The sequence below is a fragment of the Platalea leucorodia genome (assembly GCF_965183815.1).
Source record: "Platalea leucorodia genome assembly, chromosome: 19".
Lineage (NCBI taxonomy): Eukaryota > Metazoa > Chordata > Aves > Pelecaniformes > Threskiornithidae > Platalea > Platalea leucorodia.
The window spans coordinates 7,941,447-8,011,493 of NC_138841.1; the positions used below are offsets into that span (position 1 = coordinate 7,941,447).

The 70,047-nt window shown below is 54.2% G+C and overlaps 2 protein-coding genes across 2 annotated transcripts; both read right to left on the reverse strand.

Moving 5' to 3' along the window:
• Positions 1–5,019: 5,019 nt before the first annotated feature.
• Positions 5,020–36,983, reverse strand: LOC309598917 (sperm-associated antigen 4 protein-like; the record flags this gene model as incomplete). Its single annotated transcript, XM_082329945.1, has 8 exons — positions 5,020–5,196; positions 5,988–6,077; positions 6,438–6,605; positions 7,205–7,317; positions 7,906–7,981; positions 8,562–8,633; positions 36,403–36,476; positions 36,917–36,983. The coding sequence occupies 8 exons, from the start codon at positions 36,981–36,983 to the stop codon at positions 5,020–5,022; spliced, it is 837 nt and encodes a 278-aa protein (XP_082186071.1).
• Positions 36,984–42,869: 5,886 nt separating this feature from the next.
• On the reverse strand, positions 42,870–46,468 carry LOC309598918 (sperm-associated antigen 4 protein-like; the record flags this gene model as incomplete). The annotated part of the gene is made up of 6 exons (XM_082329946.1): positions 42,870–43,046; positions 43,838–43,927; positions 44,288–44,455; positions 45,055–45,167; positions 45,756–45,831; positions 46,412–46,468. 6 exons carry the CDS (start codon positions 46,466–46,468, stop codon positions 42,870–42,872), a joined length of 681 nt encoding a protein of 226 aa, XP_082186072.1.
• Positions 46,469–70,047: the final 23,579 nt, after the last annotated feature.

Sequence of the window (70,047 nt, forward strand, 5' to 3'; positions counted from 1 at the left end):
GGTACAGCTGATACGCTCATGGCTCTACAGAAAGCAATTTCTTCCTTAAAACAAGTAACACTTCAAAACAGGCTAGGGCTGGATTTGCTTTTTGCTAAAGAAGGGGATTTGTGTAGGGTTGTTGGTGAACGTTGTTGTACCTATGTTAACCAAGACCAGAGGCTTGAGAAAGATTTACCACAAATTTGGGAAAAAGCCAAAATCTTGCATGAAGTGGCCCAAGATAACACATCTTGGGGATGTAGTGGCTTAATAGAAAAATTAATATCTCGGTTACCAAACTTGGCATGGTTAAAACAATTGTTTATTACGAAAATTAGAGCAGTAATTCTGTCTATGCCTCTGTGTGTAATAAATCGGTGTGCTTGGTGTTATTGCCAGAGCTCAGGGGATTCCTACAGCGAACGGAAGAAGACCGAAATTCGACGAGAATTAAATCTAACAAATATTTTGAGAAGATGCTAGATAAAGAAACATTATATTAAAATGAGATGTAGTAAAAGAATTTACTAACTGTATAGAAAAAGGGGGAACTGAAAAGCAGCTTTAGAGTGTAACTATCAAAGTTTAACTATTGTACAAAAGGACTGAAGTAAGGAGTCTTGTAATCTCTCAGCGAAGGACAGTTCCTGATGAGAACAGCAACTTGTCTTAAAAACCAGCTGAAACCAACCCTGCAGTTTGGACAAGAGTCAAGGAGCAACGGAGTCTGCGCAAGAAGAAGGGGTTACCAGCGGTGACGAAGAAGAGTCATCAGCCTTCATCCCCACGACCCCCCCGCGACCACCACCAGGAGGCACTGCGCAAGCGCATTTGGGAGGAGTTTATGGAAACGACCTCTTGGGGCTAATTTTAACACGAAGCGGGGACAGGTCATGCACATGTCTAGGCGTATTGGGAAACCTTATGTCTATGTATGGGATGACCCCAGCCCCGTGCTGCCCAGCGCTGAATAAACATACCTACTTTACACCCTTAGGGGTTGCGGAGTCTGTTTCCGCACGTCAGTTTTGGCGAGCCAGGCAGGAGAGTCTCGGCTCCTAGGCGCGCCCCGAGCACCTTCCTCGGAGGAGCGTCTGCTGCCAGCCGCTCACCGTGGGAGCAGACAGCAACCTCCTGAAGCCGCGGATTAAATGATATGTTTTACAAGAAGAGCCAGTCAGTCGTACGCTTGGCCGGGGCTGCTGGTAAACCGCACAGAGACGTCTGGCGTACAGCCTAGTCCCCGTAGGGGAGGAGGGTACCCTGGCCGATAGAGCGGCCAAAGAGATTCGCTGAGCCATAGAGCGGCCGCTAGCGATCTTGGGGGTAGATCGAGCAAATCTCCGGAGCCAACATAGCAGGGCACGCCGGTGCCGGTTCAGATCATATTATAAAAGCGATAGATTGTGAAAAAATAAAGTGTCGTTGTCATCGTCATCTTCTTCACTTGTCTTCGCTTCTCTTCTTCGCTTGTCTTCGCTTGTCTTCGCATAACCTCATACGCGGAGTCCGTGATGAATTGCCACAAGATGTGTTATCTTGGGCCACTTCATGCAAGATTTTGGCTTTTTCCCAAATTTGAGGTAAATCTTTCTCAAGCCTCTTGTCTTGGTTAACATAGGTACAACAACGTTCACCAACAACCCTACACAAATCCCCTTCTTTAGCAAAAAGCAAATCCAGCCCTAGCCTGTTTTGAAGTGTTACTTGTTTTAAGGAAGAAATTGCTTTCTGTAGAGCCGTGAGCGCATCAGCTGTAGCATTAGTAATAATTTCCATTGTAGCTGAAATGTTAACTAAGGCCTTTTCTAATTCACTAACTCCTAACCATGGAAGAAACCACCTCGCAAAACTATGAAACCTGGTTGGCCTCGTTATGAAAGGGTTTAGTTTTCTCTTGGTTGCATGGGTTACAAGGTTTCATAGAGGTTCGTGATAAGCCAAGCGTGCGTAAACTGGTTTTGTGCAACAGTAACGCTAGGAACTACAGTCCCTACAGCACATTGGCCCTTCCACCCGAAAGGCAATACCTTCTATCCCCACTTCGCACAGATCCAATACCATCCCTGACCTACAGGAGCTGGCCAGCCTTTGGGGGTATTGCTGGCGTTTTTCCGAGTCTGCTTGCTATTCCACATATTTGCACCTCCCTACTTGATGTAACTAGTGCAATTGGAGTAGGCCCCAACAAAACTCGAAATTCCATAATGTCTGTCTGTGCTATTCCCTCCTGTATTCTGGGTGGTGTTTTCTAGGTAGCACCGCTGGACACAAGGTACTCCTTCCGTCTCATTCCAGAGTAGGATTCCTTTGTGGTATCTCTGTGTACTCAGGGAGGGCTATATTGTTAAAGGCATTAGCTATCTCTGAAGAATTGGGAAAAACTGTAGCGACCACGGGGTGGCCATGTCTTGCGTTTGTGGGCAAGTGTGAGCAAATCCAGCGCTCAGACCAATTGACGGCACCAGCAATTTTGTCATGTAGCTGCAAAAAGCTATGACTCTCCCATGCCCCCAGTCTCCCTGTTAGGCTTACAATCAGCGTCGTGACAAGGTAAGCTTTCCGTGCTGTACTTGCGCGACTCTCCATGGAGATTTAGGAGCTTTCTTCACTCTGGTGTGATGTATCCAGCTGCTCTGCTCTTTGATTTTGATTGCGGTGAAGGAGTACCTGGAAAGGTCCTTCCCACCGTGGCTCCAAGGTTCTTTCTGCAAGAGACCTTCTATAGACATAATCTCCAGGTTGGATGTTATGTACAGGGCCATCTAAAGCTCTACTTCGAGCCCCGACCACACGTTTCTCAGTTTTGTTGAGATGTTTGCTTAATGCTACCATGTAAGAGGTTATAATGGGGGGAGTGGAGGGGTGCTGATTGCAGGGATCGGAATGTCTAGCAGAGGTGTTTAAGGCATAGGAGCAGGCGAAGGAGAAAACGGCACAGAGGGTAGCAGCGGCGCGGGGGGGTGTGTGGTGGTGGACGGTTGTGCAGCTTGAGCACCCGCGAGCAAGGGCATGTCGGAGGACGAACCCGATGGCGGTGTTTGTGGCGTGCCCTGCGGGGTTAGCTCCGGAGCGGTGGCAGAAGCTGCAGCCTTTCGGTGTGGCTCTAATTGTTCTAAAGAGTCTTTCAGTAAACGCCATGTCGTCAAAACATTTGTGGCATTACTGTCCCCCCTGGTGGCCGCTTCCCATAACGCTTTTCCTGCCTCCTCCCAAGTCTCCACCTGGAACGCGGTCACTGCGTTCGCTTGTTGCCCGTGTTTTCGCAACCAAGTTAACAACAACCGAACATTTCCTGCACCATAATTTATGCCCCTTTTTGCAAGGATTCGCAAAAATCTACACAAAATAGATTTTTTCTTCCGAGGACATTTGCGCCCCCATTCTCCCGTCCCCAGCGGTTCACTCCTTTTCCTGAGGCGATTAATTGTCCACAAGCAGCTCTCTGGTCCCCTGCAGTAGAGTTCAGCTCTCTGGTCCTCTGCAATAAACTTCAGCTGTGCTTGCCAATGCCCGCTCTCTCGTCGGTGGTTCTTAGGATCGACTCACGTCGATAATACTGTCAATACTGTCAACACGGTATATGGATTCTCGTGGATCCTGAACCACCAGGTATGATCCGTCAGGTTTGCCGACAGGCAATATAGGGGTGTTAAAATCAGATTCACATTCTTTCAATAATCCTAATTGTAAACATTTTTCTGTCACTGGCTGGATTCCTTCCCTACCCTCCTTCTTCAGGGGACGCTGTTAAATTCTTACCGGTTGTCGACCCTCTTTCAGTTTAACTTCAACAGGTGAAGCATTCTTCGCCCTTCCGCGTACATCGGTGGCCCATACTCCGGGATATACCTGGTCTTTTATTTCTCGTATAATTTCTTCTTCTCTAATTTGGGGTTCGGTAAGAAACAAACTTAAAATGTCAATGTGATTTTTTTTTTTTTGGTCTGGTATTTCCAATTCCATTTCCCCATTTCTCAATTCTCAATTCTCAATTCAATTCTATTTCGGGATTTAGCTGTTCTAATAGGTCCCTTCCCAGTAATAGTCTAGGAGCCTCAGGCAGGTAGAGAAATTTGTGAATCCCCACACTCTTCCCAATTCCAAATGTTAATGGTTTCAAGAAAAAGCTTTTTCCACCTGCCCAGTTGCTCCCACAACATTAACACTTTTGTTGACTTATAGGTAACAAGGTTTGATTCAATGCAGAGAATGTGGCTAATGCAGCCACTATCTCCTTTCCCGGTTTCCTTCTGTCCTCTCCCTCCCCATTCCGATATACTCGCCACACTTCCTCCAGCAACTTTTCTAAATTCCTTATATCTGCTTCCCTAACTTTCTTTCTGATAGCATTAGTGGATCGTCTAGTTTAGTGAGCGGCTGGCAGCGGAGGCTCCTCCGAGGAAGGTGCTCGGGGCGCGCCTAGGAGCATCCGCTCCGCAGTCGATCCCGCAGTCGAGCCGAGACTCTCCTGCCTGGCTCGCCAAAACTGACGTGCGGAAACAGACTCTGCAACCCCTAAGGGTGTAAAGTAGGTATGTTTATTCAGCGCTGGGCAGCACGGGGCTGGGGTCATCCCATACATAGACATAAGGTTTCCCAATACGCCTAGACATGTGCATGACCTGTCCCCGCTTCGTGTTAAAATTAGCCCCAAGAGGTCGTTTCCATAAACTCCTCCCAAATGCGCTTGCGCAGTGCCTCCTGGTGGTGGTCGCGGGGGGGTCGTGGGGATGAAGGCTGATGACTCTTCTTCGTCACCGCTGGTAACCCCTTCTTCTTGCGCAGACTCCGTTGCTCCTTGACTCTTGTCCAAACTGCAGGGTTGGTTTCAGCTGGTTTTTAAGACAAGTTGCTGTTCTCATCAGGAACTGTCCTTCGCTGAGAGATTACAAGACTCCTTACTTCAGTCCTTTTGTACAATAGTTAAACTTTGATAGTTACACTCTAAAGCCCCTTTTCACCCCCAAAGGGCCTTCTTGCGCACCCCACTTTGGAGACAGAGCTTCTGCACCAATCTGAATTGCCACATCTTTTTTATTGTTTTGTTCCTTCCCCTTCTGCTGCTCTTTTCTGTATGCCCTTCTCTTTTTCCTCTGGTTTTGCCATCTTCCCGTGAACCTGCACTCGATAAATGCAGGTGTACGCTGCGTTTCCCCAGTTGCTCTTCACCAGAAGTTTGACACGTGCAAAGGCTCTGGGAAGCGGCGCGTTCTGGGAAGAAAAGCGGGAAAAGGAAGCAGGGGTGTTAGGAGCGACAATGCAATGAAGGTGACTCCCCCGGCCAGCCCTGCTCCTGCTCAGGAACGAGCTCCTGAAAGTGGGTGGGAGCGGCTGTGGCAATCTGAGGCTCGCTGCTGGTATGGGGGCTGCTGGGGACACAGGAAGGGGGAAGGCAGCTGGCATCCTCTGCATGCCGGCCCTGCTGGGGCTCAGTCTCCCTCCCCTCTGCCCCTTCCCTCTGCTGCTTGCTCTGTGCTGGCAGAGAGGCCGGGGAGATGCTCCTGTGCGGGGGGCGGCTGCTGTGCAAGCCCACCAAGCTCCCGATGTCTGCTTGGCCTGCTCTCCTCCTGGCAGGCGTGAGAGCACGGGAGAGAAGGGGCACGCTGTGCTGGGAGGAGAGGACACTGCTCAGCCTGCCAGCAGGCCACAGGACGGAGCGACAGTGCTGGCCAATGCCTTTCACCACCGGGCTTCCCTGTTTCTTCACGACACAAAGAGGTTGCTTGGGTGGAGCGGCCGCATGTGCGGCTGGCTCTGCTGAAGGCAGTGGGTGCAGCCAGGGATATCTTGGGACTCGTGCTCCCACGGGCCTAACCCTGCCCTTGCTATCCTTCTGCTACCACCACTGCGTGCTACTCAGCCCTCCCAACCACGCCAGGTCTCTCCCGGCGGTGGTCCGGGCCCCTCGGCTCAGGGAGAAAGCATTCACGCTCTTCCTGCCATGGACTTGCAGGCAAAGCTGGTTTGCTCCCCGGCACCTTGCCCCTGCGCGTGGACCATACCTTCAGAGGGAAGGTCTGAATGGTCTCCTTTGCCACGTTGTACGTGAACGTCCCAAGGAGAGTTTCCTCTTCTCCGTCCGCATCCACTCCCTCAGGGGCAAAGCACAAGGAGAGCAGCTCAGACTCGTCCCCACAAAGAGGGCACGTACGTGCTGGATCAGCCCTGCTATCTCCCCACCCTCTCCTGGGGCTCCAGCAGTAGGCTAGCACTCGCTATGCGGGAGCTCAGTCTCGGCCTTGACTTCTGCTCAGGAACCCTGAGGTGCTTGTCCCGAACAAGTCTCAAGAGGGATGAAACCCCTAGAGCCCTTGAAGTGTCCCGCTAGGGCACTGCAGTGCTCAGGAGAGAGCAGGACGCAAACCTCAGAGGATGCACAAAAGCAAGCAAGACCCTGCCATGGCTTTCCCCCAGGGCCAGATCCCCACCAGAAGCACCCAGCAGAGACTCACAAAGACAGCGATGTCTCTGGGGGCGCTGATGACGGTCCCAGATGGAGAGACTTCTATGAAGATGTGCTGCACAGTGACGGCAGTCAGATGGACTCGTGCTGGCAACCTGATGACCACCTGGCCCTGATCCCCTTGTAAAGGCCAGCAGTTTCCTGGGGAAACATCCGGCTGCAAGCAGAACACGAGAGCAAGGAAGAGAGAGAGAGTGTTGGGGCCAACACAACGGCCCACGTAGCTTGAAGCGTAGGCGCCGTTGTGTCCGTGGGGTCTATTTTGGCTTGAAAATGAGGCGCGTGGGAGGAAATGGACAGAAGCAGGAGGCCTTCATCCCTGCCTGACTGAAAGGGGGCTCTCAGGATTATGGGGCAGAGGAGAAGAGCAATTATGAAACCGTCCCAGTCAGGGCCTAGCAGAAACACCTCTCTGCCCAGTGGCTCTGCAGGCCAGCCCCCACCTCCCGCCCGCCAGGCCCAAAAAGGCGCTGTTAGGGATGGGCGTGGAAATGGGGTCACCAGAGAGAAAGTTTTCACCCAGCTGGGGCAGAGCACTGTGGGCGAGATGCAGCAGTTTGGCTCCGTTCAGCTCCATTCCCCTCCTGAGGGGAACCATTGATTGCTAGCAAGCCCAGCCCTGTGTTCGAGCTTTGCTTTCAGGAACCTGATCAACACTGTGGGCTTGAGCAGTGCCACTGGAGCGAGAGGAGAGCCCCTGAGGTCGGTCCCCAACTTCAGAGGGAGGCCCTTCCCTGAGGACTTCTGCTACGATACCTGCAAAATAGTGTCCGGAGGGTTGGCAGTGCGAAAGAGCCATAAAACCCTGCAGCCCCAATTCTCTTTGCAGATGTAAGTCTCGGAAGTTCTCTGCATGTCGATGGTGGCACCTGGAAGGGAGGGAGCGCAGGTGACTACTGGAAGAGGCCACATTCTAGGCGGACTCGGTGCTCAGACAGTCTTTCTGATGCTGCTGGCCAGCTCCACGTCTCTCAGTGCTCTCCTCCTCCCCACGCTGCTGGGGGTGCCCAGCTGCACAGGGGAATGACGGCAGCCACGTGCCTGCTGGTGACTGCTTCTCTCACAGCGCCACGAGGAGAAGGTGTGAGCGTTCTGGGAGACAGCGGGCGCCCACGTGAATGACAGCAGACCAAAACTGAGGGCTTGCGGCATGGGCAGCAAAGGATGGCCCAGCCATTCCCTCTTCCAATGCAGTGCAGAAGAAGAGAGCCCTTCCAACAGCACAGGAACACGTGCGGGGGCAGCGGCGGAGGCCCCCGTGCGCAGACCCCCGTGCGGAGGCCGAGGGCAGGACTGGGAGGGAGTCTGAGAGAGCCACTGTGCCACAGCCTTGCTCTTGGACCCCATGAAGCGTTGAAGCTCCCCCACTTTGGAGAGCAGCGCCTGCAGCACAGGCTGCTTTGGGGAGTGCTGCAGACAAGCGCAGGGCAAGGAGACTGGGCTGCTTGTGTCCATACCAGAGCTTTTCAGGGCCCAGTCAGACATCTCGACGTAGACTTCCGAAGCCATCTGCGATGCTGCCTGGTTCACTTCCTGGGAACGCCATAAATGAACACAGAAAAGGACCACATCAGCGGGCAGTTCAGCGTGGCTGCTAGCGCCGGCAGAGGCAAAGGGTCAGTGTCAGAAAGGCAAGGCAAGCCTTGTCCACAGAGCTGCAAGACTCTGCTGCTGACGGGAGCCACAAGGACTGAGGAAGAGAATCTGTGTCCGCGGCCACGGCCATGGCCGTGAGGTGGGTTGACGAGGGTCCCCACACCCTCGTCCCCACCCTCCACGCTCTGCAGGTCAGCGGGGAGATGGGCTCGGGCCCTGCAAGCGACGGCTGGCCCCGTGAGCGTGCCTGGGTCTCATCACTGCCTCAGGAGCCCAGCCAGAGGAGCCAGAGTGCCGGCGTGCCAAGGGAAGGCTGTCGGGAGTCCTCTGCTGCCTGAAGCAGCCTGCTTAAACTGGGCCTGGAGAAGGGCCTGTGCAGCACAGAAGCTCACCCAGCAAGCCCCTGGGGCAAAGGCTGGGTTCCTGCAGTCAGCAGTCCGACCCACCAACAAGCCCAAGGAGTGCTTTCTTAGGGGTTCTGCCCAGCCAAGCTTCATTCCCCAAAACGCAGCATCACCTTTGCCCTGCTGACCTCCGCCCTCAGTTGAGCCACCTCCTGCATCAGAAGCTGCATCATTTGCCTTTGCTCCTCCAAGAAAACGCGAAAGCTCCTGCATGACAGCACGAAAGCAGATCTTGTCAGAGAGCGGCCCGTCCCCTCTGGGGAGCGTCTCAGCTCGGCAAGAAGGAGAGACACGTGTGCTTTCCCAGCTTTGAGAGTGCTTCCCTTCCACACCAGTTTGAGCAGAAGGCAAAGGCAGGTAGGAGGTATGGGAGCCCTGGCTGTTAGCAAAATGAGTGCAGGTAGCACGAGGTGGGCTGATGCTTCTGCACAGAACCAATTCCAGCTCAGGAAACGTCTCTTACCGCAGGGTCTTCAGGTCTTCTGCGGACACAAGTGCCAGCTCCTGAAAGGGAAAAACGCTCGGTTCGAGCATCCGCTACCAGAGCCACCGGGGCTTCCCAGGAGAGGCTTTCCTAGGAAGACTCGGCACAAGCTGCTGCTTCTTTGGGTCACCCTGCGTGTGGCAGCAGGAGAGCCCGTGATTTATCCAGCCGCTCTCAGCAATGCTCTGTTGCAGGAGGTGCCTGTGCCACAGAAGTCACCGACCTCTAGCAGTGCCTTTGTTCGCATTGTCCACCCTGGCAGCGAGGTCCCGCAGTAAACACCAGCTGCAATTCACATCATCAAGAGAGAGTTATTTTACTGGGGTCGCTAGCGATGCCTGCAGTCGCGTTGTCTCCTCCCTGTTGCCTTAGGGGTGGGGCAGCAGGTGAGCTGAGGAGGTGGGGAACGTGGCGTGCGGAGAGAAGACGCGCCTCTGCCCGGAAGCCATCGGCCCAGGCTTGAGGGGACTGCGCAGCCATGAGCCTCAGGTGTGCTCAGTGCCCCAGAGCTATTCCCCGCTTCCCCTCGCTGCTTCAGGGAGCCCCGAGACCAGGCTGCATGGGCTAGGAGAGGTACCTCCCCATGGGTGCCCCTGCACGGCCCCTCCCCTCTGGGAATCCCCAGTTCAGGCTTGGAAGTAGCTACGCCCTTCTCTCCCGGACTTGCAGACGAAGCAAGCCATGTGGCCCAGTGGCCAGAGCAGCAGCATGGCTGGGAGACTCCCAGTCTTACTGGCAGTCCAAAAGGCAGTCCCGGTCCAGGACGTACTCGGGAAGCGCTTGGGCCATGGGAGTTTCCGCCCATACTGGCCCAAAAGGAAAGCTGGGCAGCTGAAAGCTGGCCTCCAGCACAGCCTGGCTGTCGCTCTCAGGTGTCTGCTCATGCAAACTCACCAAGAGCCACGGGGAGCAAGAAGAAGACGACTTGGAAGATCCTCTTCTTCTGCAGGGCCATCTTTTGCCTGAAAAAGAGGGAGTCCTGTGGCTGCCCATGATCCAAGCCTTGGGCAAAGCCCTCCGCCGGTGGAGTTCCCTTTTCAGGCCGGAAAGCCACCCTTTTGGAAGCCTCCTGCTGCCAGAGAGCTGCCAGAGCAGCGCCCAGGAGGAAGATGATTTCTGTCCACACCGTTCAACACTGCCGGCAGATCTTCCCCAGAGGAAGGGCTCCAGAAGCACCATCCCAAAGGGAATGAAAATTATGCAGGGAAGTAAAGAGGCCGAGCAAACGAAGACTGCTTTTCAGCTGTCTTTCTGGTGGGGACCTTGCTCTCTCTTTGGCTCAGAAAGCAGGCCTGTTCTCACTTGCGAGCACACAGATCTCTCTTAGGGGTGTTTTTCCGCAGAGCTGGGAAGCGCAGGAGCCTTGTCTGCCTTTCCTCCCAGAGCCCTCCCAGACCTGCGCGGTCACTGGCCAGAGCTGGGGAAAAGCCTTCCCCCGTGGGGGCTTGGCTCTGCACCCAAGCGTCTGGCTACGCGGCAGTTTGCCCTACCGCAGCCAAAGTGTGGGGCTCTGGCAAATGCGTGGGACTGAGACTGCCGAGGGGCTTTGCTCTTGGCTCTCCCCGAGAATGGCCACAGCACGAGCAGTGCCCCAGCTTGGGTGCCCGACTGGGAGCCCTGGGCTGCTGGCTGGGGAACACCCTCTGCTCTCCCCTTTGCTTGCACCGGCCCTCAGACATCCCCGTTCTCTCCCCCGTCCACAGCAGAAACGTGATGTAATACGTACACGGCGGAGATGCACGTCCTCAGCAGACGTCTCCGCGGGGAGACAAGGGCGCCTGCCAGACGGCAAGTAAGGCTGAAGACTGTCCCTGCGCAAGGAAAGCAGAGAAAAGTTAGGCCTGTCTCTTGAGGTCTCTTCTCTAGGATGCTCAGCCCCGCGTGTCTCAGCTGCCTGCGGGGAGGCGGGCACCGTGTCCTACACACGCCCTCCCTGGGGCAAAGAGCAGGGCAGCCTGCACTTCTCCTGCCACTTGTGACGTTTGGCCAGAGCTCCAGCACAGCACAGCTCTCCAAGTCCACTCCCGAGGAGGTCACAGCAAGCAGCAGTGCTGAGCTTACTTGCAATTTCTGTGCCCTTGTCACACCACTTGGCAGGCCCTTGAGTGGCTGAGCCGGGAGCTGACATCGAAGAGAGTATCCCCAGCTCCACCTGCATGCGGAGGTTCCTGTCGGAGGAAAAAGACAAATGCCCGTTGCCCACCGTCCCCACGCCGCGGGAGCCGAGGCGGGCAGGAGCAGCCTGAGCGGCGGCCCTTGCCAGAGGACGGGCCGTCCCAGCAGCAGCGAGAGAGGGCAGCCCCCCCCCCCCTTCTTTCCCCATCCTTTGCTTTACACGCCTGCAGTGGGAGCAAGCTGGCAGCAGCAGACCCCTGCCTCGGGAAGCCCACCCGGCAGCACAGCGCGATTCTCAGCCCGTCCCTCCCTGCTCCCTGGCCCCGGCCCCACCCTGCCCCGCGGCAGACACCTCCCAGTGGCCGTTTGGGGAGGGGGCACGGGCTGCTGTCCCCCCCCACAGCTCCCCCCACCTCTTCCCTGGGCACTCCCAGGTCTCCCGACCCCTCTCTGCCCCGCACAGCTGCTCCCATCAGCCAGGCAGGATCGCCCCTCCACGTCCCGAGGGGGCCAGTCTCAGGCCCCAGGGGCTTGGCCTCCCCGCACAGCAAAACCGCCCCGTGCAGCAGGGCTGGGCTCCGACCCTGCAGCACGAGGCTGCCACCTCCCCAAAGGCCCCTGCTGCACACTGCCTTTTGGCTGGGAGAGTGAGCCAGGCTTTCCGCCAAGACCCGTCCCCACAGAAGGGGGCCTTCACAAGCCACGGGGCTCTTCCTTCAGAAAACTTCTGTCGGCTTCCCCAGGCTGCTCCGCACCCCACTGACCGTGCTAGGCCACGTCCGTGCTACCAGCCCAACCTGATGCCCCGGGCAGATGCCAGGCTTCGTACCTACTCGTCTGGCAGCGGCTGGGCCCTGCTTCCTCCCCGGCCGGCTGTTGGCCAGCCTCGTTCCCCAAGGAGCCTTGGGAGGGCCCTTGGCATCTTCTCTCGGGGGCCTTTCTCCTTGCCATCTCTGGGCAAAGGCAGGCTCCCCGCTCCGCTCTTCCCCCTCAGCCCCAGCAGTGTGGCCTGCCCCACAGCAGGAGCGCGCCTGCCCAGGGCAAGAGCCACACGGCAGCTGTGGGCTCCTTCCCTGCGCGCCACAGGGCTGTGCGGGCGGCCAGCTCTGACCTCACACTGGTGACTCTGACATCACACTGGGGGAGGCATCCGGCCTCAGTCAGAACCTGAGAGCAATGAAGTGAGAGAGGGTGTTGGGACCATTAGGTGTCTGGTCATGTTTAGAGCCCCAGTGTCTGTGGGGCTGTGAAAGTGCTCCCAAGGGAAGGTTAGGGTCAGAAACAGCTTTTAGTCCTGGCACCTTTGGTGTGGCTGAAATTGCTGTATATTTTCAGTTTCCGAGCTGGGCTCTGGCTACAATGAGCGGGAGACAGAGAGTGTTTTGGACTTTTAGGAGGGCAGGCAAGCGCAGAGGCCCAGTGTTTGTGGGCCTGTGTCATGGTTTAACCCCAGTCAGCAACTAAAGTGCCACACAGCCGCTCACTCACTCCCCCTTCTCCAGTGTGATGAGGGAGAGAATCGGAAGGTTAAAAGGGGGAAAAAACTCGTGGGTTGTGATAAGAACATTTTAATAATTGAAATAAAGTAAAATAGAAGTAGTGGTATTAGTGGTAGTAATAATAATAATAGTAATAAGAACATAGTAATATACAAAGCAAGTGATGCACGATACAATTGCTCACGACCTGCCGACTGATGCCCAGCCTGTCCTCGAGCAGCGATCGCTGCCCCCCAGCCAACTCTCCTCAGTTTATATACTGATCATGACGCCATACGGTATGGAATAGCCCTTTGGCCAGTCGGGGTCACCTGTCCTGGCTGTGCTCCCTCCCAGCTTCTCACTGTCAGGGTAGGGGAAGCTGAAAAGTCCTTGACTGGTGTAAGCACTACTTAGCAAGAACTACAACAGCAGTGTGTTATCAACATTATTCTCATACTAAATCCAAAACACAGCACTATACCAGCTACTAGGAAGAAAATTAACTCTATCCCAGCTGAAACCAGGACATTTTGCTATTGTCCTGAGCATTGTTTTTATTATAGTTATGCGGCTAATTTTTCTAAAAAGAAGCATATTTTTCAGGTGTGGTTTTCAAGAAACTATGCAGATTAACAAGTATATAAGAAGTATACAGGAAAAGTTAGGTCCCTGGGGCCATTGCCACTGCCTAATTCTCTTACTATTCCATTATTTACTACATATGCTTCTAGAGATACTAAATTTGATACGAGAGCAACCCTTACACAATTCCTACTTTTGGGGGGAAAAGATACACACATCTTCCCATTGTGACGCTAACAGGTAGAACTTTACCTCTGCCAGCTGGAAGAGTGCCAAATTCCTACAGTGCTTTACTGGCTCAGGACTTGACAACTGGGAAGTACTTGATGAGCTCTAGGTCTTAAATGAACAGAGAAAATAGCTCAGTGGCACACAGAAAAGACTGAAAGGAAGGGAGAAAAAAAAAAGCTGCTTATGGCTTGGATGGGCGTGCTCTTTGCTGGGTAAAAAACTGGCTGAATGGCCGGGCCCAAAGAGTTGTGGTGAATGGAGTTAAATGCAGCTGGTGGCTGGTCACAAGTGGTGTTCCCCAGGGCTCAGCATTGGGGCCAGTCCTGTTTAATGTCTTTATCAATGATCAGGATGAGGGGATCAAGTACACCCTCAGTAAGTTTGCAGATGACGCCAACTTGGGTGGGAGTGTTGATCTCCGGAGGGCAGGAAGGCCCTACAGAGGGACCTGGCCCGGCTGGATTGATGGGCCGAGGCCAACTGTGTGAGGGTCAACAAGGCTCAGTGCCGGGTCCTGCGCTTGGGTCACAACAACCCCAGGCAACGCTACAGGCTGGGGGGGGAGTGGCTGGAGAGCTGCCCGGGGGAAAAGGAGGGGGTATTGGTGGACAGCTGGCTGAATATGAGGCAGCAGTGTGCCCAGGTGGCCAAGAAGCCAATAGCATCCTGTCTTGTATCAGAAATAGTGTGGCCAGCACGACCAGGGAGGTGATCGTCCCCCTGTACTGGGCACTGGTGAGGCCACACCTGGAATCCTGTGTTCAGTGTTGGGCCCCTCACTACACGAAGGACACTGATAGAGCACAAATTGCTACTTAGCATGGAAGGTAAGTGTGGGCAGGGGCACAACCTGTGCAGGTACTTTAAGAAGAGATACCAGATCCATCCCAGACACCAAGGGAACTGCGTTTTATACTGTTCAACTTGTGTCAGTTATTTTTGTTGCAAATGACACCCCTGATTAATGTTAGACCTAGGTACAGTACCAATTACTTTGCCATTGACACACATACCTACCATGCAGTGTTTAGGTGCAGCCTCACTACAGGCTGTTTAACATCCTTGAAAAGTAAGACTAGCTAACATGCATTTCTAATTACTGATCATCAGTGAGCTACTGCTAAACCGCATGTTTTAGCGGTGTCCAGGAGCGTGTTTCCTGGCACCTACTCAAGTTCTTCTTTGATGGGTAAGCAAAAGCCAGCAGCCACAAGCCCTTACCAAGACTGTGTCTTGCAGCACAGAACACAATTCCTGCCTACTACCACATGGCTCTGGCACTTTCCTTCTTGGGCGCTGTAAAATGAACTGAAACAATTCAGTGCGCTGGTATTTGTCTTACTCTTTAAAGGACTCAGCAGTGAATTTCAAGAAACAGACGGTTATCAAGAGGAACTATACAAAGTATTACATTGCTTAACTGACAGTATAACTGACAGCTTAAGTATGCAAAGGCATCTTAGAAATGCTGGAAGATGGATGTTGAATTATTACCATAGAAGTATCACACTGGAATTAACCAATTTTAAGAAGCTTGTAAGCTCCTGCTGCAGGAGCTCCTGCAGACACCGCTCCCTCCCCGCGCTGCTGCTGATGCACCCGCGGTGACGGAGGATCAAGCGTGCCCCAGGCCCGGCTCGCTGCTGCCAGGACAGGCCGTGGGGGCCTGGGGCTGCGGGACAGGCCTCGGGGAGGTGCTGGGGCCGGGGCAGCTGCAGGGGCCGAGCGGGGCCGCGGCGGATGCGGGGGGCTCCGGGAGTCGGGCTGCCCGGTGCCTGTGCCCGGGGGGATCTGTCTCCATCTCCTTCCCCTCCCCAGCTCTCGGGTCGGTCCTGGGGCTGCCCCGGCCAGGCCCGGCTCCAGCTTGGAGCTCCCCCCGCCACCCGCGGGGTTCCAGCAGGCAGGAGACACCCCCACGCCCGCCCAAGGGCCTCACTCCCCTCACGGGCAGCCCCAGGCCTCACCTCAGCCAGGCCGCAGCTGGAGCTGCACCTCCCGAGACCAACACGGCTGCCAGGAAGGTGAGCGTGGGGCCATGACGGCTCCGGGCATGCCCTGGTAACCAACGCGGCCGCCCGGCAGCCCCATGTCTCAGGACTACAGCTCCCGGCATGCCGTGCTAACCAACATGGCCACCTGGCGGACATGTACCCCAGGACTACAGCTCCCGGCATGCCACGGGGCGCAACTGCCCTGCTGTCTGACCCTGCGCGGCCACCGTCCCCCGCCCCGGCTGGGCCCTGCCCCACGAGCAGGCCCCATGGCCGCCTCCGCGGGGCTGCGCTGGCCCCAGAGCCCCGGTGGAGAGGGAGGAGGAGGGGGAGAGGGGGACAGAGCGGCGGAGAAGGGTGGGGCAGGGCGGTGGGGTGGCCGGAGAGGGACAGGAGACGGACAGAGGGACAGGAGACGGACAGAGGGATGGTGGGAAAAAGGGGTAGCTGGGCAGGGAGTGGAGAAAGGAAAAATAGTGGTGAGGAGCAGAAACAGGGATAGAGAAGGAAGGAGACGGAGGGCAAGTGAAGAACATGGCGCAGGAAGAAAACTAGTGCTAAGCAGCAGGACAGAGGGACAGAGAGAGAAGAGGGGCAGGAAGGAGAACAGAGGGATGGACAGACACAGAAAGGGCAAGGGCACGGGACAAAGGGGCGGAGAGACAGAGAAATGGGACAGGGAACAGGACAGAAGGACAGAAGGCAAAGGGTGAGAGGGAGAAGAAAGGGGAGAGGCAGGGGCAGAGAGTGGGACACAGAGCAAGGGAACAGACACTCTCTGTTTCTGGAGCCTCCCAATGTTCAATGGAGTCTGTCTCCCTGGCCTGCTGAGTACAGCCAAAGTCCAGACAGAAAACTGCAAACATCCGGGGATTCCTCCCACCCCAAAGGTGCCAGGACCGAAAGCTCTCGCTGCTCTTCAAGTAGCCAGGCAACCGCATTCACAGCCCCACAAACACTGGGGCTGTCTCTTTCTAGAGCCTCCCAAAGTCCAATACAATCTGCCTGGGCCGCTGAGCCAGAGCCAGCTCAGCAATTGCGCTGTAATAAAGAGAATGCCTGCTTCTCGATGCTACATTGGTGTGAAGAGGTTGATTCCCCATTTTGGTGACAGTTTGGGCGACCCAGATGGGACTCTGCTTCTGAATGTTGACGGATCCGCGGGATCGCAGGACCCCCAGCCGGCACCGAGGGATTCTTGGGAAGAACCTCCGAAGCCGAGACCAAAGAGCTCTGAGCAGGACCCCTGGGAAGGTAAAGGCATCCCTTTTCTGATTAAAAGGGTGGTTGCCTGCCCGTCAGGCGCGGTGAAGGCCTCGCGGGGTTGGGCTGTAAAGGTACCTAAGGGAAGGATTGGACCCTATCGGGCCCAAGTCCCTAGGACACCTGTGTCTGGAAAGCTTTGGCCGAAGGGGTGGGTTGGAGTCCCACTGAAGGTAATCTAGGTGTTCGAGTCCCCGTCTGGGGAATGCCTCTGACTATTTTGTGCAAAGTTATTGTTTCTCTGTTTGGTGTTGCTGTATCTTTTGTGGTGGGTACTAAGCCCTCTGCGGAAGGGGGGATTCGGAAAAGATCTCCCCTAGGATGGATGGTGAAACATCGGAGGAAATTGGGAGGGGAGCCTCTCACTCAAAAACAGCTTCTAGAATATGGTAACAATTGGTGGCCAATGTATAGTCTCGAAGATCAGGAAAAATGGCCAAAGAACGGAACTCTAAGATATACTACTATAGTACAACTGATGGTACTTTGCAGGCGGGAGGGTAGATGGGATGAAGTACCATGCGTGCATTTCTTTTTCACACTAAGAAACCACCCAGAATGGCAGAAGGAATGCGGAATAATCCCACAGGATCCTCTGATCTTGGCTCTAGAAAAGGAGGGGAGGGGCAGGAATTTAAAACGATGGTGTTCTGCTTGTCGTATGGGGAAGAGATGCTGGAAAGGCGGACGGGAGGCAGAAGGTGACCTAGAGTTCATGGCTGCTCCCCGGCAGAGGTTGGGAGAGAATCCTGACGCCGGTGAAGCTATTAGTCATGTGAGCAGGGTAAGAGAAAGCGGTCGTAGGCGAGCCGGTGATGCTGGTAGCGCGGGAGGAATTGGCTATGGCCCTGGCTATGGGCGACTTGGTGGAGCAGAAGGATTTAGTGCGATGGCAGGAAGAACGAGGGGACGACAAGGGGAAGCAGGAGAGGTTTTACAAGCTCCTCTCCGACAAGCGGTCGGAAATAATGGGCCAGTAACCGTTAAAGTGCCATTGCCAAGAAGGGATTTGAGGTCCTGGAAGGAAACGGCGGGTATTGATAGGGAAGAGCCAGAAAGGGGGGGTAAAGTTTTGGAAACTATAACCAGGACCCAAGCCCCTGATTGGAATGACGTACAGGTAATATTAGAGACATTGTGAGACGGTACTGAGAAGAAGGTGGTATGAAACACTGCTGGGAAAGAGGTAGAAGGGGCACGGGCTAATGGGGACCTGCAGGGAACGACAGATCCAGCTTTTCCTGCCGCAGACGCGGGGGGGGCATCCTAAGCAGCCGGGACCCCAGGGGCTTTTGGGTACTATTTGGCATAAGGCACGCTATGCCAAAAGCGATCCATTGGTGCAAATGCTATGAGGTTAAGCAAGAACCAAACGAATCCCCGTCTGCCTTGGTGGAGCGGTTAAAAGTCACTGCCAGGAAATACACGAATGTAGACCCTGAAAAACCAGAAGAGGCCGTTCAGTTGGCTTCTGTCTTTATGAGAGCTGGAACCCTGCCTGGCAGCACAGGCCAGGCAGCCGCCCGGCACGGGAGTGTGGCAGGGTTCGGGGGGCCCAGAGGCATGGGCAAACTACCGCCCAGGAGAGCAGCAGCCGTGCTGCCCCAGGGGAGCCCACCGGCTCTCCCCGCCCTGCTGCACACTGGGGAGCCCCAGTGTGATGTCAGAGCCACCAGTGTGAGGTCAGAGCTTGCCGCCCACACAGCCCTGTGGCGCGCGGGGAAGGAGCCCACAGCTGCCGTGTGGCTCTTGCCCTGGGCAGGCGCGCTCGTGCTGTGGGGCTGCTGCCGGAGCTGTTTTTGCCTGGGCAGGCCACACTGCTGGGGCTGAGGGGGAAGAGCGGAGCGGGGAGCCTGCCTTTGCCCAGAGATGGCGAGGAGAAAGGCCCCCGAGAGAAGACGCCAAGGGCCCTCCCATGGCTCCCTGGGGAACGAGGCTGGCCAACAGCCGGCAGGGGAGGAAGCAGGGCCCAGCCGCTGCCAGACGAGTAGGTACAAAGCCTGGCATGTGCCCGGGGCATCAGGTTGGGCTGGTAGCACGGACGTGGCCTAGCACGGTCAGTGGGGTGCGGAGCAGCCTGGGGAAGCCGACAGAAGTTTTCTGAAGAAGAGCCCCGTGGCTTGCGAAGGCCCCCTTCTGTGAGGACGGGTCTGGGTGGAAAGCCTGGCTCACTCTCCCAGCCAAAAGGCAGTGTGCAGCAGGGGCTTTTGGGGAGGCGGCAGCCTCGTGCTGCAGGGTCGGAGCCCAGCCCTGCTGCACGGGGCGGTTTTGCTGCGTGGGGAGGCCAAGCCCCTGGGGCCTGAGACTGGCCCCCTCGGGACGTGGAGGGGCGATCCTGCCTGGCTGATGGGAGCAGCTGTGCGGGGCAGAGAGGGGTCGGGAGACCTGGGAGTGCCCAGGGAAGAGGTGGGGGGAGCCGTGGGGGGGGACAGCAGCCCGTGCCCCCTCCCCAAAGGGCCACTGGGAGGTGTCTGTTGCGGGGCAGGGTGGGGCCGGGGCCAGGGAGCAGGGAGGGACGGGCTGAGAATCGCGCTGTGCTGCTGGGTGGGCTTCCCGAGGCGGGGGTCTGCTGCTGCCAGCTTGCTCCCACTGCAGGCGTGTAAAGCAAAGGATGGGGAAAGAAGAGGGGAGCTGCCCTCTCTCGCTGCTGCTGGGACGGCCCGTCTTCTGGCAAGGGCCGCCGCTCAGGCTGCTCCTGCCCGCCTCGGCTCCCGCGGCGTGGGGACGGTGGGCAACGGGCATTTGTCTTTTTCCTCCGACAGGAACCTCCGCATGCAGGTGGAGCTGGGGATACTCTCTTCGATGTCAGCTCCCGGCTCAGCCACTCAAGGGCCTGCCAAGTGGTGTGACAAGGGCACAGAAATTGCAAGTAAGCTCAGCACTGCTGCTTGCTGTGACCTCCTCGGGGGTGAACTTGGAGAGCTGTGCTGCGCTGGAGCTCTGGCCAAACGTCACAAGTGGCAGGAGAAGTGCAGGCTGCCCTGCTCTTTGCCCCAGGGAGGGCGTGTGTAGGACACGGTGCCCGCCTCCCCGCAGGCAGCTGAGACACGCGGGGCTGGGCATCCTAGAGAAGAGACCTCAAGAGACAGGCCTAACTTTTCTCTGCTTTCCTTGCGCAGGGACAGTCTTCAGCCTTACTTGCCGTCCGGCAGGCGCCCTTGTCTCCCCGCGGAGACGTCTGCTGAGGACGTGCATCTCCGCCGTGTACGTATTACATGATGTTTCTGCTGGTGACGGGGAGAGAAAGGGGATGTCTGAGGGCCGGTGCAAGCAAAGGGGAGAGCAGAGGGTGTTCCCCAGCCAGCAGCCCAGGGCTCCCAGTCGGGCGCCCAAGCTGGGGTGCTGCTCGTGCTGTGGCCATTCTTGGGGAGAGCCAAGAGCAAAGCCCCTCGGCAGTCTCAGTCCCACGCATTTGCCAGAGCCCCACACTTTGGCTGCGGCAGGGCAAACTGCCGTGTAGCCAGACGCTTGGGTGCAGAGCCAAGCCCCCGCGGGGGAAGGCTTTTCCCCAGCTCTGGCCAGTGACCGCGCAGGTCTGGGAGGGCTCTGGGAGGAAAGGCAGACAAGGCTCCTGCGCTTCCCAGCTCTGCAGAAAAACACCCCTAAGAGAGATCTGTGTGCTCGCAAGTGAGAACAGGCCTGCTTTCTGAGCCAAAGAGAGAGCAAGGTCCCCACCAGAAAGACAGCTGAAAAGCAGTCTTCGTTTGCTCGGCCTCTTTACTTCCCTGCATAATTTTCATTCCCTTTGGGATGGTGCTTCTGGAGCCCTTCCTCTGGGGAAGATCTGCCGGCAGTGTTGAACGGTGTGGACAGAAATCGTCTTCCTCCTGGGCGCTGCTCTGGCAGCTCTCTGGCAGCAGGAGGCTTCCAAAAGGGTGGCTTTCCAGCCTGAAAAGGGAACTCCACCGGTGGAGGGCTTTGCCCAAGGCTTGGATCATGGGCAGCCACAGGACTCCCTCTTTTTCAGGCAAAAGATGGCCCTGCAGAAGAAGAGGATCTTCCAAGTCGTCTTCTTCTTGCTCCCCGTGGCTCTTGGTGAGTTTGCATGAGCAGACACCTGAGAGCGACAGCCAGGCTGTGCTGGATGCCAGCTTTCAGCTGCCCAGCTTTCCTTTTGGGCCAGTATGGGCGGAAACTCCCATGGCCCAAGCGCTTCCCGAGTACGTCCTGGACCGGGACTGCCTTTTGGACTGCCAGTAAGACTGGGAGTCTCCCAGCCAGGCTGCTGCTCTGGCCACTGGGCCACATGGCTTGCTTCGTCTGCAAGTCCGGGAGAGAAGGGCGTAGCTACTTCCAAGCCTGAACTGGGGATTCCCAGAGGGGAGGGGCCGTGCAGGGGCACCCATGGGGAGGTACCTCTCCTAGCCCATGCAGCCTGGTCTCGGGGCTCCCTGAAGCAGCGAGGGGAAGCGGGGAATAGCTCTGGGGCACTGAGCACACCTGAGGCTCACGGCTGCGCAGTCCCCTCAAGCCTGGGCCGATGGCTTCCGGGCAGAGGCGCGTCCTCTCTCCGCACGCCACGTTCCCCACCTCCTCAGCTCACCTGCTGCCCCACCCCTAAGGCAACAGGGAGGAGACAACGCGACTGCAGGCATCGCTAGCGACCCCAGTAAAATAACTCTCTCTTGATGATGTGAATTGCAGCTGGTGTTTACTGCGGGACCTCGCTGCCAGGGTGGACAATGCGAACAAAGGCACTGCTAGAGGTCGGTGACTTCTGTGGCACAGGCACCTCCTGCAACAGAGCATTGCTGAGAGCGGCTGGATAAATCACGGGCTCTCCTGCTGCCACACGCAGGGTGACCCAAAGAAGCAGCAGCTTGTGCCGAGTCTTCCTAGGAAAGCCTCTCCTGGGAAGCCCCGGTGGCTCTGGTAGCGGATGCTCGAACCGAGCGTTTTTCCCTTTCAGGAGCTGGCACTTGTGTCCGCAGAAGACCTGAAGACCCTGCGGTAAGAGACGTTTCCTGAGCTGGAATTGGTTCTGTGCAGAAGCATCAGCCCACCTCGTGCTACCTGCACTCATTTTGCTAACAGCCAGGGCTCCCATACCTCCTACCTGCCTTTGCCTTCTGCTCAAACTGGTGTGGAAGGGAAGCACTCTCAAAGCCGGGAAAGCACACGTGTCTCTCCTTCTTGCCGAGCTGAGACGCTCCCCAGAGGGGACGGGCCGCTCTCTGACAAGATCTGCTTTCGTGCTTTTATGCAGGAGCTTTCGCGTTTTCTTGGAGGAGCAAAGGCAAATGATGCAGCTTCTGATGCAGGAGGTGGCTCAACTGAGGGCGGAGGTCAGCAGGGCAAAGGTGATGCTGCGTTTTGGGGAAGGAGGCTTGGCTGGGCAGAACCCCCAAGAAAGCACTCCTTGGGCTTGTTGGTGGGGTCGGACTGCTGACTGCAGCAACCCAGCCTTTGCCCCAGGGGCTTGCTGGGTGAGCTTCTGTGCTGCACAGGCCCTTCTCCAGGCCCAGTTTAAGCAGGCTGCTTCAGGCAGCAGAGGACTCCCAACAGCCTTCCCTTGGCACGCTGGCACTCTGGCTCCTCTGGCTGGGCTCCTGAGGCAGTGATGAGACCCAGGCACGCTCACGGGGCCAGCCGTCGCTTGCAGGGTCCGAGCCCATCTCCCCGCTGACCTGCAGAGCGTGGAGGGTGGGGACGAGGGTGTGGGGACCCTCGTCAACCCACCTCATGGCCATGGCCGTGGCCGCGGACACAGATTCTCTTCCTCAGTCCTTGTGGCTCCCGTCAGCAGCAGAGTCTTGCAGCTCTGTGGACAAGGCTTGCCTTGCCTTTCTGACACTGACCCTTTGCCTCTGCCGGCGCTAGCAGCCACGCTGAACTGCCCGCTGATGTGGTCCTTTTCTGTGTTCATTTATGGCGTTCCCAGGAAGTGAACCAGGCAGCATCGCAGATGGCTTCGGAAGTCTACGTCGAGATGTCTGACTGGGCCCTGAAAAGCTCTGGTATGGACACAAGCAGCCCAGTCTCCTTGCCCTGCGCTTGTCTGCAGCACTCCCCAAAGCAGCCTGTGCTGCAGGCGCTGCTCTCCAAAGTGGGGGAGCTTCAACGCTTCATGGGGTCCAAGAGCAAGGCTGTGGCACAGTGGCTCTCTCAGACTCCCTCCCAGTCCTGCCCTCGGCCTCCGCACGGGGGTCTGCGCACGGGGGCCTCCGCCGCTGCCCCCGCACGTGTTCCTGTGCTGTTGGAAGGGCTCTCTTCTTCTGCACTGCATTGGAAGAGGGAATGGCTGGGCCATCCTTTGCTGCCCATGCCGCAAGCCCTCAGTTTTGGTCTGCTGTCATTCACGTGGGCGCCCGCTGTCTCCCAGAACGCTCACACCTTCTCCTCATGGCGCTGTGAGAGAAGCAGTCACCAGCAGGCACGTGGCTGCCGTCATTCCCCTGTGCAGCTGGGCACCCCCAGCAGCGTGGGGAGGAGGAGAGCACTGAGAGACGTGGAGCTGGCCGGCAGCATCAGAAAGACTGTCTGAGCACCGAGTCCTCCTAGAATGTGGCCTCTTCCAGTAGTCACCTGCGCTCCCTCCCTTCCAGGTGCCACCATCGACGTGCAGAGAACTTCCGAGACCTACATCTGCAAAGAGAATTGGGGCTGCAGGGTTTTATGGCTCTTTCGCACTGCCAACCCTCCGGACACTATTTTGCAGGTATCGTAGCAGAAGTCCTCAGGGAAGGTTTCCTGCCTCCCTCTGAAGTTGGGGATGGACCTCAGGGGCTCTCCCCTCGCTCCAGTGGCACTGCTCAAGCCCACAGTGTTGATCAGGTTCCTGAAAGCAAAGCTCGAACACAGGGCTGGGCTTGCTAGCAATCAGTGGTTCCCCTCAGGAGGGGAATGGAGCTGAACGGAGCCAAACTGCTGCATCTCGCCCACAGTGCTCTGCCCCAGCTGGGTGAAAGACTTTCTCCCTGGTGGGGGGGTGCCCTGCACAGCCACTGGGCAGAGAGGTGTTTCTGCTAGGCCCTGACTGGGACGGTTTCATAATTGCTCTTCTCCTCTGCCCCATAATCCTGAGAGCCCCCTTTCAGTCAGGCAGGGATGAAGGCCTCCTGCTTCTGTCCATTTCCTCCCACGCGCCTCATTTTCAAGCCAAAATAGACCCCACGGACACAACGGCGCCTACGCTTCAAGCTACGTGGGCCGTTGTGTTGGCCCCAACACTCTCTCTCTCTTCCTTGCTCTCGTGTTCTGCTTGCAGCCGGATGTTTCCCCAGGAAACTGCTGGCCTTTACAAGGGGATCAGGGCCAGGTGGTCATCAGGTTGCCAGCACGAGTCCATCTGACTGCCGTCACTGTGCAGCACATCTTCATAGAAGTCTCTCCATCTGGGACCGTCATCAGCGCCCCCAGAGACGTCGCTGTCTTTGTGAGTCTCTGCTGGGTGCTTCTGGTGGGGATCTGGCCCTGGGGGAAAGCCATGGCAGGGTCTTGCTTGCTTTTGTGCATCCTCTGAGGTTTGCGTCCTGCTCTCTCCTGAGCACTGCAGTGCCCTAGCGGGACACTTCAAGGGCTCTAGGGGTTTCATCCCTCTTGAGACTTGTTCGGGACAAGCACCTCAGGGTTCCTGAGCAGAAGTCAAGGCCGAGACTGAGCTCCCGCATAGCGAGTGCTAGCCTACTGCTGGAGCCCCAGGAGAGGGTGGGGAGATAGCAGGGCTGATCCAGCACGTACGTGCCCTCTTTGTGGGGACGAGTCTGAGCTGCTCTCCTTGTGCTTTGCCCCTGAGGGAGTGGATGCGGACGGAGAAGAGGAAACTCTCCTTGGGACGTTCACATACAACGTGGCAAAGGAGACCATTCAGACCTTCCCTCTGAAGGTACGGTCCACGCGCAGGAGCAAGGTGCCGGGGAGCAAACCAGCTTTGCCTGCAAGTCCATGGCAGGAAGAGCGTGAATGCTTTCTCCCTGGACCGAGGGACAGTGTCCTCTCCTCCCAGCACAGCGTGCCCCTTCTCTCCCCATGCTCTCACGCCTGCCAGGAGCAAAGCAGGCCGAGCAGCCAGCGGGAGCTTGATGGGGTTGCGCAGCAGCCGCCCCCCCCCCCCCCCGCCCCAGGAGCATCTCCCCGGCCTCTCTGCCAGCACAGAGCAAGCAGCAGAGGGAAGGGGCAGAGGGGAGGGAGACTGAGCCCCAGCAGGGCCGGCATGCAGAGGATGCCAGCTGCCTTCCCCCTTCCCGTGTCCCCAGCAGCCGCGGTACCAGCAGCGAGCCTCAGATTGCCGCTCCCACCCACTTTCAGGAGCTCGTTCCTGAGCAGGAGCAGGGCTGGCCAGGGGAGACACCTTCATTGCATTCTCTCTCCTAACACCCCTGCTTCCTTTTCCCGCTTTTCTTCCCAGAACGCGCCGCTTCCCAGAGCCTTTGCACGTGTCAAACTTCTGGTGAAGAGCAACTGGGGAAACGCAGCGTACACCTGCATTTATCGAGTGCAGGTTCACGGGAAGATGGCAAAACCAGAGGAAAAAGAGAAGGGCATACAGAAAAGAGCAGCAGAAGGGGAAGGAACAAAACAATAAAAAAGATGTGGCAATTCAGATTGGTGCAGAAGCTCTGTCTCCAAAGTGGGGTGCGCAAGAAGGCCCTTTGGGGGTGAAAAGGGGCTTTAGAGTGTAACTATCAAAGTTTAACTATTGTACAAAAGGACTGAAGTAAGGAGTCTTGTAATCTCTCAGCGAAGGACAGTTCCTGATGAGAACAGCAACTTGTCTTAAAAACCAGCTGAAACCAACCCTGCAGTTTGGACAAGAGTCAAGGAGCAACGGAGTCTGCGCAAGAAGAAGGGGTTACCAGCGGTGACGAAGAAGAGTCATCAGCCTTCATCCCCACGACCCCCCCGCGACCACCACCAGGAGGCACTGCGCAAGCGCATTTGGGAGGAGTTTATGGAAACGACCTCTTGGGGCTAATTTTAATACGAAGCGGGGACAGGTCATGCACATGTCTAGGCGTATTGGGAAACCTTATGTCTATGTATGGGATGACCCCAGCCCCGTGCTGCCCAGCGCTGAATAAACATACCTACTTTACACCCTTAGGGGTTGCAGAGTCTGTTTCCGCACGTCAGTTTTGGCAAGCCAGGCAGGAGAGTCTCGGCTCGACTGCGGGATCGACTGCGGAGCGGACGCTCCTAGGCGCGCCCCGAGCACCTTCCTCGGAGGAGCCTCCGCTGCCAGCCGCTCACTAAACTAGACGATCCACTAATGCTATCAGAAAGAAAGTTAGGGAAGCAGATATAAGGAATTTAGAAAAGTTGCTGGAGGAAGTGTGGCGAGTATATCGGAATGGGGAGGGAGAGGACAGAAGGAAACCGGGAAAGGAGATAGTGGCTGCATTAGCCACATTCTCTGCATTGAATCAAACCTTGTTACCTATAAGTCAACAAAAGTGTTAATGTTGTGGGAGCAACTGGGCAGGTGGAAAAAGCTTTTTCTTGAAACCATTAACATTTGGAATTGGGAAGAGTGTGGGGATTCACAAATTTCTCTACCTGCCTGAGGCTCCTAGACTATTACTGGGAAGGGACCTATTAGAACAGCTAAATCCCGAAACAGAATTGAGAAATGGGGAAATGGAATTGGAAATACCAGACAAAAAAAAAAAAAAATCACATTGACATTTTAAGTTTGGTTCTTACCGAACCCCAAATTAGAGAAGAAGAAATTATACGAGAAATAAAAGACCAGGTATATCCCGGAGTATGGGCCACCGATGTACGCGGAAGGGCGAAGAATGCTTCACCTGTTGAAGTTAAACTGAAAGAGGGTCGACAACCGGTAAGAATTTAACAGCGTCCCCTGAAGAAGGAGGGTAGGGAAGGAATCCAGCCAGTGACAGAAAAATGTTTACAATTAGGATTATTGAAAGAATGTGAATCTGATTTTAACACCCCTATATTGCCTGTCGGCAAACCTGACGGATCATACCTGGTGGTTCAGGATCCACGAGAATCCATATACCGTGTTGACAGTATTGACAGTATTATCGACGTGAGTCGATCCTAAGAACCACCGACGAGAGAGCGGGCATTGGCAAGCACAGCTGAAGTTTATTGCAGAGGACCAGAGAGCTGAACTCTACTGCAGGGGACCAGAGAGCTGCTTGTGGACAATTAATCGCCTCAGGAAAAGGAGTGAACCGCTGGGGACGGGAGAATGGGGGCGCAAATGTCCTCGGAAGAAAAAAATCTATTTTGTGTAGATTTTTGCGAATCCTTGCAAAAAGGGGCATAAATTATGATGAAGGAAAGGTTCGGTTGTTGTTAACTTGGTTGCGAAAACACGGGCAACAAGCGAACGCAGTGACCGCGTTCCAGGTGGAGACTTGGGAGGAGGCAGGAAAAGCGTTATGGGAAGCGGCCACCAGGGGGGACAGTAATGCCACAAATGTTTTGACGACATGGCGTTTACTGAAAGACTCTTTAGAACAATTAGAGCCACACCGAAAGGCTGCAGCTTCTGCCACCGCTCCGGAGCCAACACCGCAGGGCACGCCACAAACACCGCCATCGGGTTCGTCCTCCGACATGCCCTTGCTCGCGGGTGCTCAAGCTGCACAACCGTCCACCACCACACACCCCCCCCGCGCCGCTGCTACCCTCTGCGCCGTTTTCTCCTTCGCCTGCTCCTATGCCTTAAACACCTCTGCTAGACATTCCGATCCCTGCAATCAGCACCCCTCCACTCCCCCCATTATAACCTCTTACATGGTAGCATTAAGCAAACATCTCAACAAAACTGAGAAACGTGTGGTCGGGGCTCGAAGTAGAGCTTTAGATGGCCCTGTACATAACATCCAACCTGGAGATTATGTCTATAGAAGGTCTCTTGCAGAAAGAACCTTGGAGCCACGGTGGGAAGGACCTTTCCAGGTACTCCTTCACCGCAATCAAAATCAAAGAGCAGAGCAGCTGGACACATCACACCAGAGTGAAGAAAGCACCTAAATCTCCATGGAGATTTAGCTCTAGTTACATCAAGTAGGGAAGTGCAAATATGTGGAATAGCAAGCAGACTCGGAAAAACGCCAGCAATACCCCCAAAGGCTGGCCAGCTCCTGTAGGTCAGGGATGGTATTGGATCTGTGCGAAGTGGGGATAGAAGGTATTGCCTTTCGGGTGGAAGGGCCAATGTGCTGTAGGGACTGTAGTTCCTAACGTTACTGTTGCACAAAACTTAACCAGTTTACGCATGCTTGGCTTATTACGAACCTCTATGAAACCTGTAACCCATGCAACCAAGAGAAAACTAAACCCTTTCATAACGAGGCCAACCAGGTTTCATAGTTTTGCGAGGTGGTTTCTTCCATGGTTAGGAGTTAGTGAATTAGAAAAGGCCTTAGTTAACATTCCAGCTACAATGGAAATTATTACTAATGGTACAGCTGATACGCTCATGGCTCTACAGAAAGCAATTTCTTCCTTAAAACAAGTAACACTTCAAAACAGGCTAGGGCTGGATTTGCTTTTTGCTAAAGAAGGGGATTTGTGTAGGGTTGTTGGTGAACGTTGTTGTACCTATGTTAACCAAGACCAGAGGCTTGAGAAAGATTTACCACAAATTTGGGAAAAAAACAAAATCTTGCATGAAGTGGCCCAAGATAACACATCTTGGGGATGTAGTGGCTTAATAGAAAAATTAATATCTCGGTTACCAAACTTGGCATGGTTAAAACAATTGTTTATTACGAAAATTAGAGCAGTAATTCTGTCTATGCCTCTGTGTGTAATAAATCGGTGTGCTTGGTGTTATTGCCAGAGCTCAGGGGATTCCTACAGCGAACGGAAGAAGACCGAAATTCGACGAGAATTAAATCTAACAAATATTTTGAGAAGATGCTAGATAAAGAAACATTATATTAAAATGAGATGTAGTAAAAGAATTTACTAACTGTATAGAAAAAGGGGGAACTGAAAAGCAGCTTTAGAGTGTAACTATCAAAGTTTAACTATTGTACAAAAGCATTGAAGTAAGGAGTCTTGTAATCTCTCAGCGAAGGACAGTTCCTGATGAGAACAGCAACTTGTCTTAAAAACCAGCTGAAACCAACCCTGCAGTTTGGACAAGAGTCAAGGAGCAACGGAGTCTGCGCAAGAAGAAGGGGTTACCAGCGGTGACGAAGAAGAGTCATCAGCCTTCATCCCCACGACCCCCCCCCCCCCGCGACCACCACCAGGAGGCACTGCGCAAGCGCATTTGGGAGGAGTTTATGGAAACGACCTCTTGGGGCTAATTTTAACACGAAGCGGGGACAGGTCATGCACATGTCTAGGCGTATTGGGAAACCTTATGTCTATGTATGGGATGACCCCAGCCCCGTGCTGCCCAGCGCTGAATAAACATACCTACTTTACACCCTTAGGGGTTGCAGAGTCTGTTTCCGCACGTCAGTTTTGGCGAGCCAGGCAGGAGAGTCTCGGCTCCTAGGCGCGCCCCGAGCACCTTCCTCGGAGGAGCGTCTGCTGCCAGCCGCTCACCGTGGGAGCAGACAGCAACCTCCTGAAGCTGCGGATTAAATGATATGTTTTACAAGAAGAGCCAGTCAGTCGTACGCTTGGCCGGGGCTGCTGGTAAACCGCACAGAGACGTCTGGCGTACAGCCTAGTCCCCGTAGGGGAGGAGGGTACCCTGGCCGATAGAGCGGCCAAAGAGATTCGCTGAGCCATAGAGCGGCCGCTAGCGATCTTGGGGGTAGATCGAGCAAATCTGAGGTCACCACTGCATCCCGGTGGCGGGAGCCAGGACGGACCGGCTCATGACTGTGTAAGAAGCAGGAGAAGGGTAAGCGGACCTCTCCCAAGAATTATTTAAATCTTTGCAGCTGCTGAAGGGATATCAACTGGAGCCATAACTACCTGTTTCATTTACCCGGGTATTGTATATTGTATGTAGTGTATGTTGAAAATTTGTGTGTACGTGTGTTTGAGGCACAGCATCGCTGTGAAGTGAGTGCGGAGTCCTGCTCCTCGGTTTCGTTGTCCCGCGAGGGAAACGGCCGGAGACGGACGAAGCGAAATAAAAAGGTTGTAAGGATGTAAAAGAGTAATTCTGTAACCCTCTGAGTGGTAAAGTGTGGACCGTGGAACTAAGTGTTAAAATACTGCGGGAATACAGGAGAGAACTGGGACCAATAAAATGGGAGGGTCCCAGCAAAGTAAAGAGATACCAAAGAAATCGCCATTAGGTTGTAGTTTATATCGCTGGAAGGACATGAGGGCGTCCTCCTGGAGGAAATGTGAATAAGAAAACTCTAATTAAGTATTGTAATCAGTGATGGCCATTGTATAAATTAGATGACGAAGAAGAGTGGCCTGTGAATGGGACTCTGAAGTATAATGCCTTGCTGCAACTCCTGTTATTTTTAAGGTGGGAGGGAAAATGGGACAAAGCTCTGTATGCGGATATGTTTTTTTCACCCTCCGAAATCACCCTGAGCGGCAGAAAGATTGTGGTTTTAATTTTGCTCCCCAAGATCCCACGGTGTTGGCTTTGGAAAAGGAAAATCAGAAAGAGTTAGGGAAGGTGAAGCGCTGTTGTTCAGCACGTAGTATTGGACAGAGGTGTTTGAAGGTGAAAGAGACACCCAGAAGGGCGGAAGAAAAGTGCCTTTCCAGAGGGATGATGCGGATAAGTGGAAGGATGCAGCTAAGAGGACCCAAGTGGGGTTGCGAAAAGGTTTGAGTGGATTACTAAGAGCTTGGACCCGGATTGGAAAGATGTGGATCTTATGTTAGATGCTATGACTGAAACGGAGAAGCAGCTTGTATTAAAGGCAGCCCGAGCTCATGTAGAACCATAGATTGAGGGACGAGTTTTACAGGGCACGGCCGAAGATCCTGTGCCCTCCAGGGACCCGCGCTGGGACCCTAATGATCCAGCTCAGTACCGTTTGTTGCAACGATACCGAGCCTGGATCAAATTGGGAATAGAACATGCGATCCCAAAGGCAGTTAACTGGTCTGCTCTGTATGCTACCAAGCAGGGGCAGACTGAACGGCCCACCAAGTTTTTCGATGGCTTACGGGCTGCTGTGAGAAGAGTAACTACTATGAAACCGGAGTCAGAAGCTGCCACACAGCAGCTGGCATCTCTGTTTCTGGGATGATCCACTAATGCTATCAGAAAGAAAGTTAGGGAAGCAGATATAAGGAATTTAGAAAAGTTGCTGGAGGAAGTGTGGCGAGTATATCGGAATGGGGAGGGAGAGGACAGAAGGAAACCGGGAAAGGAAATAGTGGCTGCGTTAGCCACATTCTCTGCATTGAATCAAACCTTGTTACCTATAAGTCAACAAAAGTGTTAATGTTGTGGGAGCAACTGGGCAGGTGGAAAAAGCTTTTTCTTGAAACCATTAACATTTGGAATTGGGAAGAGTGTGGGGATTCACAAATTTCTCTACCTGCCTGAGGCTCCTAGACTATTACTGGGAAGGGACCTATTAGAACACCTAAATCCCGAAATAGAATTGAATTGAGAATTGAGACTTGAGAAATGGGGAAATGGAATTTGAAATACCAGACAAAAAAAAAAAATCACATTGACATTTTAAGTTTGGTTCTTACCGAACCCCAAATTAGAGAAGAAGAAATTATACGAGAAATAAAAGACCAGGTATATCCCGGAGTATGGGCCACCGATGTACGCGGAAGGGCGAAGAATGCTTCACCTGTTGAAGTTAAACTGAAAGAGGGTCGACAACCGGTAAGAATTTAACAGCGTCCCCTGAAGAAGGAGGGTAGGGAAGGAATCCAGCCAGTGACAGAAAAATGTTTACAATTAGGATTATTGAAAGAATGTGAATCTGATTTTAACACCCCTATATTGCCTGTCGGCAAACCTGACGGATCATACCGGGTGGTTCAGGATCCACGAGAATCCATATACCGTGTTGACAGTATTGACAGTATTATCGACGTGAGTCGATCCTAAGAACCACCGACGAGAGAGCGGGCATTGGCAAGCACAGCTGAAGTTTATTGCAGAGGACCAGAGAGCTGAACTCTACTGCAGGGGACCAGAGAGCTGCTTGTGGACAATTAATCGCCTCAGGAAAAGGAGTGAACCGCTGGGGACGGGAGAATGGGGGCGCAAATGTCCTCGGAAGAAAAAAATCTATTTTGTGTAGATTTTTGCGAATCCTTGCAAAAAGGGGCATAAATTATGATGAAGGAAATGTTCGGTGGTTGTTAACTTGGTTGCGAAAACACGGGCAACAAGCGAACGCAGTGACCGCGTTCCAGGTGGAGACTTGGGAGGAGGCAGGAAAAGCGTTATGGGAAGCGGCCACCAGGGGGGACAGTAATGCCACAAATGTTTTGACGACATGGCGTTTACTGAAAGACTCTTTAGAACAATTAGAGCCACACCGAAAGGCTGCAGCTTCTGCCACCGCTCCGGAGCCAACACCGCAGGGCACGCCACAAACACCGCCATCGGGTTCGTCCTCCGACATGCCCTTGCTCGCGGGTGCTCAAGCTGCACAACCGTCCACCACCACACACCCCCCCCGCGCCGCTGCTACCCTCTGCGCCGTTTTCTCCTTCGCCTGCTCCTATGCCTTAAACACCTCTGCTAGACATTCCGATCCCTGCAATCAGCACCCCTCCACTCCCCCCATTATAACCTCTTACATGGTAGCATTAAGCAAACATCTCAACAAAACTGAGAAACGTGTGGTCGGGGCTCGAAGTAGAGCTTTAGATGGCCCTGTACATAACATCCAACCTGGAGATTATGTCTATAGAAGGTCTCTTGCAGAAAGAACCTTGGAGCCACGGTGGGAAGGACCTTTCCAGGTACTCCTTCACCACAATCAAAATCAAAGAGCAGAGCAGCTGGACACATCACACCAGAGTGAAGAAAGCACCTAAATCTCCATGGAGATTTAGCTCTAGTTACATCAAGTAGGGAAGTGCAAATATGTGGAATAGCAAGCAGACTCGGAAAAACGCCAGCAATACCCCCAAAGGCTGGCCAGCTCCTGTAGGTCAGGGATGGTATTGGATCTGTGCGAAGTGGGGATAGAAGGTATTGCCTTTCGGGTGGAAGGGCCAATGTGCTGTAGGGACTGTAGTTCCTAACGTTACTGTTGCACAAAACTTAACCAGTTTACGCATGCTTGGCTTATTACGAACCTCTATGAAACCTGTAACCCATGCAACCAAGAGAAAACTAAACCCTTTCATAACGAGGCCAACCAGGTTTCATAGTTTTGCGAGGTGGTTTCTTCCATGGTTAGGAGTTAGTGAATTAGAAAAGGCCTTAGTTAACATTCCAGCTACAATGGAAATTATTACTAATGGTACAGCTGATACGCTCATGGCTCTACAGAAAGCAATTTCTTCCTTAAAACAAGTAACACTTCAAAACAGGCTAGGGCTGGATTTGCTTTTTGCTAAAGAAGGGGATTTGTGTAGGGTTGTTGGTGAACGTTGTTGTACCTATGTTAACCAAGACCAGAGGCTTGAGAAAGATTTACCACAAATTTGGGAAAAAAACAAAATCTTGCATGAAGTGGCCCAAGATAACACATCTTGGGGATGTAGTGGCTTAATAGAAAAATTAATATCTCGGTTACCAAACTTGGCATGGTTAAAACAATTGTTTATTACGAAAATTAGAGCAGTAATTCTGTCTATGCCTCTGTGTGTAATAAATCGGTGTGCTTGGTGTTATTGCCAGAGCTCAGGGGATTCCTACAGCGAACGGAAGAAGACCGAAATTTGACGAGAATTAAATCTAACAAATATTTTGAGAAGATGCTAGATAAAGAAACATTATATTAAAATGAGATGTAGTAAAAGAATTTACTAACTGTATAGAAAAAGGGGGAACTGAAAAGCAGCTTTAGAGTGTAACTATCAAAGTTTAACTATTGTACAAAAGGACTGAAGTAAGGAGTCTTGTAATCTCTCAGCGAAGGACAGTTCCTGATGAGAACAGCAACTTGTCTTAAAAACCAGCTGAAACCAACCCTGCAGTTTGGACAAGAGTCAAGGAGCAACGGAGTCTGCGCAAGAAGAAGGGGTTACCAGCGGTGACGAAGAAGAGTCATCAGCCTTCATCCCCACGACCCCCCCCCCCGCGACCACCACCAGGAGGCACTGCGCAAGCCCAGTTGGGAGGAGTTTATGGAAACGACCTCTTGGGGCTAATTTTAACACGAAGCGGGGACAGGTCATGCACATGTCTAGGCGTATTGGGAAACCTTATGTCTATGTATGGGAATACCCCAGCCCCGTGCTGCCCAGCGCTGAATAAACATACCTACTTTACACCCTTAGGGGTTGCAGAGTCTGTTTCCGCACGTCAGTTTTGGCGAGCCAGGCAGGAGAGTCTCGGCTCGACTGCGGGATCGACTGCGGAGCGGACGCTCCTAGGCGCGCCCCGAGCACCTTCCTCGGAGGAGCGTCTGCTGCCAGCCGCTCACCGTGGGAGCAGACAGCAACCTCCTGAAGCCGCGGATTAAATGATATGTTTTACAAGAAGAGCCAGTCAGTCGTACGCTTGGCCGGGGCTGCTGGTAAACCGCACAGAGACGTCTGGCGTACAGCCTAGTCCCCGTAGGGGAGGAGGGTACCCTGGCCGATAGAGCGGCCAAAGAGATTCGCTGAGCCATAGAGCGGCCGCTAGCGATCTTGGGGGTAGATCGAGCAAATCTGAGGTCACCACTGCATCCCGGTGGCGGGAGCCAGGACGGACCGGCTCATGACTGTGTAAGAAGCAGGAGAAGGGTAAGCGGACCTCTCCCAAGAATTATTTAAATCTTTGCAGCTGCTGAAGGGATATCAACTGGAGCCATAACTACCTGTTTCATTTACCCGGGTATTGTATATTGTATGTAGTGTATGTTGAAAATTTGTGTGTACGTGTGTTTGAGACACAGCATCGCTGTGAAGTGAGTGCGGAGTCCTGCTCCTCGGTTTCGTTGTCCCGCGAGGGAAACGGCCGGAGACGGACGAAGCGAAATAAAAAGGTTGTAAGGATGTAAAAGAGTAATTCTGTAACCCTCTGAGTGGTAAAGTGTGGACCGTGGAACTAAGTGTTAAAATACTGCGGGAATACAGGAGAGAACTGGGACCAATAAAATGGGAGGGTCCCAGCAAAGTAAAGAGATACCAAAGAAATCGCCATTAGGTTGTAGTTTATATCGCTGGAAGGACATGAGGGCGTCCTCCTGGAGGAAATGTGAATAAGAAAACTCTAATTAAGTATTGTAATCAGTGATGGCCATTGTATAAATTAGATGACGAAGAAGAGTGGCCTGTGAATGGGACTCTGAAGTATAATGCCTTGCTGCAACTCCTGTTATTTTTAAGGTGGGAGGGAAAATGGGACAAAGCTCTGTATGCGGATATGTTTTTTTCACCCTCCGAAATCACCCTGAGCGGCAGAAAGATTGTGGTTTTAATTTTGCTCCCCAAGATCCCACGGTGTTGGCTTTGGAAAAGGAAAATCAGAAAGAGTTAGGGAAGGTGAAGCGCTGTTGTTCAGCACGTAGTATTGGACAGAGGTGTTTGAAGGTGAAAGAGACACCCAGAAGGGCGGAAGAAAAGTGCCTTTCCAGAGGGATGATGCGGATAAGTGGAAGGATGCAGCTAAGAGGACCCAAGTGGGGTTGCGAAAAGGTTTGAGTGGATTACTAAGAGCTTGGACCCGGATTGGAAAGATGTGGATCTTATGTTAGATGCTATGACTGAAACGGAGAAGCAGCTTGTATTAAAGGCAGCCCGAGCTCATGTAGAACCATAGATTGAGGGACGAGTTTTACAGGGCACGGCCGAAGATCCTGTGCCCTCCAGGGACCCGCGCTGGGACCCTAATGATCCAGCTCAGTACCGTTTGTTGCAACGATACCGAGCCTGGATCAAATTGGGAATAGAACATGCGATCCCAAAGGCAGTTAACTGGTCTGCTCTGTATGCTACCAAGCAGGGGCAGACTGAACGGCCCACCAAGTTTTTCGATGGCTTACGGGCTGCTGTGAGAAGAGTAACTACTATGAAACCGGAGTCAGAAGCTGCCACACAGCAGCTGGCATCTCTGTTTCTGGGATGATCCACTAATGCTATCAGAAAGAAAGTTAGGGAAGCAGATATAAGGAATTTAGAAAAGTTGCTGGAGGAAGTGTGGCGAGTATATCGGAATGGGGAGGGAGAGGACAGAAGGAAACCGGGAAAGGAAATAGTGGCTGCGTTAGCCACATTCTCTGCATTGAATCAAACCTTGTTACCTATAAGTCAACAAAAGTGTTAATGTTGTGGGAGCAACTGGGCAGGTGGAAAAAGCTTTTTCTTGAAACCATTAACATTTGGAATTGGGAAGAGTGTGGGGATTCACAAATTTCTCTACCTGCCTGAGGCTCCTAGACTATTACTGGGAAGGGACCTATTAGAACACCTAAATCCCGAAATAGAATTGAATTGAGAATTGAGACTTGAGAAATGGGGAAATGGAATTGGAAATACCAGACCAAAAAAAAAAAATCACATTGACATTTTAAGTTTGGTTCTTACCGAACCCCAAATTAGAGAAGAAGAAATTATACGAGAAATAAAAGACCAGGTATATCCCGGAGTATGGGCCACCGATGTACGCGGAAGGGCGAAGAATGCTTCACCTGTTGAAGTTAAACTGAAAGAGGGTCGACAACCGGTAAGAATTTAACAGCGTCCCCTGAAGAAGGAGGGTAGGGAAGGAATCCAGCCAGTGACAGAAAAATGTTTACAATTAGGATTATTGAAAGAATGTGAATCTGATTTTAACACCCCTATATTGCCTGTCGGCAAACCTGACGGATCATACCTGGTGGTTCAGGATCCACGAGAATCCATATACCGTGTTGACAGTATTGACAGTATTATCGACGTGAGTCGATCCTAAGAACCACCGACGAGAGAGCGGGCATTGGCAAGCACAGCTGAAGTTTATTGCAGAGGACCAGAGAGCTGAACTCTACTGCAGGGGACCAGAGAGCTGCTTGTGGACAATTAATCGCCTCAGGAAAAGGAGTGAACCGCTGGGGACGGGAGAATGGGGGCGCAAATGTCCTCGGAAGAAAAAATCTATTTTGTGTAGATTTTTGCGAATCCTTGCAAAAAGGGGCATAAATTATGATGAAGGAAAGGTTCGGTTGTTGTTAACTTGGTTGCGAAAACACGGGCAACAAGCGAACGCAGTGACCGCGTTCCAGGTGGAGACTTGGGAGGAGGCAGGAAAAGCGTTATGGGAAGCGGCCACCAGGGGGGACAGTAATGCCACAAATGTTTTGACGACATGGCGTTTACTGAAAGACTCTTTAGAACAATTAGAGCCACACCGAAAGGCTGCAGCTTCTGCCACCGCTCCGGAGCCAACACCGCAGGGCACGCCACAAACACCGCCATCGGGTTCGTCCTCCGACATGCCCTTGCTCGCGGGTGCTCAAGCTGCACAACCGTCCACCACCACACACCCCCCACGCGCCGCTGCTACCCTCTGCGCCGTTTTCTCCTTCGCCTGCTCCTATGCCTTAAACACCTCTGCTAGACATTCCGATCCCTGCAATCAGCACCCCTCCACTCCCCCCATTATAACCTCTTACATGGTAGCATTAAGCAAACATCTCAACAAAACTGAGAAACGTGTGGTCGGGGCTCGAAGTAGAGCTTTAGATGGCCCTGTACATAACATCCAACCTGGAGATTATGTCTATAGAAGGTCTCTTGCAGAAAGAACCTTGGAGCCACGGTGGGAAGGACCTTTCCAGGTACTCCTTCACCGCAATCAAAATCAAAGAGCAGAGCAGCTGGACACATCACACCAGAGTGAAGAAAGCACCTAAATCTCCATGGAGATTTAGCTCTAGTTACATCAAGTAGGGAAGTGCAAATATGTGGAATAGCAAGCAGACTCGGAAAAACGCCAGCAATACCCCCAAAGGCTGGCCAGCTCCTGTAGGTCAGGGATGGTATTGGATCTGTGCGAAGTGGGGATAGAAGGTATTGCCTTTCGGGTGGAAGGGCCAATGTGCTGTAGGGACTGTAGTTCCTAACGTTACTGTTGCACAAAACTTAACCAGTTTACGCATGCTTGGCTTATTACGAACCTCTATGAAACCTGTAACCCATGCAACCAAGAGAAAACTAAACCCTTTCATAACGAGGCCAACCAGGTTTCATAGTTTTGCGAGGTGGTTTCTTCCATGGTTAGGAGTTAGTGAATTAGAAAAGGCCTTAGTTAACATTCCAGCTACAATGGAAATTATTACTAATGGTACAGCTGATACGCTCATGGCTCTACAGAAAGCAATTTCTTCCTTAAAACAAGTAACACTTCAAAACAGGCTAGGGCTGGATTTGCTTTTTGCTAAAGAAGGGGATTTGTGTAGGGTTGTTGGTGAACGTTGTTGTACCTATGTTAACCAAGACCAGAGGCTTGAGAAAGATTTACCACAAATTTGGGAAAAAGCCAAAATCTTGCATGAAGTGGCCCAAGATAACACATCTTGGGGATGTAGTGGCTTAATAGAAAAATTAATATCTCGGTTACCAAACTTGGCATGGTTAAAACAATTGTTTATTACGAAAATTAGAGCAGTAATTCTGTCTATGCCTCTGTGTGTAATAAATCGGTGTGCTTGGTGTTATTGCCAGAGCTCAGGGGATTCCTACAGCGAACGGAAGAAGACCGAAATTCGACGAGAATTAAATCTAACAAATATTTTGAGAAGATGCTAGATAAAGAAACATTATATTAAAATGAGATGTAGTAAAAGAATTTACTAACTGTATAGAAAAAGGGGGAACTGAAAAGCAGCTTTAGAGTGTAACTATCAAAGTTTAACTATTGTACAAAAGGACTGAAGTAAGGAGTCTTGTAATCTCTCAGCGAAGGACAGTTCCTGATGAGAACAGCAACTTGTCTTAAAAACCAGCTGAAACCAACCCTGCAGTTTGGACAAGAGTCAAGGAGCAACGGAGTCTGCGCAAGAAGAAGGGGTTACCAGCGGTGACGAAGAAGAGTCATCAGCCTTCATCCCCACGACCCCCCCGCGACCACCACCAGGAGGCACTGCGCAAGCGCATTTGGGAGGAGTTTATGGAAACGACCTCTTGGGGCTAATTTTAACACGAAGCGGGGACAGGTCATGCACATGTCTAGGCGTATTGGGAAACCTTATGTCTATGTATGGGATGACCCCAGCCCCGTGCTGCCCAGCGCTGAATAAACATACCTACTTTACACCCTTAGGGGTTGCGGAGTCTGTTTCCGCACGTCAGTTTTGGCGAGCCAGGCAGGAGAGTCTCGGCTCCTAGGCGCGCCCCGAGCACCTTCCTCGGAGGAGCGTCTGCTGCCAGCCGCTCACCGTGGGAGCAGACAGCAACCTCCTGAAGCCGCGGATTAAATGATATGTTTTACAAGAAGAGCCAGTCAGTCGTACGCTTGGCCGGGGCTGCTGGTAAACCGCACAGAGACGTCTGGCGTACAGCCTAGTCCCCGTAGGGGAGGAGGGTACCCTGGCCGATAGAGCGGCCAAAGAGATTCGCTGAGCCATAGAGCGGCCGCTAGCGATCTTGGGGGTAGATCGAGCAAATCTCCGGAGCCAACATAGCAGGGCACGCCGGTGCCGGTTCAGATCATATTATAAAAGCGATAGATTGTGAAAAAATAAAGTGTCGTTGTCATCGTCATCTTCTTCACTTGTCTTCGCTTCTCTTCTTCGCTTGTCTTCGCTTGTCTTCGCATAACCTCATACGCGGAGTCCGTGATGAATTGCCACAAGATGTGTTATCTTGGGCCACTTCATGCAAGATTTTGGCTTTTTCCCAAATTTGAGGTAAATCTTTCTCAAGCCTCTTGTCTTGGTTAACATAGGTACAACAACGTTCACCAACAACCCTACACAAATCCCCTTCTTTAGCAAAAAGCAAATCCAGCCCTAGCCTGTTTTGAAGTGTTACTTGTTTTAAGGAAGAAATTGCTTTCTGTAGAGCCGTGAGCGCATCAGCTGTAGCATTAGTAATAATTTCCATTGTAGCTGAAATGTTAACTAAGGCCTTTTCTAATTCACTAACTCCTAACCATGGAAGAAACCACCTCGCAAAACTATGAAACCTGGTTGGCCTCGTTATGAAAGGGTTTAGTTTTCTCTTGGTTGCATGGGTTACAAGGTTTCATAGAGGTTCGTGATAAGCCAAGCGTGCGTAAACTGGTTTTGTGCAACAGTAACGCTAGGAACTACAGTCCCTACAGCACATTGGCCCTTCCACCCGAAAGGCAATACCTTCTATCCCCACTTCGCACAGATCCAATACCATCCCTGACCTACAGGAGCTGGCCAGCCTTTGGGGGTATTGCTGGCGTTTTTCCGAGTCTGCTTGCTATTCCACATATTTGCACCTCCCTACTTGATGTAACTAGTGCAATTGGAGTAGGCCCCAACAAAACTCGAAATTCCATAATGTCTGTCTGTGCTATTCCCTCCTGTATTCTGGGTGGTGTTTTCTAGGTAGCACCGCTGGACACAAGGTACTCCTTCCGTCTCATTCCAGAGTAGGATTCCTTTGTGGTATCTCTGTGTACTCAGGGAGGGCTATATTGTTAAAGGCATTAGCTATCTCTGAAGAATTGGGAAAAACTGTAGCGACCACGGGGTGGCCATGTCTTGCGTTTGTGGGCAAGTGTGAGCAAATCCAGCGCTCAGACCAATTGACGGCACCAGCAATTTTGTCATGTAGCTGCAAAAAGCTATGACTCTCCCATGCCCCCAGTCTCCCTGTTAGGCTTACAATCAGCGTCGTGACAAGGTAAGCTTTCCGTGCTGTACTTGCGCGACTCTCCATGGAGATTTAGGAGCTTTCTTCACTCTGGTGTGATGTATCCAGCTGCTCTGCTCTTTGATTTTGATTGCGGTGAAGGAGTACCTGGAAAGGTCCTTCCCACCGTGGCTCCAAGGTTCTTTCTGCAAGAGACCTTCTATAGACATAATCTCCAGGTTGGATGTTATGTACAGGGCCATCTAAAGCTCTACTTCGAGCCCCGACCACACGTTTCTCAGTTTTGTTGAGATGTTTGCTTAATGCTACCATGTAAGAGGTTATAATGGGGGGAGTGGAGGGGTGCTGATTGCAGGGATCGGAATGTCTAGCAGAGGTGTTTAAGGCATAGGAGCAGGCGAAGGAGAAAACGGCACAGAGGGTAGCAGCGGCGCGGGGGGGTGTGTGGTGGTGGACGGTTGTGCAGCTTGAGCACCCGCGAGCAAGGGCATGTCGGAGGACGAACCCGATGGCGGTGTTTGTGGCGTGCCCTGCGGGGTTAGCTCCGGAGCGGTGGCAGAAGCTGCAGCCTTTCGGTGTGGCTCTAATTGTTCTAAAGAGTCTTTCAGTAAACGCCATGTCGTCAAAACATTTGTGGCATTACTGTCCCCCCTGGTGGCCGCTTCCCATAACGCTTTTCCTGCCTCCTCCCAAGTCTCCACCTGGAACGCGGTCACTGCGTTCGCTTGTTGCCCGTGTTTTCGCAACCAAGTTAACAACAACCGAACATTTCCTGCACCATAATTTATGCCCCTTTTTGCAAGGATTCGCAAAAATCTACACAAAATAGATTTTTTCTTCCGAGGACATTTGCGCCCCCATTCTCCCGTCCCCAGCGGTTCACTCCTTTTCCTGAGGCGATTAATTGTCCACAAGCAGCTCTCTGGTCCCCTGCAGTAGAGTTCAGCTCTCTGGTCCTCTGCAATAAACTTCAGCTGTGCTTGCCAATGCCCGCTCTCTCGTCGGTGGTTCTTAGGATCGACTCACGTCGATAATACTGTCAATACTGTCAACACGGTATATGGATTCTCGTGGATCCTGAACCACCAGGTATGATCCGTCAGGTTTGCCGACAGGCAATATAGGGGTGTTAAAATCAGATTCACATTCTTTCAATAATCCTAATTGTAAACATTTTTCTGTCACTGGCTGGATTCCTTCCCTACCCTCCTTCTTCAGGGGACGCTGTTAAATTCTTACCGGTTGTCGACCCTCTTTCAGTTTAACTTCAACAGGTGAAGCATTCTTCGCCCTTCCGCGTACATCGGTGGCCCATACTCCGGGATATACCTGGTCTTTTATTTCTCGTATAATTTCTTCTTCTCTAATTTGGGGTTCGGTAAGAAACAAACTTAAAATGTCAATGTGATTTTTTTTTTTTTGGTCTGGTATTTCCAATTCCATTTCCCCATTTCTCAATTCTCAATTCTCAATTCAATTCTATTTCGGGATTTAGCTGTTCTAATAGGTCCCTTCCCAGTAATAGTCTAGGAGCCTCAGGCAGGTAGAGAAATTTGTGAATCCCCACACTCTTCCCAATTCCAAATGTTAATGGTTTCAAGAAAAAGCTTTTTCCACCTGCCCAGTTGCTCCCACAACATTAACACTTTTGTTGACTTATAGGTAACAAGGTTTGATTCAATGCAGAGAATGTGGCTAATGCAGCCACTATCTCCTTTCCCGGTTTCCTTCTGTCCTCTCCCTCCCCATTCCGATATACTCGCCACACTTCCTCCAGCAACTTTTCTAAATTCCTTATATCTGCTTCCCTAACTTTCTTTCTGATAGCATTAGTGGATCGTCTAGTTTAGTGAGCGGCTGGCAGCGGAGGCTCCTCCGAGGAAGGTGCTCGGGGCGCGCCTAGGAGCATCCGCTCCGCAGTCGATCCCGCAGTCGAGCCGAGACTCTCCTGCCTGGCTCGCCAAAACTGACGTGCGGAAACAGACTCTGCAACCCCTAAGGGTGTAAAGTAGGTATGTTTATTCAGCGCTGGGCAGCACGGGGCTGGGGTCATCCCATACATAGACATAAGGTTTCCCAATACGCCTAGACATGTGCATGACCTGTCCCCGCTTCGTGTTAAAATTAGCCCCAAGAGGTCGTTTCCATAAACTCCTCCCAAATGCGCTTGCGCAGTGCCTCCTGGTGGTGGTCGCGGGGGGGTCGTGGGGATGAAGGCTGATGACTCTTCTTCGTCACCGCTGGTAACCCCTTCTTCTTGCGCAGACTCCGTTGCTCCTTGACTCTTGTCCAAACTGCAGGGTTGGTTTCAGCTGGTTTTTAAGACAAGTTGCTGTTCTCATCAGGAACTGTCCTTCGCTGAGAGATTACAAGACTCCTTACTTCAGTCCTTTTGTACAATAGTTAAACTTTGATAGTTACACTCTAAAGCCCCTTTTCACCCCCAAAGGGCCTTCTTGCGCACCCCACTTTGGAGACAGAGCTTCTGCACCAATCTGAATTGCCACATCTTTTTTATTGTTTTGTTCCTTCCCCTTCTGCTGCTCTTTTCTGTATGCCCTTCTCTTTTTCCTCTGGTTTTGCCATCTTCCCGTGAACCTGCACTCGATAAATGCAGGTGTACGCTGCGTTTCCCCAGTTGCTCTTCACCAGAAGTTTGACACGTGCAAAGGCTCTGGGAAGCGGCGCGTTCTGGGAAGAAAAGCGGGAAAAGGAAGCAGGGGTGTTAGGAGCGACAATGCAATGAAGGTGACTCCCCCGGCCAGCCCTGCTCCTGCTCAGGAACGAGCTCCTGAAAGTGGGTGGGAGCGGCTGTGGCAATCTGAGGCTCGCTGCTGGTATGGGGGCTGCTGGGGACACAGGAAGGGGGAAGGCAGCTGGCATCCTCTGCATGCCGGCCCTGCTGGGGCTCAGTCTCCCTCCCCTCTGCCCCTTCCCTCTGCTGCTTGCTCTGTGCTGGCAGAGAGGCCGGGGAGATGCTCCTGTGCGGGGGGCGGCTGCTGTGCAAGCCCACCAAGCTCCCGATGTCTGCTTGGCCTGCTCTCCTCCTGGCAGGCGTGAGAGCACGGGAGAGAAGGGGCACGCTGTGCTGGGAGGAGAGGACACTGCTCAGCCTGCCAGCAGGCCACAGGACGGAGCGACAGTGCTGGCCAATGCCTTTCACCACCGGGCTTCCCTGTTTCTTCACGACACAAAGAGGTTGCTTGGGTGGAGCGGCCGCATGTGCGGCTGGCTCTGCTGAAGGCAGTGGGTGCAGCCAGGGATATCTTGGGACTCGTGCTCCCACGGGCCTAACCCTGCCCTTGCTATCCTTCTGCTACCACCACTGCGTGCTACTCAGCCCTCCCAACCACGCCAGGTCTCTCCCGGCGGTGGTCCGGGCCCCTCGGCTCAGGGAGAAAGCATTCACGCTCTTCCTGCCATGGACTTGCAGGCAAAGCTGGTTTGCTCCCCGGCACCTTGCCCCTGCGCGTGGACCATACCTTCAGAGGGAAGGTCTGAATGGTCTCCTTTGCCACGTTGTACGTGAACGTCCCAAGGAGAGTTTCCTCTTCTCCGTCCGCATCCACTCCCTCAGGGGCAAAGCACAAGGAGAGCAGCTCAGACTCGTCCCCACAAAGAGGGCACGTACGTGCTGGATCAGCCCTGCTATCTCCCCACCCTCTCCTGGGGCTCCAGCAGTAGGCTAGCACTCGCTATGCGGGAGCTCAGTCTCGGCCTTGACTTCTGCTCAGGAACCCTGAGGTGCTTGTCCCGAACAAGTCTCAAGAGGGATGAAACCCCTAGAGCCCTTGAAGTGTCCCGCTAGGGCACTGCAGTGCTCAGGAGAGAGCAGGACGCAAACCTCAGAGGATGCACAAAAGCAAGCAAGACCCTGCCATGGCTTTCCCCCAGGGCCAGATCCCCACCAGAAGCACCCAGCAGAGACTCACAAAGACAGCGATGTCTCTGGGGGCGCTGATGACGGTCCCAGATGGAGAGACTTCTATGAAGATGTGCTGCACAGTGACGGCAGTCAGATGGACTCGTGCTGGCAACCTGATGACCACCTGGCCCTGATCCCCTTGTAAAGGCCAGCAGTTTCCTGGGGAAACATCCGGCTGCAAGCAGAACACGAGAGCAAGGAAGAGAGAGAGAGTGTTGGGGCCAACACAACGGCCCACGTAGCTTGAAGCGTAGGCGCCGTTGTGTCCGTGGGGTCTATTTTGGCTTGAAAATGAGGCGCGTGGGAGGAAATGGACAGAAGCAGGAGGCCTTCATCCCTGCCTGACTGAAAGGGGGCTCTCAGGATTATGGGGCAGAGGAGAAGAGCAATTATGAAACCGTCCCAGTCAGGGCCTAGCAGAAACACCTCTCTGCCCAGTGGCTCTGCAGGCCAGCCCCCACCTCCCGCCCGCCAGGCCCAAAAAGGCGCTGTTAGGGATGGGCGTGGAAATGGGGTCACCAGAGAGAAAGTTTTCACCCAGCTGGGGCAGAGCACTGTGGGCGAGATGCAGCAGTTTGGCTCCGTTCAGCTCCATTCCCCTCCTGAGGGGAACCATTGATTGCTAGCAAGCCCAGCCCTGTGTTCGAGCTTTGCTTTCAGGAACCTGATCAACACTGTGGGCTTGAGCAGTGCCACTGGAGCGAGAGGAGAGCCCCTGAGGTCGGTCCCCAACTTCAGAGGGAGGCCCTTCCCTGAGGACTTCTGCTACGATACCTGCAAAATAGTGTCCGGAGGGTTGGCAGTGCGAAAGAGCCATAAAACCCTGCAGCCCCAATTCTCTTTGCAGATGTAAGTCTCGGAAGTTCTCTGCATGTCGATGGTGGCACCTGGAAGGGAGGGAGCGCAGGTGACTACTGGAAGAGGCCACATTCTAGGCGGACTCGGTGCTCAGACAGTCTTTCTGATGCTGCTGGCCAGCTCCACGTCTCTCAGTGCTCTCCTCCTCCCCACGCTGCTGGGGGTGCCCAGCTGCACAGGGGAATGACGGCAGCCACGTGCCTGCTGGTGACTGCTTCTCTCACAGCGCCACGAGGAGAAGGTGTGAGCGTTCTGGGAGACAGCGGGCGCCCACGTGAATGACAGCAGACCAAAACTGAGGGCTTGCGGCATGGGCAGCAAAGGATGGCCCAGCCATTCCCTCTTCCAATGCAGTGCAGAAGAAGAGAGCCCTTCCAACAGCACAGGAACACGTGCGGGGGCAGCGGCGGAGGCCCCCGTGCGCAGACCCCCGTGCGGAGGCCGAGGGCAGGACTGGGAGGGAGTCTGAGAGAGCCACTGTGCCACAGCCTTGCTCTTGGACCCCATGAAGCGTTGAAGCTCCCCCACTTTGGAGAGCAGCGCCTGCAGCACAGGCTGCTTTGGGGAGTGCTGCAGACAAGCGCAGGGCAAGGAGACTGGGCTGCTTGTGTCCATACCAGAGCTTTTCAGGGCCCAGTCAGACATCTCGACGTAGACTTCCGAAGCCATCTGCGATGCTGCCTGGTTCACTTCCTGGGAACGCCATAAATGAACACAGAAAAGGACCACATCAGCGGGCAGTTCAGCGTGGCTGCTAGCGCCGGCAGAGGCAAAGGGTCAGTGTCAGAAAGGCAAGGCAAGCCTTGTCCACAGAGCTGCAAGACTCTGCTGCTGACGGGAGCCACAAGGACTGAGGAAGAGAATCTGTGTCCGCGGCCACGGCCATGGCCGTGAGGTGGGTTGACGAGGGTCCCCACACCCTCGTCCCCACCCTCCACGCTCTGCAGGTCAGCGGGGAGATGGGCTCGGGCCCTGCAAGCGACGGCTGGCCCCGTGAGCGTGCCTGGGTCTCATCACTGCCTCAGGAGCCCAGCCAGAGGAGCCAGAGTGCCGGCGTGCCAAGGGAAGGCTGTCGGGAGTCCTCTGCTGCCTGAAGCAGCCTGCTTAAACTGGGCCTGGAGAAGGGCCTGTGCAGCACAGAAGCTCACCCAGCAAGCCCCTGGGGCAAAGGCTGGGTTCCTGCAGTCAGCAGTCCGACCCACCAACAAGCCCAAGGAGTGCTTTCTTAGGGGTTCTGCCCAGCCAAGCTTCATTCCCCAAAACGCAGCATCACCTTTGCCCTGCTGACCTCCGCCCTCAGTTGAGCCACCTCCTGCATCAGAAGCTGCATCATTTGCCTTTGCTCCTCCAAGAAAACGCGAAAGCTCCTGCATGACAGCACGAAAGCAGATCTTGTCAGAGAGCGGCCCGTCCCCTCTGGGGAGCGTCTCAGCTCGGCAAGAAGGAGAGACACGTGTGCTTTCCCAGCTTTGAGAGTGCTTCCCTTCCACACCAGTTTGAGCAGAAGGCAAAGGCAGGTAGGAGGTATGGGAGCCCTGGCTGTTAGCAAAATGAGTGCAGGTAGCACGAGGTGGGCTGATGCTTCTGCACAGAACCAATTCCAGCTCAGGAAACGTCTCTTACCGCAGGGTCTTCAGGTCTTCTGCGGACACAAGTGCCAGCTCCTGAAAGGGAAAAACGCTCGGTTCGAGCATCCGCTACCAGAGCCACCGGGGCTTCCCAGGAGAGGCTTTCCTAGGAAGACTCGGCACAAGCTGCTGCTTCTTTGGGTCACCCTGCGTGTGGCAGCAGGAGAGCCCGTGATTTATCCAGCCGCTCTCAGCAATGCTCTGTTGCAGGAGGTGCCTGTGCCACAGAAGTCACCGACCTCTAGCAGTGCCTTTGTTCGCATTGTCCACCCTGGCAGCGAGGTCCCGCAGTAAACACCAGCTGCAATTCACATCATCAAGAGAGAGTTATTTTACTGGGGTCGCTAGCGATGCCTGCAGTCGCGTTGTCTCCTCCCTGTTGCCTTAGGGGTGGGGCAGCAGGTGAGCTGAGGAGGTGGGGAACGTGGCGTGCGGAGAGAAGACGCGCCTCTGCCCGGAAGCCATCGGCCCAGGCTTGAGGGGACTGCGCAGCCATGAGCCTCAGGTGTGCTCAGTGCCCCAGAGCTATTCCCCGCTTCCCCTCGCTGCTTCAGGGAGCCCCGAGACCAGGCTGCATGGGCTAGGAGAGGTACCTCCCCATGGGTGCCCCTGCACGGCCCCTCCCCTCTGGGAATCCCCAGTTCAGGCTTGGAAGTAGCTACGCCCTTCTCTCCCGGACTTGCAGACGAAGCAAGCCATGTGGCCCAGTGGCCAGAGCAGCAGCATGGCTGGGAGACTCCCAGTCTTACTGGCAGTCCAAAAGGCAGTCCCGGTCCAGGACGTACTCGGGAAGCGCTTGGGCCATGGGAGTTTCCGCCCATACTGGCCCAAAAGGAAAGCTGGGCAGCTGAAAGCTGGCCTCCAGCACAGCCTGGCTGTCGCTCTCAGGTGTCTGCTCATGCAAACTCACCAAGAGCCACGGGGAGCAAGAAGAAGACGACTTGGAAGATCCTCTTCTTCTGCAGGGCCATCTTTTGCCTGAAAAAGAGGGAGTCCTGTGGCTGCCCATGATCCAAGCCTTGGGCAAAGCCCTCCGCCGGTGGAGTTCCCTTTTCAGGCCGGAAAGCCACCCTTTTGGAAGCCTCCTGCTGCCAGAGAGCTGCCAGAGCAGCGCCCAGGAGGAAGATGATTTCTGTCCACACCGTTCAACACTGCCGGCAGATCTTCCCCAGAGGAAGGGCTCCAGAAGCACCATCCCAAAGGGAATGAAAATTATGCAGGGAAGTAAAGAGGCCGAGCAAACGAAGACTGCTTTTCAGCTGTCTTTCTGGTGGGGACCTTGCTCTCTCTTTGGCTCAGAAAGCAGGCCTGTTCTCACTTGCGAGCACACAGATCTCTCTTAGGGGTGTTTTTCCGCAGAGCTGGGAAGCGCAGGAGCCTTGTCTGCCTTTCCTCCCAGAGCCCTCCCAGACCTGCGCGGTCACTGGCCAGAGCTGGGGAAAAGCCTTCCCCCGTGGGGGCTTGGCTCTGCACCCAAGCGTCTGGCTACGCGGCAGTTTGCCCTACCGCAGCCAAAGTGTGGGGCTCTGGCAAATGCGTGGGACTGAGACTGCCGAGGGGCTTTGCTCTTGGCTCTCCCCGAGAATGGCCACAGCACGAGCAGTGCCCCAGCTTGGGTGCCCGACTGGGAGCCCTGGGCTGCTGGCTGGGGAACACCCTCTGCTCTCCCCTTTGCTTGCACCGGCCCTCAGACATCCCCGTTCTCTCCCCCGTCCACAGCAGAAACGTGATGTAATACGTACACGGCGGAGATGCACGTCCTCAGCAGACGTCTCCGCGGGGAGACAAGGGCGCCTGCCAGACGGCAAGTAAGGCTGAAGACTGTCCCTGCGCAAGGAAAGCAGAGAAAAGTTAGGCCTGTCTCTTGAGGTCTCTTCTCTAGGATGCTCAGCCCCGCGTGTCTCAGCTGCCTGCGGGGAGGCGGGCACCGTGTCCTACACACGCCCTCCCTGGGGCAAAGAGCAGGGCAGCCTGCACTTCTCCTGCCACTTGTGACGTTTGGCCAGAGCTCCAGCACAGCACAGCTCTCCAAGTCCACTCCCGAGGAGGTCACAGCAAGCAGCAGTGCTGAGCTTACTTGCAATTTCTGTGCCCTTGTCACACCACTTGGCAGGCCCTTGAGTGGCTGAGCCGGGAGCTGACATCGAAGAGAGTATCCCCAGCTCCACCTGCATGCGGAGGTTCCTGTCGGAGGAAAAAGACAAATGCCCGTTGCCCACCGTCCCCACGCCGCGGGAGCCGAGGCGGGCAGGAGCAGCCTGAGCGGCGGCCCTTGCCAGAGGACGGGCCGTCCCAGCAGCAGCGAGAGAGGGCAGCCCCCCCCCCCCTTCTTTCCCCATCCTTTGCTTTACACGCCTGCAGTGGGAGCAAGCTGGCAGCAGCAGACCCCTGCCTCGGGAAGCCCACCCGGCAGCACAGCGCGATTCTCAGCCCGTCCCTCCCTGCTCCCTGGCCCCGGCCCCACCCTGCCCCGCGGCAGACACCTCCCAGTGGCCGTTTGGGGAGGGGGCACGGGCTGCTGTCCCCCCCCACAGCTCCCCCCACCTCTTCCCTGGGCACTCCCAGGTCTCCCGACCCCTCTCTGCCCCGCACAGCTGCTCCCATCAGCCAGGCAGGATCGCCCCTCCACGTCCCGAGGGGGCCAGTCTCAGGCCCCAGGGGCTTGGCCTCCCCGCACAGCAAAACCGCCCCGTGCAGCAGGGCTGGGCTCCGACCCTGCAGCACGAGGCTGCCACCTCCCCAAAGGCCCCTGCTGCACACTGCCTTTTGGCTGGGAGAGTGAGCCAGGCTTTCCGCCAAGACCCGTCCCCACAGAAGGGGGCCTTCACAAGCCACGGGGCTCTTCCTTCAGAAAACTTCTGTCGGCTTCCCCAGGCTGCTCCGCACCCCACTGACCGTGCTAGGCCACGTCCGTGCTACCAGCCCAACCTGATGCCCCGGGCAGATGCCAGGCTTCGTACCTACTCGTCTGGCAGCGGCTGGGCCCTGCTTCCTCCCCGGCCGGCTGTTGGCCAGCCTCGTTCCCCAAGGAGCCTTGGGAGGGCCCTTGGCATCTTCTCTCGGGGGCCTTTCTCCTTGCCATCTCTGGGCAAAGGCAGGCTCCCCGCTCCGCTCTTCCCCCTCAGCCCCAGCAGTGTGGCCTGCCCCACAGCAGGAGCGCGCCTGCCCAGGGCAAGAGCCACACGGCAGCTGTGGGCTCCTTCCCTGCGCGCCACAGGGCTGTGCGGGCGGCCAGCTCTGACCTCACACTGGTGACTCTGACATCACACTGGGGGAGGCATCCGGCCTCAGTCAGAACCTGAGAGCAATGAAGTGAGAGAGGGTGTTGGGACCATTAGGTGTCTGGTCATGTTTAGAGCCCCAGTGTCTGTGGGGCTGTGAAAGTGCTCCCAAGGGAAGGTTAGGGTCAGAAACAGCTTTTAGTCCTGGCACCTTTGGTGTGGCTGAAATTGCTGTATATTTTCAGTTTCCGAGCTGGGCTCTGGCTACAATGAGCGGGAGACAGAGAGTGTTTTGGACTTTTAGGAGGGCAGGCAAGCGCAGAGGCCCAGTGTTTGTGGGCCTGTGTCATGGTTTAACCCCAGTCAGCAACTAAAGTGCCACACAGCCGCTCACTCACTCCCCCTTCTCCAGTGTGATGAGGGAGAGAATCGGAAGGTTAAAAGGGGGAAAAAACTCGTGGGTTGTGATAAGAACATTTTAATAATTGAAATAAAGTAAAATAGAAGTAGTGGTATTAGTGGTAGTAATAATAATAATAGTAATAAGAACATAGTAATATACAAAGCAAGTGATGCACGATACAATTGCTCACGACCTGCCGACTGATGCCCAGCCTGTCCTCGAGCAGCGATCGCTGCCCCCCAGCCAACTCTCCTCAGTTTATATACTGATCATGACGCCATACGGTATGGAATAGCCCTTTGGCCAGTCGGGGTCACCTGTCCTGGCTGTGCTCCCTCCCAGCTTCTCACTGTCAGGGTAGGGGAAGCTGAAAAGTCCTTGACTGGTGTAAGCACTACTTAGCAAGAACTACAACAGCAGTGTGTTATCAACATTATTCTCATACTAAATCCAAAACACAGCACTATACCAGCTACTAGGAAGAAAATTAACTCTATCCCAGCTGAAACCAGGACATTTTGCTATTGTCCTGAGCATTGTTTTTATTATAGTTATGCGGCTAATTTTTCTAAAAAGAAGCATATTTTTCAGGTGTGGTTTTCAAGAAACTATGCAGATTAACAAGTATATAAGAAGTATACAGGAAAAGTTAGGTCCCTGGGGCCATTGCCACTGCCTAATTCTCTTACTATTCCATTATTTACTACATATGCTTCTAGAGATACTAAATTTGATACGAGAGCAACCCTTACACAATTCCTACTTTTGGGGGGAAAAGATACACACATCTTCCCATTGTGACGCTAACAGGTAGAACTTTACCTCTGCCAGCTGGAAGAGTGCCAAATTCCTACAGTGCTTTACTGGCTCAGGACTTGACAACTGGGAAGTACTTGATGAGCTCTAGGTCTTAAATGAACAGAGAAAATAGCTCAGTGGCACACAGAAAAGACTGAAAGGAAGGGAGAAAAAAAAAAGCTGCTTATGGCTTGGATGGGCGTGCTCTTTGCTGGGTAAAAAACTGGCTGAATGGCCGGGCCCAAAGAGTTGTGGTGAATGGAGTTAAATGCAGCTGGTGGCTGGTCACAAGTGGTGTTCCCCAGGGCTCAGCATTGGGGCCAGTCCTGTTTAATGTCTTTATCAATGATCAGGATGAGGGGATCAAGTACACCCTCAGTAAGTTTGCAGATGACGCCAACTTGGGTGGGAGTGTTGATCTCCGGAGGGCAGGAAGGCCCTACAGAGGGACCTGGCCCGGCTGGATTGATGGGCCGAGGCCAACTGTGTGAGGGTCAACAAGGCTCAGTGCCGGGTCCTGCGCTTGGGTCACAACAACCCCAGGCAACGCTACAGGCTGGGGGGGGAGTGGCTGGAGAGCTGCCCGGGGGAAAAGGAGGGGGTATTGGTGGACAGCTGGCTGAATATGAGGCAGCAGTGTGCCCAGGTGGCCAAGAAGCCAATAGCATCCTGTCTTGTATCAGAAATAGTGTGGCCAGCACGACCAGGGAGGTGATCGTCCCCCTGTACTGGGCACTGGTGAGGCCACACCTGGAATCCTGTGTTCAGTGTTGGGCCCCTCACTACACGAAGGACACTGATAGAGCACAAATTGCTACTTAGCATGGAAGGTAAGTGTGGGCAGGGGCACAACCTGTGCAGGTACTTTAAGAAGAGATACCAGATCCATCCCAGACACCAAGGGAACTGCGTTTTATACTGTTCAACTTGTGTCAGTTATTTTTGTTGCAAATGACACCCCTGATTAATGTTAGACCTAGGTACAGTACCAATTACTTTGCCATTGACACACATACCTACCATGCAGTGTTTAGGTGCAGCCTCACTACAGGCTGTTTAACATCCTTGAAAAGTAAGACTAGCTAACATGCATTTCTAATTACTGATCATCAGTGAGCTACTGCTAAACCGCATGTTTTAGCGGTGTCCAGGAGCGTGTTTCCTGGCACCTACTCAAGTTCTTCTTTGATGGGTAAGCAAAAGCCAGCAGCCACAAGCCCTTACCAAGACTGTGTCTTGCAGCACAGAACACAATTCCTGCCTACTACCACATGGCTCTGGCACTTTCCTTCTTGGGCGCTGTAAAATGAACTGAAACAATTCAGTGCGCTGGTATTTGTCTTACTCTTTAAAGGACTCAGCAGTGAATTTCAAGAAACAGACGGTTATCAAGAGGAACTATACAAAGTATTACATTGCTTAACTGACAGTATAACTGACAGCTTAAGTATGCAAAGGCATCTTAGAAATGCTGGAAGATGGATGTTGAATTATTACCATAGAAGTATCACACTGGAATTAACCAATTTTAAGAAGCTTGTAAGCTCCTGCTGCAGGAGCTCCTGCAGACACCGCTCCCTCCCCGCGCTGCTGCTGATGCACCCGCGGTGACGGAGGATCAAGCGTGCCCCAGGCCCGGCTCGCTGCTGCCAGGACAGGCCGTGGGGGCCTGGGGCTGCGGGACAGGCCTCGGGGAGGTGCTGGGGCCGGGGCAGCTGCAGGGGCCGAGCGGGGCCGCGGCGGATGCGGGGGGCTCCGGGAGTCGGGCTGCCCGGTGCCTGTGCCCGGGGGGATCTGTCTCCATCTCCTTCCCCTCCCCAGCTCTCGGGTCGGTCCTGGGGCTGCCCCGGCCAGGCCCGGCTCCAGCTTGGAGCTCCCCCCGCCACCCGCGGGGTTCCAGCAGGCAGGAGACACCCCCACGCCCGCCCAAGGGCCTCACTCCCCTCACGGGCAGCCCCAGGCCTCACCTCAGCCAGGCCGCAGCTGGAGCTGCACCTCCCGAGACCAACACGGCTGCCAGGAAGGTGAGCGTGGGGCCATGACGGCTCCGGGCATGCCCTGGTAACCAACGCGGCCGCCCGGCAGCCCCATGTCTCAGGACTACAGCTCCCGGCATGCCGTGCTAACCAACATGGCCACCTGGCGGACATGTACCCCAGGACTACAGCTCCCGGCATGCCACGGGGCGCAACTGCCCTGCTGTCTGACCCTGCGCGGCCACCGTCCCCCGCCCCGGCTGGGCCCTGCCCCACGAGCAGGCCCCATGGCCGCCTCCGCGGGGCTGCGCTGGCCCCAGAGCCCCGGTGGAGAGGGAGGAGGAGGGGGAGAGGGGGACAGAGCGGCGGAGAAGGGTGGGGCAGGGCGGTGGGGTGGCCGGAGAGGGACAGGAGACGGACAGAGGGACAGGAGACGGACAGAGGGATGGTGGGAAAAAGGGGTAGCTGGGCAGGGAGTGGAGAAAGGAAAAATAGTGGTGAGGAGCAGAAACAGGGATAGAGAAGGAAGGAGACGGAGGGCAAGTGAAGAACATGGCGCAGGAAGAAAACTAGTGCTAAGCAGCAGGACAGAGGGACAGAGAGAGAAGAGGGGCAGGAAGGAGAACAGAGGGATGGACAGACACAGAAAGGGCAAGGGCACGGGACAAAGGGGCGGAGAGACAGAGAAATGGGACAGGGAACAGGACAGAAGGACAGAAGGCAAAGGGTGAGAGGGAGAAGAAAGGGGAGAGGCAGGGGCAGAGAGTGGGACACAGAGCAAGGGAACAGACACTCTCTGTTTCTGGAGCCTCCCAATGTTCAATGGAGTCTGTCTCCCTGGCCTGCTGAGTACAGCCAAAGTCCAGACAGAAAACTGCAAACATCCGGGGATTCCTCCCACCCCAAAGGTGCCAGGACCGAAAGCTCTCGCTGCTCTTCAAGTAGCCAGGCAACCGCATTCACAGCCCCACAAACACTGGGGCTGTCTCTTTCTAGAGCCTCCCAAAGTCCAATACAATCTGCCTGGGCCGCTGAGCCAGAGCCAGCTCAGCAATTGCGCTGTAATAAAGAGAATGCCTGCTTCTCGATGCTACATTGGTGTGAAGAGGTTGATTCCCCATTTTGGTGACAGTTTGGGCGACCCAGATGGGACTCTGCTTCTGAATGTTGACGGATCCGCGGGATCGCAGGACCCCCAGCCGGCACCGAGGGATTCTTGGGAAGAACCTCCGAAGCCGAGACCAAAGAGCTCTGAGCAGGACCCCTGGGAAGGTAAAGGCATCCCTTTTCTGATTAAAAGGGTGGTTGCCTGCCCGTCAGGCGCGGTGAAGGCCTCGCGGGGTTGGGCTGTAAAGGTACCTAAGGGAAGGATTGGACCCTATCGGGCCCAAGTCCCTAGGACACCTGTGTCTGGAAAGCTTTGGCCGAAGGGGTGGGTTGGAGTCCCACTGAAGGTAATCTAGGTGTTCGAGTCCCCGTCTGGGGAATGCCTCTGACTATTTTGTGCAAAGTTATTGTTTCTCTGTTTGGTGTTGCTGTATCTTTTGTGGTGGGTACTAAGCCCTCTGCGGAAGGGGGGATTCGGAAAAGATCTCCCCTAGGATGGATGGTGAAACATCGGAGGAAATTGGGAGGGGAGCCTCTCACTCAAAAACAGCTTCTAGAATATGGTAACAATTGGTGGCCAATGTATAGTCTCGAAGATCAGGAAAAATGGCCAAAGAACGGAACTCTAAGATATACTACTATAGTACAACTGATGGTACTTTGCAGGCGGGAGGGTAGATGGGATGAAGTACCATGCGTGCATTTCTTTTTCACACTAAGAAACCACCCAGAATGGCAGAAGGAATGCGGAATAATCCCACAGGATCCTCTGATCTTGGCTCTAGAAAAGGAGGGGAGGGGCAGGAATTTAAAACGATGGTGTTCTGCTTGTCGTATGGGGAAGAGATGCTGGAAAGGCGGACGGGAGGCAGAAGGTGACCTAGAGTTCATGGCTGCTCCCCGGCAGAGGTTGGGAGAGAATCCTGACGCCGGTGAAGCTATTAGTCATGTGAGCAGGGTAAGAGAAAGCGGTCGTAGGCGAGCCGGTGATGCTGGTAGCGCGGGAGGAATTGGCTATGGCCCTGGCTATGGGCGACTTGGTGGAGCAGAAGGATTTAGTGCGATGGCAGGAAGAACGAGGGGACGACAAGGGGAAGCAGGAGAGGTTTTACAAGCTCCTCTCCGACAAGCGGTCGGAAATAATGGGCCAGTAACCGTTAAAGTGCCATTGCCAAGAAGGGATTTGAGGTCCTGGAAGGAAACGGCGGGTATTGATAGGGAAGAGCCAGAAAGGGGGGGTAAAGTTTTGGAAACTATAACCAGGACCCAAGCCCCTGATTGGAATGACGTACAGGTAATATTAGAGACATTGTGAGACGGTACTGAGAAGAAGGTGGTATGAAACACTGCTGGGAAAGAGGTAGAAGGGGCACGGGCTAATGGGGACCTGCAGGGAACGACAGATCCAGCTTTTCCTGCCGCAGACGCGGGGGGGGCATCCTAAGCAGCCGGGACCCCAGGGGCTTTTGGGTACTATTTGGCATAAGGCACGCTATGCCAAAAGCGATCCATTGGTGCAAATGCTATGAGGTTAAGCAAGAACCAAACGAATCCCCGTCTGCCTTGGTGGAGCGGTTAAAAGTCACTGCCAGGAAATACACGAATGTAGACCCTGAAAAACCAGAAGAGGCCGTTCAGTTGGCTTCTGTCTTTATGAGAGCTGGAACCCTGCCTGGCAGCACAGGCCAGGCAGCCGCCCGGCACGGGAGTGTGGCAGGGTTCGGGGGGCCCAGAGGCATGGGCAAACTACCGCCCAGGAGAGCAGCAGCCGTGCTGCCCCAGGGGAGCCCACCGGCTCTCCCCGCCCTGCTGCACACTGGGGAGCCCCAGTGTGATGTCAGAGCCACCAGTGTGAGGTCAGAGCTTGCCGCCCACACAGCCCTGTGGCGCGCGGGGAAGGAGCCCACAGCTGCCGTGTGGCTCTTGCCCTGGGCAGGCGCGCTCGTGCTGTGGGGCTGCTGCCGGAGCTGTTTTTGCCTGGGCAGGCCACACTGCTGGGGCTGAGGGGGAAGAGCGGAGCGGGGAGCCTGCCTTTGCCCAGAGATGGCGAGGAGAAAGGCCCCCGAGAGAAGACGCCAAGGGCCCTCCCATGGCTCCCTGGGGAACGAGGCTGGCCAACAGCCGGCAGGGGAGGAAGCAGGGCCCAGCCGCTGCCAGACGAGTAGGTACAAAGCCTGGCATGTGCCCGGGGCATCAGGTTGGGCTGGTAGCACGGACGTGGCCTAGCACGGTCAGTGGGGTGCGGAGCAGCCTGGGGAAGCCGACAGAAGTTTTCTGAAGAAGAGCCCCGTGGCTTGCGAAGGCCCCCTTCTGTGAGGACGGGTCTGGGTGGAAAGCCTGGCTCACTCTCCCAGCCAAAAGGCAGTGTGCAGCAGGGGCTTTTGGGGAGGCGGCAGCCTCGTGCTGCAGGGTCGGAGCCCAGCCCTGCTGCACGGGGCGGTTTTGCTGCGTGGGGAGGCCAAGCCCCTGGGGCCTGAGACTGGCCCCCTCGGGACGTGGAGGGGCGATCCTGCCTGGCTGATGGGAGCAGCTGTGCGGGGCAGAGAGGGGTCGGGAGACCTGGGAGTGCCCAGGGAAGAGGTGGGGGGAGCCGTGGGGGGGGACAGCAGCCCGTGCCCCCTCCCCAAAGGGCCACTGGGAGGTGTCTGTTGCGGGGCAGGGTGGGGCCGGGGCCAGGGAGCAGGGAGGGACGGGCTGAGAATCGCGCTGTGCTGCTGGGTGGGCTTCCCGAGGCGGGGGTCTGCTGCTGCCAGCTTGCTCCCACTGCAGGCGTGTAAAGCAAAGGATGGGGAAAGAAGAGGGGAGCTGCCCTCTCTCGCTGCTGCTGGGACGGCCCGTCTTCTGGCAAGGGCCGCCGCTCAGGCTGCTCCTGCCCGCCTCGGCTCCCGCGGCGTGGGGACGGTGGGCAACGGGCATTTGTCTTTTTCCTCCGACAGGAACCTCCGCATGCAGGTGGAGCTGGGGATACTCTCTTCGATGTCAGCTCCCGGCTCAGCCACTCAAGGGCCTGCCAAGTGGTGTGACAAGGGCACAGAAATTGCAAGTAAGCTCAGCACTGCTGCTTGCTGTGACCTCCTCGGGGGTGAACTTGGAGAGCTGTGCTGCGCTGGAGCTCTGGCCAAACGTCACAAGTGGCAGGAGAAGTGCAGGCTGCCCTGCTCTTTGCCCCAGGGAGGGCGTGTGTAGGACACGGTGCCCGCCTCCCCGCAGGCAGCTGAGACACGCGGGGCTGGGCATCCTAGAGAAGAGACCTCAAGAGACAGGCCTAACTTTTCTCTGCTTTCCTTGCGCAGGGACAGTCTTCAGCCTTACTTGCCGTCCGGCAGGCGCCCTTGTCTCCCCGCGGAGACGTCTGCTGAGGACGTGCATCTCCGCCGTGTACGTATTACATGATGTTTCTGCTGGTGACGGGGAGAGAAAGGGGATGTCTGAGGGCCGGTGCAAGCAAAGGGGAGAGCAGAGGGTGTTCCCCAGCCAGCAGCCCAGGGCTCCCAGTCGGGCGCCCAAGCTGGGGTGCTGCTCGTGCTGTGGCCATTCTTGGGGAGAGCCAAGAGCAAAGCCCCTCGGCAGTCTCAGTCCCACGCATTTGCCAGAGCCCCACACTTTGGCTGCGGCAGGGCAAACTGCCGTGTAGCCAGACGCTTGGGTGCAGAGCCAAGCCCCCGCGGGGGAAGGCTTTTCCCCAGCTCTGGCCAGTGACCGCGCAGGTCTGGGAGGGCTCTGGGAGGAAAGGCAGACAAGGCTCCTGCGCTTCCCAGCTCTGCAGAAAAACACCCCTAAGAGAGATCTGTGTGCTCGCAAGTGAGAACAGGCCTGCTTTCTGAGCCAAAGAGAGAGCAAGGTCCCCACCAGAAAGACAGCTGAAAAGCAGTCTTCGTTTGCTCGGCCTCTTTACTTCCCTGCATAATTTTCATTCCCTTTGGGATGGTGCTTCTGGAGCCCTTCCTCTGGGGAAGATCTGCCGGCAGTGTTGAACGGTGTGGACAGAAATCGTCTTCCTCCTGGGCGCTGCTCTGGCAGCTCTCTGGCAGCAGGAGGCTTCCAAAAGGGTGGCTTTCCAGCCTGAAAAGGGAACTCCACCGGTGGAGGGCTTTGCCCAAGGCTTGGATCATGGGCAGCCACAGGACTCCCTCTTTTTCAGGCAAAAGATGGCCCTGCAGAAGAAGAGGATCTTCCAAGTCGTCTTCTTCTTGCTCCCCGTGGCTCTTGGTGAGTTTGCATGAGCAGACACCTGAGAGCGACAGCCAGGCTGTGCTGGATGCCAGCTTTCAGCTGCCCAGCTTTCCTTTTGGGCCAGTATGGGCGGAAACTCCCATGGCCCAAGCGCTTCCCGAGTACGTCCTGGACCGGGACTGCCTTTTGGACTGCCAGTAAGACTGGGAGTCTCCCAGCCAGGCTGCTGCTCTGGCCACTGGGCCACATGGCTTGCTTCGTCTGCAAGTCCGGGAGAGAAGGGCGTAGCTACTTCCAAGCCTGAACTGGGGATTCCCAGAGGGGAGGGGCCGTGCAGGGGCACCCATGGGGAGGTACCTCTCCTAGCCCATGCAGCCTGGTCTCGGGGCTCCCTGAAGCAGCGAGGGGAAGCGGGGAATAGCTCTGGGGCACTGAGCACACCTGAGGCTCACGGCTGCGCAGTCCCCTCAAGCCTGGGCCGATGGCTTCCGGGCAGAGGCGCGTCCTCTCTCCGCACGCCACGTTCCCCACCTCCTCAGCTCACCTGCTGCCCCACCCCTAAGGCAACAGGGAGGAGACAACGCGACTGCAGGCATCGCTAGCGACCCCAGTAAAATAACTCTCTCTTGATGATGTGAATTGCAGCTGGTGTTTACTGCGGGACCTCGCTGCCAGGGTGGACAATGCGAACAAAGGCACTGCTAGAGGTCGGTGACTTCTGTGGCACAGGCACCTCCTGCAACAGAGCATTGCTGAGAGCGGCTGGATAAATCACGGGCTCTCCTGCTGCCACACGCAGGGTGACCCAAAGAAGCAGCAGCTTGTGCCGAGTCTTCCTAGGAAAGCCTCTCCTGGGAAGCCCCGGTGGCTCTGGTAGCGGATGCTCGAACCGAGCGTTTTTCCCTTTCAGGAGCTGGCACTTGTGTCCGCAGAAGACCTGAAGACCCTGCGGTAAGAGACGTTTCCTGAGCTGGAATTGGTTCTGTGCAGAAGCATCAGCCCACCTCGTGCTACCTGCACTCATTTTGCTAACAGCCAGGGCTCCCATACCTCCTACCTGCCTTTGCCTTCTGCTCAAACTGGTGTGGAAGGGAAGCACTCTCAAAGCCGGGAAAGCACACGTGTCTCTCCTTCTTGCCGAGCTGAGACGCTCCCCAGAGGGGACGGGCCGCTCTCTGACAAGATCTGCTTTCGTGCTTTTATGCAGGAGCTTTCGCGTTTTCTTGGAGGAGCAAAGGCAAATGATGCAGCTTCTGATGCAGGAGGTGGCTCAACTGAGGGCGGAGGTCAGCAGGGCAAAGGTGATGCTGCGTTTTGGGGAAGGAGGCTTGGCTGGGCAGAACCCCCAAGAAAGCACTCCTTGGGCTTGTTGGTGGGGTCGGACTGCTGACTGCAGCAACCCAGCCTTTGCCCCAGGGGCTTGCTGGGTGAGCTTCTGTGCTGCACAGGCCCTTCTCCAGGCCCAGTTTAAGCAGGCTGCTTCAGGCAGCAGAGGACTCCCAACAGCCTTCCCTTGGCACGCTGGCACTCTGGCTCCTCTGGCTGGGCTCCTGAGGCAGTGATGAGACCCAGGCACGCTCACGGGGCCAGCCGTCGCTTGCAGGGTCCGAGCCCATCTCCCCGCTGACCTGCAGAGCGTGGAGGGTGGGGACGAGGGTGTGGGGACCCTCGTCAACCCACCTCATGGCCATGGCCGTGGCCGCGGACACAGATTCTCTTCCTCAGTCCTTGTGGCTCCCGTCAGCAGCAGAGTCTTGCAGCTCTGTGGACAAGGCTTGCCTTGCCTTTCTGACACTGACCCTTTGCCTCTGCCGGCGCTAGCAGCCACGCTGAACTGCCCGCTGATGTGGTCCTTTTCTGTGTTCATTTATGGCGTTCCCAGGAAGTGAACCAGGCAGCATCGCAGATGGCTTCGGAAGTCTACGTCGAGATGTCTGACTGGGCCCTGAAAAGCTCTGGTATGGACACAAGCAGCCCAGTCTCCTTGCCCTGCGCTTGTCTGCAGCACTCCCCAAAGCAGCCTGTGCTGCAGGCGCTGCTCTCCAAAGTGGGGGAGCTTCAACGCTTCATGGGGTCCAAGAGCAAGGCTGTGGCACAGTGGCTCTCTCAGACTCCCTCCCAGTCCTGCCCTCGGCCTCCGCACGGGGGTCTGCGCACGGGGGCCTCCGCCGCTGCCCCCGCACGTGTTCCTGTGCTGTTGGAAGGGCTCTCTTCTTCTGCACTGCATTGGAAGAGGGAATGGCTGGGCCATCCTTTGCTGCCCATGCCGCAAGCCCTCAGTTTTGGTCTGCTGTCATTCACGTGGGCGCCCGCTGTCTCCCAGAACGCTCACACCTTCTCCTCATGGCGCTGTGAGAGAAGCAGTCACCAGCAGGCACGTGGCTGCCGTCATTCCCCTGTGCAGCTGGGCACCCCCAGCAGCGTGGGGAGGAGGAGAGCACTGAGAGACGTGGAGCTGGCCGGCAGCATCAGAAAGACTGTCTGAGCACCGAGTCCTCCTAGAATGTGGCCTCTTCCAGTAGTCACCTGCGCTCCCTCCCTTCCAGGTGCCACCATCGACGTGCAGAGAACTTCCGAGACCTACATCTGCAAAGAGAATTGGGGCTGCAGGGTTTTATGGCTCTTTCGCACTGCCAACCCTCCGGACACTATTTTGCAGGTATCGTAGCAGAAGTCCTCAGGGAAGGTTTCCTGCCTCCCTCTGAAGTTGGGGATGGACCTCAGGGGCTCTCCCCTCGCTCCAGTGGCACTGCTCAAGCCCACAGTGTTGATCAGGTTCCTGAAAGCAAAGCTCGAACACAGGGCTGGGCTTGCTAGCAATCAGTGGTTCCCCTCAGGAGGGGAATGGAGCTGAACGGAGCCAAACTGCTGCATCTCGCCCACAGTGCTCTGCCCCAGCTGGGTGAAAGACTTTCTCCCTGGTGGGGGGGTGCCCTGCACAGCCACTGGGCAGAGAGGTGTTTCTGCTAGGCCCTGACTGGGACGGTTTCATAATTGCTCTTCTCCTCTGCCCCATAATCCTGAGAGCCCCCTTTCAGTCAGGCAGGGATGAAGGCCTCCTGCTTCTGTCCATTTCCTCCCACGCGCCTCATTTTCAAGCCAAAATAGACCCCACGGACACAACGGCGCCTACGCTTCAAGCTACGTGGGCCGTTGTGTTGGCCCCAACACTCTCTCTCTCTTCCTTGCTCTCGTGTTCTGCTTGCAGCCGGATGTTTCCCCAGGAAACTGCTGGCCTTTACAAGGGGATCAGGGCCAGGTGGTCATCAGGTTGCCAGCACGAGTCCATCTGACTGCCGTCACTGTGCAGCACATCTTCATAGAAGTCTCTCCATCTGGGACCGTCATCAGCGCCCCCAGAGACGTCGCTGTCTTTGTGAGTCTCTGCTGGGTGCTTCTGGTGGGGATCTGGCCCTGGGGGAAAGCCATGGCAGGGTCTTGCTTGCTTTTGTGCATCCTCTGAGGTTTGCGTCCTGCTCTCTCCTGAGCACTGCAGTGCCCTAGCGGGACACTTCAAGGGCTCTAGGGGTTTCATCCCTCTTGAGACTTGTTCGGGACAAGCACCTCAGGGTTCCTGAGCAGAAGTCAAGGCCGAGACTGAGCTCCCGCATAGCGAGTGCTAGCCTACTGCTGGAGCCCCAGGAGAGGGTGGGGAGATAGCAGGGCTGATCCAGCACGTACGTGCCCTCTTTGTGGGGACGAGTCTGAGCTGCTCTCCTTGTGCTTTGCCCCTGAGGGAGTGGATGCGGACGGAGAAGAGGAAACTCTCCTTGGGACGTTCACATACAACGTGGCAAAGGAGACCATTCAGACCTTCCCTCTGAAGGTACGGTCCACGCGCAGGAGCAAGGTGCCGGGGAGCAAACCAGCTTTGCCTGCAAGTCCATGGCAGGAAGAGCGTGAATGCTTTCTCCCTGGACCGAGGGACAGTGTCCTCTCCTCCCAGCACAGCGTGCCCCTTCTCTCCCCATGCTCTCACGCCTGCCAGGAGCAAAGCAGGCCGAGCAGCCAGCGGGAGCTTGATGGGGTTGCGCAGCAGCCGCCCCCCCCCCCCCCCGCCCCAGGAGCATCTCCCCGGCCTCTCTGCCAGCACAGAGCAAGCAGCAGAGGGAAGGGGCAGAGGGGAGGGAGACTGAGCCCCAGCAGGGCCGGCATGCAGAGGATGCCAGCTGCCTTCCCCCTTCCCGTGTCCCCAGCAGCCGCGGTACCAGCAGCGAGCCTCAGATTGCCGCTCCCACCCACTTTCAGGAGCTCGTTCCTGAGCAGGAGCAGGGCTGGCCAGGGGAGACACCTTCATTGCATTCTCTCTCCTAACACCCCTGCTTCCTTTTCCCGCTTTTCTTCCCAGAACGCGCCGCTTCCCAGAGCCTTTGCACGTGTCAAACTTCTGGTGAAGAGCAACTGGGGAAACGCAGCGTACACCTGCATTTATCGAGTGCAGGTTCACGGGAAGATGGCAAAACCAGAGGAAAAAGAGAAGGGCATACAGAAAAGAGCAGCAGAAGGGGAAGGAACAAAACAATAAAAAAGATGTGGCAATTCAGATTGGTGCAGAAGCTCTGTCTCCAAAGTGGGGTGCGCAAGAAGGCCCTTTGGGGGTGAAAAGGGGCTTTAGAGTGTAACTATCAAAGTTTAACTATTGTACAAAAGGACTGAAGTAAGGAGTCTTGTAATCTCTCAGCGAAGGACAGTTCCTGATGAGAACAGCAACTTGTCTTAAAAACCAGCTGAAACCAACCCTGCAGTTTGGACAAGAGTCAAGGAGCAACGGAGTCTGCGCAAGAAGAAGGGGTTACCAGCGGTGACGAAGAAGAGTCATCAGCCTTCATCCCCACGACCCCCCCGCGACCACCACCAGGAGGCACTGCGCAAGCGCATTTGGGAGGAGTTTATGGAAACGACCTCTTGGGGCTAATTTTAATACGAAGCGGGGACAGGTCATGCACATGTCTAGGCGTATTGGGAAACCTTATGTCTATGTATGGGATGACCCCAGCCCCGTGCTGCCCAGCGCTGAATAAACATACCTACTTTACACCCTTAGGGGTTGCAGAGTCTGTTTCCGCACGTCAGTTTTGGCAAGCCAGGCAGGAGAGTCTCGGCTCGACTGCGGGATCGACTGCGGAGCGGACGCTCCTAGGCGCGCCCCGAGCACCTTCCTCGGAGGAGCCTCCGCTGCCAGCCGCTCACTAAACTAGACGATCCACTAATGCTATCAGAAAGAAAGTTAGGGAAGCAGATATAAGGAATTTAGAAAAGTTGCTGGAGGAAGTGTGGCGAGTATATCGGAATGGGGAGGGAGAGGACAGAAGGAAACCGGGAAAGGAGATAGTGGCTGCATTAGCCACATTCTCTGCATTGAATCAAACCTTGTTACCTATAAGTCAACAAAAGTGTTAATGTTGTGGGAGCAACTGGGCAGGTGGAAAAAGCTTTTTCTTGAAACCATTAACATTTGGAATTGGGAAGAGTGTGGGGATTCACAAATTTCTCTACCTGCCTGAGGCTCCTAGACTATTACTGGGAAGGGACCTATTAGAACAGCTAAATCCCGAAACAGAATTGAGAAATGGGGAAATGGAATTGGAAATACCAGACAAAAAAAAAAAAAAATCACATTGACATTTTAAGTTTGGTTCTTACCGAACCCCAAATTAGAGAAGAAGAAATTATACGAGAAATAAAAGACCAGGTATATCCCGGAGTATGGGCCACCGATGTACGCGGAAGGGCGAAGAATGCTTCACCTGTTGAAGTTAAACTGAAAGAGGGTCGACAACCGGTAAGAATTTAACAGCGTCCCCTGAAGAAGGAGGGTAGGGAAGGAATCCAGCCAGTGACAGAAAAATGTTTACAATTAGGATTATTGAAAGAATGTGAATCTGATTTTAACACCCCTATATTGCCTGTCGGCAAACCTGACGGATCATACCTGGTGGTTCAGGATCCACGAGAATCCATATACCGTGTTGACAGTATTGACAGTATTATCGACGTGAGTCGATCCTAAGAACCACCGACGAGAGAGCGGGCATTGGCAAGCACAGCTGAAGTTTATTGCAGAGGACCAGAGAGCTGAACTCTACTGCAGGGGACCAGAGAGCTGCTTGTGGACAATTAATCGCCTCAGGAAAAGGAGTGAACCGCTGGGGACGGGAGAATGGGGGCGCAAATGTCCTCGGAAGAAAAAAATCTATTTTGTGTAGATTTTTGCGAATCCTTGCAAAAAGGGGCATAAATTATGATGAAGGAAAGGTTCGGTTGTTGTTAACTTGGTTGCGAAAACACGGGCAACAAGCGAACGCAGTGACCGCGTTCCAGGTGGAGACTTGGGAGGAGGCAGGAAAAGCGTTATGGGAAGCGGCCACCAGGGGGGACAGTAATGCCACAAATGTTTTGACGACATGGCGTTTACTGAAAGACTCTTTAGAACAATTAGAGCCACACCGAAAGGCTGCAGCTTCTGCCACCGCTCCGGAGCCAACACCGCAGGGCACGCCACAAACACCGCCATCGGGTTCGTCCTCCGACATGCCCTTGCTCGCGGGTGCTCAAGCTGCACAACCGTCCACCACCACACACCCCCCCCGCGCCGCTGCTACCCTCTGCGCCGTTTTCTCCTTCGCCTGCTCCTATGCCTTAAACACCTCTGCTAGACATTCCGATCCCTGCAATCAGCACCCCTCCACTCCCCCCATTATAACCTCTTACATGGTAGCATTAAGCAAACATCTCAACAAAACTGAGAAACGTGTGGTCGGGGCTCGAAGTAGAGCTTTAGATGGCCCTGTACATAACATCCAACCTGGAGATTATGTCTATAGAAGGTCTCTTGCAGAAAGAACCTTGGAGCCACGGTGGGAAGGACCTTTCCAGGTACTCCTTCACCGCAATCAAAATCAAAGAGCAGAGCAGCTGGACACATCACACCAGAGTGAAGAAAGCACCTAAATCTCCATGGAGATTTAGCTCTAGTTACATCAAGTAGGGAAGTGCAAATATGTGGAATAGCAAGCAGACTCGGAAAAACGCCAGCAATACCCCCAAAGGCTGGCCAGCTCCTGTAGGTCAGGGATGGTATTGGATCTGTGCGAAGTGGGGATAGAAGGTATTGCCTTTCGGGTGGAAGGGCCAATGTGCTGTAGGGACTGTAGTTCCTAACGTTACTGTTGCACAAAACTTAACCAGTTTACGCATGCTTGGCTTATTACGAACCTCTATGAAACCTGTAACCCATGCAACCAAGAGAAAACTAAACCCTTTCATAACGAGGCCAACCAGGTTTCATAGTTTTGCGAGGTGGTTTCTTCCATGGTTAGGAGTTAGTGAATTAGAAAAGGCCTTAGTTAACATTCCAGCTACAATGGAAATTATTACTAATGGTACAGCTGATACGCTCATGGCTCTACAGAAAGCAATTTCTTCCTTAAAACAAGTAACACTTCAAAACAGGCTAGGGCTGGATTTGCTTTTTGCTAAAGAAGGGGATTTGTGTAGGGTTGTTGGTGAACGTTGTTGTACCTATGTTAACCAAGACCAGAGGCTTGAGAAAGATTTACCACAAATTTGGGAAAAAAACAAAATCTTGCATGAAGTGGCCCAAGATAACACATCTTGGGGATGTAGTGGCTTAATAGAAAAATTAATATCTCGGTTACCAAACTTGGCATGGTTAAAACAATTGTTTATTACGAAAATTAGAGCAGTAATTCTGTCTATGCCTCTGTGTGTAATAAATCGGTGTGCTTGGTGTTATTGCCAGAGCTCAGGGGATTCCTACAGCGAACGGAAGAAGACCGAAATTCGACGAGAATTAAATCTAACAAATATTTTGAGAAGATGCTAGATAAAGAAACATTATATTAAAATGAGATGTAGTAAAAGAATTTACTAACTGTATAGAAAAAGGGGGAACTGAAAAGCAGCTTTAGAGTGTAACTATCAAAGTTTAACTATTGTACAAAAGCATTGAAGTAAGGAGTCTTGTAATCTCTCAGCGAAGGACAGTTCCTGATGAGAACAGCAACTTGTCTTAAAAACCAGCTGAAACCAACCCTGCAGTTTGGACAAGAGTCAAGGAGCAACGGAGTCTGCGCAAGAAGAAGGGGTTACCAGCGGTGACGAAGAAGAGTCATCAGCCTTCATCCCCACGACCCCCCCCCCCCCCGCGACCACCACCAGGAGGCACTGCGCAAGCGCATTTGGGAGGAGTTTATGGAAACGACCTCTTGGGGCTAATTTTAACACGAAGCGGGGACAGGTCATGCACATGTCTAGGCGTATTGGGAAACCTTATGTCTATGTATGGGATGACCCCAGCCCCGTGCTGCCCAGCGCTGAATAAACATACCTACTTTACACCCTTAGGGGTTGCAGAGTCTGTTTCCGCACGTCAGTTTTGGCGAGCCAGGCAGGAGAGTCTCGGCTCCTAGGCGCGCCCCGAGCACCTTCCTCGGAGGAGCGTCTGCTGCCAGCCGCTCACCGTGGGAGCAGACAGCAACCTCCTGAAGCTGCGGATTAAATGATATGTTTTACAAGAAGAGCCAGTCAGTCGTACGCTTGGCCGGGGCTGCTGGTAAACCGCACAGAGACGTCTGGCGTACAGCCTAGTCCCCGTAGGGGAGGAGGGTACCCTGGCCGATAGAGCGGCCAAAGAGATTCGCTGAGCCATAGAGCGGCCGCTAGCGATCTTGGGGGTAGATCGAGCAAATCTGAGGTCACCACTGCATCCCGGTGGCGGGAGCCAGGACGGACCGGCTCATGACTGTGTAAGAAGCAGGAGAAGGGTAAGCGGACCTCTCCCAAGAATTATTTAAATCTTTGCAGCTGCTGAAGGGATATCAACTGGAGCCATAACTACCTGTTTCATTTACCCGGGTATTGTATATTGTATGTAGTGTATGTTGAAAATTTGTGTGTACGTGTGTTTGAGGCACAGCATCGCTGTGAAGTGAGTGCGGAGTCCTGCTCCTCGGTTTCGTTGTCCCGCGAGGGAAACGGCCGGAGACGGACGAAGCGAAATAAAAAGGTTGTAAGGATGTAAAAGAGTAATTCTGTAACCCTCTGAGTGGTAAAGTGTGGACCGTGGAACTAAGTGTTAAAATACTGCGGGAATACAGGAGAGAACTGGGACCAATAAAATGGGAGGGTCCCAGCAAAGTAAAGAGATACCAAAGAAATCGCCATTAGGTTGTAGTTTATATCGCTGGAAGGACATGAGGGCGTCCTCCTGGAGGAAATGTGACTAAGAAAACTCTAATTAAGTATTGTAATCAGTGATGGCCATTGTATAAATTAGATGACGAAGAAGAGTGGCCTGTGAATGGGACTCTGAAGTATAATGCCTTGCTGCAACTCCTGTTATTTTTAAGGTGGGAGGGAAAATGGGACAAAGCTCTGTATGCGGATATGTTTTTTTCACCCTCCGAAATCACCCTGAGCGGCAGAAAGATTGTGGTTTTAATTTTGCTCCCCAAGATCCCACGGTGTTGGCTTTGGAAAAGGAAAATCAGAAAGAGTTAGGGAAGGTGAAGCGCTGTTGTTCAGCACGTAGTATTGGACAGAGGTGTTTGAAGGTGAAAGAGACACCCAGAAGGGCGGAAGAAAAGTGCCTTTCCAGAGGGATGATGCGGATAAGTGGAAGGATGCAGCTAAGAGGACCCAAGTGGGGTTGCGAAAAGGTTTGAGTGGATTACTAAGAGCTTGGACCCGGATTGGAAAGATGTGGATCTTATGTTAGATGCTATGACTGAAACGGAGAAGCAGCTTGTATTAAAGGCAGCCCGAGCTCATGTAGAACCATAGATTGAGGGACGAGTTTTACAGGGCACGGCCGAAGATCCTGTGCCCTCCAGGGACCCGCGCTGGGACCCTAATGATCCAGCTCAGTACCGTTTGTTGCAACGATACCGAGCCTGGATCAAATTGGGAATAGAACATGCGATCCCAAAGGCAGTTAACTGGTCTGCTCTGTATGCTACCAAGCAGGGGCAGACTGAACGGCCCACCAAGTTTTTCGATGGCTTACGGGCTGCTGTGAGAAGAGTAACTACTATGAAACCGGAGTCAGAAGCTGCCACACAGCAGCTGGCATCTCTGTTTCTGGGATGATCCACTAATGCTATCAGAAAGAAAGTTAGGGAAGCAGATATAAGGAATTTAGAAAAGTTGCTGGAGGAAGTGTGGCGAGTATATCGGAATGGGGAGGGAGAGGACAGAAGGAAACCGGGAAAGGAAATAGTGGCTGCGTTAGCCACATTCTCTGCATTGAATCAAACCTTGTTACCTATAAGTCAACAAAAGTGTTAATGTTGTGGGAGCAACTGGGCAGGTGGAAAAAGCTTTTTCTTGAAACCATTAACATTTGGAATTGGGAAGAGTGTGGGGATTCACAAATTTCTCTACCTGCCTGAGGCTCCTAGACTATTACTGGGAAGGGACCTATTAGAACACCTAAATCCCGAAATAGAATTGAATTGAGAATTGAGACTTGAGAAATGGGGAAATGGAATTTGAAATACCAGACAAAAAAAAAAAATCACATTGACATTTTAAGTTTGGTTCTTACCGAACCCCAAATTAGAGAAGAAGAAATTATACGAGAAATAAAAGACCAGGTATATCCCGGAGTATGGGCCACCGATGTACGCGGAAGGGCGAAGAATGCTTCACCTGTTGAAGTTAAACTGAAAGAGGGTCGACAACCGGTAAGAATTTAACAGCGTCCCCTGAAGAAGGAGGGTAGGGAAGGAATCCAGCCAGTGACAGAAAAATGTTTACAATTAGGATTATTGAAAGAATGTGAATCTGATTTTAACACCCCTATATTGCCTGTCGGCAAACCTGACGGATCATACCGGGTGGTTCAGGATCCACGAGAATCCATATACCGTGTTGACAGTATTGACAGTATTATCGACGTGAGTCGATCCTAAGAACCACCGACGAGAGAGCGGGCATTGGCAAGCACAGCTGAAGTTTATTGCAGAGGACCAGAGAGCTGAACTCTACTGCAGGGGACCAGAGAGCTGCTTGTGGACAATTAATCGCCTCAGGAAAAGGAGTGAACCGCTGGGGACGGGAGAATGGGGGCGCAAATGTCCTCGGAAGAAAAAAATCTATTTTGTGTAGATTTTTGCGAATCCTTGCAAAAAGGGGCATAAATTATGATGAAGGAAATGTTCGGTGGTTGTTAACTTGGTTGCGAAAACACGGGCAACAAGCGAACGCAGTGACCGCGTTCCAGGTGGAGACTTGGGAGGAGGCAGGAAAAGCGTTATGGGAAGCGGCCACCAGGGGGGACAGTAATGCCACAAATGTTTTGACGACATGGCGTTTACTGAAAGACTCTTTAGAACAATTAGAGCCACACCGAAAGGCTGCAGCTTCTGCCACCGCTCCGGAGCCAACACCGCAGGGCACGCCACAAACACCGCCATCGGGTTCGTCCTCCGACATGCCCTTGCTCGCGGGTGCTCAAGCTGCACAACCGTCCACCACCACACACCCCCCCCGCGCCGCTGCTACCCTCTGCGCCGTTTTCTCCTTCGCCTGCTCCTATGCCTTAAACACCTCTGCTAGACATTCCGATCCCTGCAATCAGC